General features: G+C 49.7%; 1 protein-coding gene across 1 annotated transcript; it reads left to right on the top strand.

Annotated features, from left to right (window-relative positions):
• The first annotated feature begins 17578 nt into the window (after window positions 1–17578).
• On the top strand, window positions 17579–47319 carry ACER1 (alkaline ceramidase 1). The gene is made up of 6 exons (XM_034755430.1): window positions 17579–17705; window positions 29633–29747; window positions 31748–31886; window positions 37218–37343; window positions 44269–44406; window positions 46813–47319. Exons 1-6 carry the CDS (start codon window positions 17613–17615, stop codon window positions 46979–46981), a joined length of 780 nt encoding a protein of 259 aa, XP_034611321.1. The 5' UTR covers window positions 17579–17612; the 3' UTR covers window positions 46982–47319.
• Window positions 47320–71555: the final 24236 nt, after the last annotated feature.

Here is a 71555-nt window from a genome sequence, read left to right as displayed (position 1 = left end):
CCGCTGCCTTTCACTCATTTCATCTCCCGTTCCCAGCTGTTCTGTTCCTCGCTCCCCTGCTGCCCCACCACCTCATCCTCCTCTCCCCCTTCACGTGGTCCCCTCCCTATGCAGGGCACCTTTGCCAGCATCTCCTTTCTACCTTCATCACAGCATAGATGCCCTTTACTAGGTACACTACAGAGTTTTAGGTGGCGGGGGGTGTCACGGCCTGAGAACGGGGGTCAAGTCAAGCGGCTCATCAGGCTGATGTGGTTTAAGGCACCTCAGTTTCCATAGCCAAGAGTACATAAGGGAGTGGTGTGGCCAGAATCACATCTACCCACCTTTGAGGTCCCTACCTCTATGGGTCAGGTACCCATTTTGCAGTGGGGGGAATTGGAGGTGGCCTTTCAGTGAGATCAAGCAAGACACGAACCCATGACTACCACAACTGTAGTCTAGCCCCTAACCCTCCTTCCCCCCATACCTCAAAGTTGAGAGAGGGGTGGGGGAAGGGAATCAGCTGCAGTCCTTGGCACTCTTCCCTGCAGCTCTGCCTGATTTCGATGTAAATTAAAAAAATCAGGCCAGGAGACAAACAGCCTGAAACTGTATTAGCTCCTTAATCTAGATCCCCTTGGTGGCTCCTCCTGCTGCAGAGGGATCCAGCCGGTGCTATTGTAACTCACGCTTACGTAGCGTGGTTCTCTGTCTCCTCCTAGTAGCTAGTCTAAAAATAAGAGATTTTTGAGTCTGCTACAGCCTTCACCTGTGGCACATGGGTTCTTGATCTGAGGGGCAGCAGATGCTCCTGCTTTTCGATCAAGTCTGAATGATACACAATCTACCATCCAGGAGTGTCACCTGTAAAATGGGTATAATGACACTGTGTAAAGCACTTCTAGAGCGGTGGCCGAAAAGAACTTTATATAAGAGCTAGGTATTATTGTCTCAATCTAGACATAGAGCAAAGATCTAGGTTTCATAAGACAAGGTCCCATTAATAAAGAAATGCCTGGCTCCCAACTGGCTCATCCCCTTCCTCCGGGATCTTCACTTACCAATGCAGCCCTGTATGGTCCTGATCCATCCCCAGTGGAGCTGCTGGAAGAAATGCCCCATAGTTCTGCTCTGCTTCCTAATCTGCCTTTGTTTTAAGGTCCTTTCAACGGTGCTTTTAAGAGTAGTCTCCTGTTCTTCTGTCGAGGACAATGCTCCTTTGCCCGCTTCCCCTTCCTCTTTCACCACCCATCATCCCAGCCTGGCTTTAGTGCTCAGCCATTTAGGATTCCTTAGACTATGTCTAGCAGAAGCACAGTAAATCCTGCCTTTGAGAGGCAATAGTTAGGCTGGGGGAAGAATTCTTCCATTAACCTAGTGTGATGTCTATACCAGGGCTTATGTCGGCTTAACTACGTCTTTCCTGGGTGTGAATTTTTCACACCCCTGAACAACATCGGTAGAGGTCAACCCAGGGCTGGCTCTAGCGTTTTTGCCGCCCCAAGTGGCAAAAAAAAAAAAAAAAGACGCGATGGGCGGTACTTTGGTGGCAGCTCTACCACCGCCGCTTCATTCTTCGGCGGCAATTCGGTGGCAGGTCCTTCCCTCCGAGAGGGACCGAGGGACCCACCACCGAATTGCCACCAAAGAGCCGGACATGCCGCCCCTTTCCGTTGGCTGCCCCAACCACCTGCTTCCTGCGCTGGTGCCTGGAGCCGGCCCTGGGTCAACCTAAGTTTTAGGTGTAGACCAGTCCTTACCCTGGGTTTACTATAAAGTTGAATTTTGGCCTTGTCTATACTAGAAAAATTGCCCTGATATAACTAAATTGATTTAGAATCAGTCTAGTTAAATGATACAAGCCCCATTTTAAACTTTGCTTCCATGGATTTAGGTAATTTACCAACAGAATTGACACCAACTTAAGGGCTGCGCTATTCAGAATCGTGAACCAAAATAACTATATTGGTGGTAATTCCCATCGGCAGCTGTTTCAGTGCAAGTCCGTGTGTGGACACTTATTCCGGAATAAGAAAGCCATATTTTGGTATTACTAATGCCATTTTTTAATTGATTTAGTCATTTTGGTTCCAGTTTCCATGTAGGCAAGCCCTAAGATCAAACTGAACACTATCCAAAAACCAGTCACCACAAATAATCTGACATAAATGGCTGTCTCTGAATTATGATGGCTTTCTGATCACACAGCCTCAAAATAGGGCCATAAGAACTGTCAGACCAGATCAAACCAGGGGTGCATATAGTCCTGTATCCCATCTCTGACAATGGCCAGTACCAGATGTTTTAGAACAGTGGCTCTCAAACTTTTTAATTGGTGGCCCCTTTCACATAGCAAGTGCTGACCCTCTGAGTGCGACCCCCCCTTATAAATTAAAAGCACTTTTTTATATATTGAACACCATTATAAATGCTGGAGGCAAAGCGGGGTTTGGGGTGGAGGTTGACAGCTCGCGACCCCCCCATGTAATAACCTCATGACCCCTGAGGGGTCCCAACCCCCAGTTTTAAAACCCCTGTTTTAGAAGAAGGTGTAAGAAACCATGAAGTAGGTAATTATAGAACGACCACAGGAAAATCTCTTCTTAACCCCCATTAATTAGAGGCTGGCTTATGTCCTGAAGCAGGAGAGTTAATAACCCTCCTACTTTTCCCCGCTAGCATAACGCTGGATGCTCTCATTACCCACCTAAATATCTTTTGTTAACTCTTCTAAGCTCTTGGCCTCAAGCACTCTTGTGGCAGGGAGTTCCACGGGTTAATTATATGTTGCATAAAAAAGTATTTCATTTTATTAGTTTCGATTTGCTGTCTTTTCATTTCATGGCATGCCCCCTTGCTCTTGTACTATGAGTCAGCATGAACAGAAGTTCCCAATCAGTATTTTTCCCTACTGGCTGTTACTTTGCGTAGCCTGTCCTCTTCATTTCCGAGCTATAGAAAACAGCCTCCTACTTCTGAACCCACTCGTCTTCTTCCATATCTTTTTTTGAGATCTGGTGAGCAGAACTGGATGCCGTTTCAAGGAAAAGAATGACAGCATTAAAAATCCAGAGCAAAGCTATTTTTAAGGGGCACCCTCCTAGCATGTTTCATTCCTGGGACAAAACTCTCATTTGTATCACAGTGTCTGATCCTTTCTTTATCTGATGAAATGCTTCTCAGGAGCTCTTTAGTGGGGAAAGGTGGTGAGACATCAAACAAGGGATGTCTCTTAAAATGCAGGATGAAGGTTCATCTCCGAGCTCAGGCGTGGGCAAACTTTTTGGCCCGAGGGCCACATCTGGGTATGGAAATTGTATGGTGGGCCATGAATGCTCACGAAATTGGGGGTTGGGGTTGGGGTGTGGGAGGGGGTGAGGGCTCCGGCCGTGGGTGCGGGCTCTGGGGTGGAGCCAGAAATGAGGAGCTGAGGGTGCAGGAGGGGGCTCCAGGCTGGGGTGTGTGGGGAGGGTGGGGGCTCCAGCTCAGGGTGCGGGCTCTGGGGTGGGGCTGGGGATGAGGGGTTGGGGGTGCAGGAGGGTGCTCTGGGCTGGGACCGAGGGGTTCAGAGGGTGGGAGGGAGATGAGGGCTGGGGGTTGGGGCGCTGGAGGGGGTCAGGGGTGCAGGCTCTGGGCAGCACTTACCTCAGGCAGCTCCCGGAAGCAGTGGCATGTCCCCCCACTCCGGCTCCTACGCAGAGGCATGGCCAGGCGGCTTTGCATGCTTCCCCGTGCACAGGCGCTGCCCCTGCAGCTCCCATTGGCCATGGTTCCTGGCCAATGGGAGCTGCGGGGGCGGCACTTGGGGCGGAGGCAACATGCGGAGCCCCCCTGGCTGCCCCTACGCATAGGAGCCGGAGCGGGGACATGCCTCTGCTTCCGGGAGCTGTGTGGAGCCACGGCACATGTGGAGCCGGCCAAGCCCCAGATCCCGCTCCCCAGCAGGAGTTCGAGGGCCGGATTAAAACATCAAGGGCCGGATGCGGCCCCCAGGCCGTAGTTTGCCCACCCCTGCCCTATCTGATCCCACCACCAAAACTTTTGTATAGGGATGTGCTATTAATTATTATTATTTCTTTATATTGTGGTAGATCCTATGAGCCCTAGTCTAAGACCAGGACGCCATTGTGCTGGGTGCTGCACAAACAACATGGTGGTCCCTGCCCCAAAGAGCTGCCAGTCTTGCTAACTCTTTCCATTTAATTGCAAGTCTCACAATATTTGGCATTTTTCCCAAAGTCCCAGCTCCTGGAGGCATGTGATTTAGGTGAGAATCTCAGCTTTCACACACACAAAAATAAAAAAATACATTACTGGGTTTTCTCTGATGGTTGCAAAGAAAAGCTTGAAAATATGACCTGGGTGCACCCTAATGACTCAAGAAAGCAAAAAGCACCCAAAATTGATTAGCTAAATTGATTGGACCCTAATTCGTGCTATTATAATACTTGGGGTTCGCAATACACATAGTGTCATAGACTTCAAGGCCTGGTTTGCTGGTCCATCTGGATCAGTGTCCTCCCTTCCTTTACTATCAGCAACACTGAAGACCAGATCTCAGCGGATGTGTCTGGGACTAGCTCCATGGAGTTAAGAGACAGCTGACATTCTAGCCCTGAGCTTTGCAATGAAACCTTTCCTAGGCTCCATTGTAACTGCAGAGACGTGCTGGGACCAGTAAGGGGAGCCATTTCCAAGCAATGTAAAGTGAGATTATCTTGCAGGGAAGCTCCGTTCAATGTCTCCTAGATCAGGGTGGGCCCCAGGGCCACATTGGGGTTGCGAACTATATGGAGGGCCAGGTAGGGAAGGCTGTGCCCACCCCCAAACAACCTGGCCCCCGCGCCCTATCTGCCCCTCCCACTTCCCGCCCCCTGACTGCCCCCCTCAGAATCCCTGACCCATCCAACCCCCCCTGCTCCTTGTCCTCTGACTGCCCCCTCCAGAGACCCCCGCCCCTAACCGTCCCCTGGGACTCCACCCCCTATCCAACTCCCCCTGCTCCCTGTCCCTGGACTGCCCCAACCCCTATCCACACCCCCACCCCCTGACAGGCCTCCCGGGACTCCCACACCTATCCAACCCCTCCCCCCCCCGTTCCCTGTCCCCTTACCACCCCCCCAGAACCTCCGCCCCGTCCAACCGCCCCCGTTCTCTGTCCCCTTACTGCCCTCTGGGACCCCCTGCCCCTTATCCAATCCCCACCCCCCGCTCCCGACCCCTTACCACACTGCTCAGAGCAGTAGGAGCTCGCAGTGGTTTCCATCGTATGCAGAGTTTACAGTTTGGGGCAATGGCCCTTAGCACCCCTCCTATACAAACTGTTCCAACACCACAGGATGTGAGGTTCTCTGTTCATGGAAAGGGGCACAGTAAGTTTCCCACTGCCACTGTGCCTTACCTCTGATCTGGAGAGACCAGCTCTGCTGCAGAAAGAGGAGTTTGCTCTTCATGGACCGTTCCTTCCTTCCTCTCTCTATTAAGGCTGCCAACTGTGGGACCAGCAGGTGCCAGCTGGGATGAGGACGGGGGGTAGTTTTGTCATGTGGGCAGCGTGGGTAAGACCGCTGACTGGACACACACACAGCCTTCAGATGGAGACGACCTTTGATGGCTGCCAACCTGGACTGAATGCAAATTGGTGGCCTAGAAGTGAAGGGAACCTCAGCCATGATCAGACCCCCTCAGTCCTTTAGACCATGAGTGAAAATAATTTGGTGGCAATCATTCAGTTGCCACCAGGCAACTCTGTGATGCTTCTCGACCATGGCTAATGGTGAGGGCACAGCAGTAAGTGATAGAAACCTGGGTCTTAATCCTGGCTCTGCCCCTGTACCCCTGTGTCAGTCTGGGAAGTCATTTCCCCACGCTTTGCCTGTTCTGACTGTAAGCTTGTCTCAGCAGATCCTAGCACAAAAGAGCCCCAAATTTCATTATTACTGTGTAATAACAAATAACTATAATAACAATCGCTCTGAGGATGGACATTAGGTTGGACATTAGGAAAAACTTCCTAACTGTCAGAGTGGTGAAGCACTGGAATAAATTGCCAAGGGAGGTTGTGGAATCTCCATCATTGGGGATTTTTAAGAGCAGGTTGGACAAACACCTGTCAGGGATGGTCTAGATAATAGGTAGTCCTGCCCTGAGTGCACGGGACTGGACAAGATGACCTCTCGAGGGCCCTTGCAGTTCTATGATTCTATGATGAACCCCATTGTGCCAACAGCCCACTCTATTGACAGTCAGGGTGACTTTATAACAGTTTATTGTCTTTCACATGGTGGCTCCCAGACACGCTCTCTCTCGGCTTTGTCCTCACAGGTCACCCAGTGACCGATGAAGCAGGAGGTAAGGCAGAGTGGTGGAAGTCTTGGGGGAGGGAATCTCCCCTGAGTGTGAATGTCACCCCTTTCCTTCAAAACCTTAGGTGATGTTCACGCCCTGCCCACCACCTAGATTATTCGCAGACAACGCCTGATGGCATGTTTGGGAGATCAGGCGCCTGGTTCTTTTCTGGACTGCCTCTTACTTGCTATGAGAATCTGGACAAACCACTTCATCTCTTTGTGCTTTAATTTCCCCTCCAGTCAGGGGCAGTCAGACCTTTCCAGCTTTACAAAGAGCTTTGGGAGTGTCCGCTGAAAGGTGTTACGCAAGTGCAAAATGTTATAAAGTTTTTACAATTAAGACCTAAAGCTGCAGGCTCAGGTGAAATGAAAATCCTTTGTCCCTATGTTTACATGTAATATCTGCAGCTCAGAAGGGAAGACAAATCATTAGCCATTTCACATCTACGGATAAACTTGGGACTTGATTTGATGTAAGGGTGTCTTTGGCTTGTCTATTTAGTCAACTTTCCAAGGCAGTAATTGTCTTTCACTATGTGAACGTACAGAACCTAGGACTGTGAGGTCTTGATCATGACTGGGGTTTGTTTACAGGTGCTTCTGTACTATGATTTCTTCCTTCTGAACTATATGGTTCATATTTTTAACTATAAATGGGAAGCGTCCATTCTTCTAGAGAGAGAGACAGATGTTTCTGCTTGGCATCCCATATTCGCATCCAACAGAGACTCATGTGATACAGAAGTGATTAGACATTTTTCCACCAAAACGCTATTTTGGCCACACACAAAAACAACCGCAGGCTTGGCAACACCAAAACATTTTGCAAATTCATATGAACTTCGCCACATGGTTTCAATTGGGAGGGACGGACTTTGAAATGAAATCTGAAAGAAATGAAGCTTTTTGATTTTTTTAATTCGAAACAGCTTTTCGTGTTGCAATTTCCATGAATTAAAAAATAATTTAAAAACATGAAAAAAATAATCAAAATCAACTGTTTTGTCTAATCCAAAACTTTTTTTTTTTTTTTTTACTTTTTGATTCACCAAAATGTTTGAAAAGTTGCATTTTTGATTTGACCCCAAATTAATTTTTTTTCCAACTTTTTTTGGAATTGCCAGCTGACTGAAAAATCCACTCTTCGCCCACATCTATCTGTGGTGCCTACTTTGCTGAACTAGGCTTGTACCCAATTACAAATGTTCAATGCTACAGATGACATAGCAATGTGAGACCCTGTCCAAAGTCATGTCTTTGGTGTGACCACACTAGGTTGGTGCTTTCATTAGGACTTTAATAAACCGGATAATTATTTACTTAATTCGAGCATCTGAATTGAAATCCCTCTTGGGTTGAATGCTCCATGGATTTAAGACACAGGATACGTCAGACTGTATTAAATTACTAGTTTAACTGGTACAGTACCTTGCCTACAAGGGTGGCTAATAAAGAAGCAGACCTGTTGTACAATAATGCTGCATGTAGCTGGAATGGTGGGAAAATTCTCGGCAACCCCTACAGCAATCAAGTGATGGTCAGCCTAGCTTGAGATCTGATGAGTTGTAATGTGGCTTGCATAACCACAGATGCAATGATGTTGAAAATGGCAGGAGTTCCAGGCATTCAAGTTATAAAAGCCGCACCTTGCACTGAGTGTGATCTGTCATCTCCTTTGCCTCCACTTGTGTCTTTGCGTGGTCTGAGGCACGGACCTTTCCCTGGACAGCACCACAGATATTTACAGTCCTATAAAAGGAATAATAATGGGCCAAGTTGTGTGAGACATGCTTGTAACATGGTGATACGGTTGCTTTTCCCAGCTTTGGAAAGGGCTTCAAGATCTGGTTAATTGTTACCATTATTTCCACTAGGGTCATAGTGTGCTAGCTGGCTTCCAGAGGAGAAGGCATGGTCCCTTCTCCATGGAGCTCATGAATAAAGAGCATTATATATTTGAGCAGGGGGTTGGACTAGATGACCTCTTGAGGTCCCTTCCAACTCTGATATTCTATGATTCTATGATATACTGTAAGTGTTATAAAATACAATGTAACAACATTACAGGGTGGTATCACCTGCAGCAACTGATCAGGGGACCTTCTGCAGCTGAAAGCAGAAGCTGTTCTTCATTGAGCTAAAGCCCAGAAGGGAGGAATAAATAGCAACCCACGATCTGGGCCCTATCCATTTGGGATGTGGGGGGGACGCAGGAAGAGACACATTGTGATACCATGCGTAACAATGACTCAGGATTTCATGGGCTGGAACTTTCCTTGCTAATGCTGTGTACGTAGCTGGATAGACTCTGTCTCTGTTATTTAAGGTTAGGTCAGAGGAAAGTTGTTCTTTGGGCAAGGACTGACCAGTGATTCCTTTGGTTTGAATCTAGAGTGCCCCTTTCCCTTCCGGGGGAAAAACTTGTTCAATCCGCTGGCTCATGGAACCTTCTGGGTTCCTTTCCTCCAGATCAATGCTATCAAAACAAAACAATAATGTCCTACACACACAGTCTGCCTTGGAGGGGTGGAGAAAGAAAACAGACTTTGTTATTCCGGCTTTACACATACCTTGACTGTGTGCAATGCTTAGATTCCGCAGTGAGAGCTGATACATAGAAACCTAAGAGAGGCAGTCAGGAAAGAGGCAGTGTGGTCTAGTGGCCAGAGTACTGGAGTGGGGTTCAGGAGACCTTGGGTCTATTCTCAGGGACCTGCTTTGATCTGACTTTCATCTTGCCTCTGTTTCCCTCTCTCACCCTGTCTATTTAAAGGATACGTTTTTCTCAACAGGAACTGTTTGGACAATGCCAAACACAATGGAACCCCAATCTCAGTTAAGGCTTATAGGGGCTACATTATAAATAATCACAAGCAATGGCTCGGAGGAAGAATGCCACTGTTCAGAGAGAACATTTCCTGACAAGTAGGGCTGATATTACCACAGCTTGTTGTTGTCTTTGACACGTTGGCTCCAGACACCCTCCTCTTCTCCAGTTTTGCCCACCTACATACCATGTTAGGCAGCAAGGCGTAGAATGGCGGAAGTCACGGGGAGAGAATCTCTCTTGAGCCCTGCGTGTGACGTGCCCTCCCGTCATTCAAAATTGTAGATAATTTCTGCATCAAGCCCATAACTTTCGTTCGAGCCATAGCATATCATTGAGCAAGACATCCAGTCTTGACTTAAAGACCTCAAGTGACGGAGAGTCTACCACATCCCTCAGAACTTGGTCCAGTGGTTAATCACCCTCACTGTTAAAAATTTTGCACCCGATTTCTCATCGGAATTTGTGATGCCGCTTGTGCTGTGTGTAGATGCTGAAAGGGAACCATACAATACGCACCAGATCTTCCAAAACCGCTTCACACCCATTAGGCATCAAAACCAGGCAAAGACACGACCCCTGACAAGTTGTTCTCTTCTATTCTAGGATTAAGTGCAACAGACGAACTTTCTGCTTCTCCTCCCCTTTCGAGCCGCTGACTTCTTCCTACCCTGCGCTCCCCTACCTGCAGACAAGGGCACACGCATGGCCTCGTGGGCTCTGCTGAAATCAGCTTTCAAATTAGTCTAGCCCCCTCGAGCAAGAATCCTCTTGGTGTCCCACCCAGTGCGTCTTCCCCCTAGACCAAAGGGATGGGGGAGAGGACGTGTGACGGCCTCTGTCTTGGCTAACACAATTGTACCAGGGAGCTCCAGAGCTAAAAGTAAGAGTTGCTGCAGCTTGAGCTAAAGAGTCCAGGCTTCGGAGCACATGGTCGTAGCAGACTTGCATCCTCTGCAGATCAGGCGCAGAGGACCCATAATTAGGGTGACCAGACATCCTGTTTTTAAAGGGACAGTCCCATATTTAAGCTATCCTGCGGGTGTCCCGATTTTTCTTAAAAATGGGCAAATTGTCCCATATTTTCTGTCTCCTCCCATCAGTACTGGTGGGTCCTGCTGCTGGCCGGATCCCTGCTCACCAGCCACCTGCCCGCCAGAGGTGAGTGGGAGGGTCCAGTGGCCGACGATGAGGGTGGGCGTGCAAGGCTGGTGGTTGGGTGAAGATGCAGCGCGTCGAGCCTGCCGGTCCTCCTGCTACCTCCATCAGCGCAGCCCCCGCTGTGTGCCGGCTTTCGGCCAGCAGGGCCCTTCCCCTGTCCCTTTTCTGGATGGCACTGGCTGCACACTGTGAGTGCGGGCACCCATCGGCCCTTTACGTGCTCCCCCATCGCTGTCTTTTTAACAGAGGCTCAGTCAACTTGATGCTAATTTGAACATTTGTACTGCAGAGTTGATTGATTGCCGTTGAACTCGCTTGAATATCAGTAATTTTATCAGGTGTCCCGTATTCAGCATAGGGAAACATGGTCATCCTAACTAGATGGGGAGGACTCTGAGTTACTACAGTGAATTCTTTCCCAGCTGTCTGGCTGGTGGGTCTTGCTCACCTGCTCAGAGCCTAACTGATTGCCATATTTGGGGTCGGGAAGGAATTTTCCCCCAGCTCAGCTCAGACTGGCAGAAACCAGGGTGGGGGGGAGGGGTTGACTTTCCTCTGCAGCATGGGTCCCGGGTCACTTGCTGGAGTGGGTGGGTGAGGTTCTGTGGCTTGCGATGTGCAGGAGGTCAGACTAGATGACCATGATAGTCCCTTCCTGTATGGATGGCTCATAGACTTTAACTTATAAATGTCTAGTCCTTTTCTGATTCCTGCTAAGCACTTGGCCTCAGCAAGATCTCAAGCCAACTGTGTGTGGTGTGAAAAAGTATTTCCTTTGATCAGTTACCAGTTTGCCACCTTTTGAATTCACTGGATGTCCCCTTCTTCTTACAGTGGGAGAAAGGGGGAAGAGAAGTTCCTGCTCTATTCTCTCCACACCATTCATTACAGTGCGTTCTTTTATCATGACGCCTGGAGCTGACTAGGCTCCAGGTTCAAACCCCCTTATGATTGTTGGCTCGCCTATTTTGCAGAGGTGCCCATCACCCCAGGCGGGACTGGGGCCCCATTGTGCTGGGTGCTGTACAAACACAGATGAAGAGACAGTCCTGGCCCCAATGGGCTACCTCTGCTCACCTACTTGCTTACTTGTGTAACCCACTGGTGAGTGCATAGTGTCCCATCTCTGGCCATTGGAGCTATTTGCTACTAGCAGTCACAGATGGGCCGCATGGTATTGTAGGGTAATCTCATCACACCATCTGACTCTATTTAAGATCCATATTTTTATTCATCGGGAGGCGCTCTGATGGAGGAGTTGCATGGGAAGTTGCACATGTGGTTGTGGCCAGGGATTAGATGGTTTTGGGAGGAAATTATTATAAAGGGAGTTATCTTATGACAAAATGCCACCTTCTGAAAGATCCCCGACCTCTTTACTCAAGACTCCAGTAAAAGATCTACATTGAAACAGAATGACAAATTAATTTCCATTTTATTGATAATGTGCAATACAAAAACTTGCTGCTATTAGAAAAATGTGACTTCTCCTCCTGGGGAATTGTGGTATAAATATGGACTGTCCTTATAAAGGAAAAGCTTTCAAACCAAGTCTGTACACAAGAGACACACCAAAAAGAGGATAGGTATTGAGAAATGTGGTTACTCTTTTTAGCATTCTCAGAGGAGGAGGAGGGCTCCCCAGCCAGCAAACCACAATCCTTAGCCAGGTTCTTTGGATAAGTAATGTACAATGTGTAACTTTGCTTTAACAAGAAGTTTGCAGGTTTTTATGTTTGGAGCGGACTATGCTCCATTTTCAAACCCCATGATGATTGTTGATCACTTATTTTTGAAAAAGGATGGGATAACAAGAACATTCAGAGTGATAACAGTAACTAATAAATAAATAAACCAACAGGAAGTTTATAAAGAGATCTAAACCCTTCTGCTTCAGAGCATGAGTCAGGCCCTAAATAACAGGGTCAGGAGGAAATAGGCAGGTTATCCTATATTTGCCTACTGCATGGGGATTTTTAGCCTTCCCTTGAAGTAACTAGGGACAGGACACTACACTGTATGGACCCTGCTCTCATCCAATTGGGTAATTTCTGTGCTAATAAACTGGCAGTTCTACATGCTCCAGTAAGTACAGCTGGTCAACATTGTTCTCACAAAAGAGTTTTCATCAGAAAATTTGTTGTTTTTTTTTAATTGAAACTTTTCTGGAAAATAATGACTTTTTGGAAAGTTTTCATTTATCACTTTTTTTTTTTTTTTGGTGACATTTAAAATCAAAATTGCTTTTAGTTAAAAGCATTCTCAAAAATGTTCTGTTTACCCAAACCCGAGTTCTTTTTTTTTTTTTTAGTAAGTGGGGAAAAAAAACAGTTTATCAAAAAAAAATCACATTTTTCTGGCAAACAAAATATCTGGAAGTTACAAACAAAATTTGAAAAATGGATTCTATTTCAAACTGCAAAATGGAAACAACTTCAAAGGTTTTGTTTTGGTGAAAAGTGTCATTTTTTTTTAAAGCAGCTATACCAGTAAATCTGAAGAGGACAGCCCCTATCAAAGCAATGGCAAATAAAAGATTATAATGTTTGTGTGCATATGCATGCGGGCACAGAGGGTTCAAAATGGTTTCTGATTACAGCTGCATCTACTTTTCCAGTTCACGTTCTCCATCCCTCCCCACACCCTTCTGGCTTAGAGATTTAAACCCTCCAGCCAACATGTTCTCTTTGGCAGGCACATTGGAAGGTCTGGACGGAGGGTGCTGCTTTCTCCTCTAGAGGCGTTCCCCAGAGACGGAGCAACAGTGAGTTCATGCTTCCTGGCGTCCTCAATGACCTCACACAGTGGGTGCTCCTTCAGAACTAGAGCGGCAGGGCAGGTTGTAAGTGACTCCAGGATTGCCAGAAGCACCTTGTGGCTCTTGATATCTGGCTGCTCAGTGTGACAGCAGCTTTGGGTGGTGTGAGGGGAAGTACAGGTAAGACCCAGCTTAAGAAGCAAACAGCAGGTGAGCAAACTACCTACAGCTTCATTCACTAGTGTTGCTTAGATTTTCTTTTCCCTTTCACTTTGTTTTACTTTAAGGATTTCTTCACCTGGACTTTCTCTACATCCCTCATGCTAATAGTTGACAGAGGCTTATGTTGCTGGGAGATGAGTGATCTACACGGTGGGCCTGATTCTCTCTTGCCCTGCACCTGGTGCTGTCATTTGCACCAGTGCAAAAGTGAGCGCAAACTGCTACCAGATCAGGATGGAATTAGGTTACATCGGGGGTCGGCAGCCTCTCAGAAGCGGTGTGCCGGGTCTTCATTTATTCATTCTGATTTAAGGTGTCACGTGCCAGTCATACATTTTAACGTTTTTAGAAGGTCTCGTTCTATAAGTCTAGAATACATAACTAAACTATTGTTGTATGTAAAGTAAATAAGGTTTTTTAAATGTTTAAGAAACTTCATTTAAAATTAAATTAAAATGCAGAGCCCTCCCGGGCTGGCAGCCAGGACCCGGGCAGTGTGAGTGCCCCTGAAAATCAGCTTGCGTGCCAGCTTTGGCACGCGTGCCACAGGTTGCCTACCCCTGGGTTACATCCACTTTGCTGTGGCAATGACCACACAAAAAGCAGGACCATGGAGAATGAGACCCACTAATAACCTTCATCTGCTCCGCCAACGTTTGGTTTTATTTCCAGTGTCACATTCCCATGCTCACCGAGGAACCGCATGAGTTTAATTAAGGTAGAGGTATCTTAAACATAGTCTGCTAACCTGGAGCAAAATAAGAGACAGAAGTTTATTCACAGCCCAGTTTGTCTGTTATTATGGTACAGCAGATGATGTGAGAAGTTGTTGGTTTTCATATTACATTCCTATTTTCTCTCCCTTTGAATTTCCCCAGGGGGATGCAAATAAATCAAATTCAGGTCTCACTTACACTAGTATGAATCTGAGAAGCTGCATTTACTCAGTGGAGTCACTCTGGATTTCACTGGTGTAAGTGGTGGCAGAATTTGGGTCCCTAATTTCAAGGAACACGCTCAAGATACCAATTGTACTATTTCCCCCTGCAAAACGTTCCCTTCACTCTTAGATTATTAAAACTGAAAAGGCTAAAAAGAAAACAACAAGAAGAAATCAGATGTAATGCCTTTTGGGTGTTTAGAAGATTTAAATCACTAGGCCAAGGCCAAGTTTTATTATTCCACATTTTAGACTTTGCAGAGCTAGGGAAGTGTAACTAGACGTGCTCGTTTCTGTTGTGTATCTGGTCAGTTTCAGTCTGGGAGTCTTATGCCCCAATGTAATTCTATTGAATTTGCGTTTCCAATGGTTACTGTAGAAGAAGGTTTAACTACTGAAAAACATGTACATAGCACATCTATGAGGGGATTCTGTTTGCGGTGGCTGGGGTTTTCAATGGCATCTAAGGTGCCCAACTCATTGATTTTCTGTAGATATTGGGTGCCTGCCTCTCAGCCATTAGGTTCTGGGTGTCATTTTCACAGGTGACTTAGGAGCAACGACTAAGGTTTTAAAAAGTGACTCGTCATTCTGGGTGTCCCAATTATTGGGTGCCCATCTTGAGATGCCTTAAACTGAGCCACCACGCTCTGAAAAATCAGGCCCCTTTATGGCATCTATAGTTGCATTCCTCCAAATCAGTCACTCATAGATGCTGGAATTAGCGGGTGCTGCCACAACTCCTGGCTTGAAGGAGTGATAACAACTCAAATACATGGTTTCCACCTTCAGCACCCTCACTATAAAAATGGTTCCCGCACCACTGGAGTCACTTTTGAGAGTCTTGACCACAAGTCTCACGTAAGGCAATGGAACATGTGCTCCTAACACTCAGGCGCTTCTGAAAAGCCCATGCTTTGTAACTCATGTTTTACAAAACTCAAAATGCTGTGCTTAAACTGCCCTTTAGGATGCTTTAAAACAACTAAACAAACAAACAAACAAAACCCCCAAAACAAGCTCGATGGGTCCAGTTCCAAGGAAATCTAGGCAGTTGGAGGCACAGAATTTTTAACCTGCCAATGTCTAAATGTGTCCCTGCCTCTCAGCTTCTAAGATGTGAGACAACCAAACAAAAAATGCAGAATTGCTTTTAAGAATGAGCGGGAGAGGACTATGAAAGTGATAGTGGCCATCTGGGGAGCAGGAGAAGAGCAGGATAAAAGGGGGTGAATTTTCCACCACCTCCTTTTTCAAAACGCAGCATTTGCAGTCATCAGGCTAGTTTGGGGATGCTAGACATATGAATGCTCAGGTGAAAATCCCTCCTAGACTGCTGAGAGCACAATGTCACTGCCAGGGAAGGTATTGTCCTCAAGATGTGCACTAAGGCAGAGATTCACCTCTGCGTAGTGGTGCAGCATGATGCCTCTGCTCCACATAGACCAGGACTTAAGTGATGCATCAATTTTCTGCTAGGAGCCTGCGCAGGGGTGAATTTCACCCTTAGTGATGACCATGATCTCCACTTCAAACTGACCTAGAGCAGTTTGTAGCTTTGCTTAGTAACTGACCGATTTACCCAATGAGCAGAACTCATCCAACCCTGAAAGGTAACTAACTTTGCACTTTTCTCCAAGCAAGATGCTCCTTTGTTTAACTGCAAAAATGATGTGAACTTGGAAGGGAGAATGAGCGGAAATAATTATGGGGTTGAAACAAGAACAAGTTAAAAATTACTTAGACAAGTTAGAGGTCTTCAAGTCACCAGGGCCTGGTGAGATACATTCTAGAATACTCAAGGAGCTGACGGAGGAGATATCTGAGCTATTAGTGATTATCTTCTAAAAGTCATGGGAGACTGGAGAGATTCCAGAGGGCTGGAAAAGGGCAAATCTAGTGCCCATCTATAAAAAGGGGAATAAGGACAACCCGGGGAATTATAGACCAGTCAGTTTAACTTCTGTACCTGGAAAGATAATAGGGCAAATAATCAATTTGCAAACACCTACCTAGAAGATAATAAGGTGATAAGTAACAGTCAGCATGGATTTGTCAAGAACAAATCATGTCAAACCAACCTAACAGCTTTCTTTGACAGGGTAACAAGTCTTGTGGATAGGTGGAGGAGTAGTAGATGTGGTATATCTTGACTTTAATAAGGCTTTTGATACTGTCTTGCATGACTTTCTCATAAACAAACTAGGGAAATACAACCTAGATGGAGCTACTATAAAGTGGGTGCATAACTGGTTGGAAAACCATTCCCAGAGAGTAGTTACCAGTCCAGCTGGAAGGACATAACGAGTGGGGTGCCACAGGGATCAGTTCTGGATCCGGTTCTGTTCAATATGTTCATCAATGATTTAGATAATGGCATAGAGAGGACACTTATAACGTTTGTGGACGATACCAAGCTGGGAGGGGTTGCAAGTGCTTTGGAGGATAGGATTAAAATTCAAAATGATTGGACAAACTGGAGAAATGGTCTGAAAGAAACATGATGAAATTCAAATAAGGACAAATGCAAAGTACTCCACTCAGGAAGGAACAGTCAGTTGCACACATACAAAATGGGAAACGACTGCCTAAGAAGGAGTACTATGGAAAGGGATCTGGGGGTCATAGTGGATCACAAGCTACATATGAGTGAACAGTGTAACGCTGTTGCAAAAAAAGCAAACATTCTGGGCTGTATTAGCAGGAAAACACCATGACAATTTCAAACCCTTTCTGAAGCAGGAGTAATCTGGCCTCTGGGACACTTAACCATGGCGGGGGGGTTTGCACTGGTTGCTAAATTTGGGGTCAGGAAGGAATTCCCCCACAGACTTGGTGTTTCCTCATCTTTCTTTAGGCTGAGGTGTGCCTGGCTCACATAATCAATTTCCCAGAACTGCAACTGGGGAGCAGGGGGTGAGGAAAGGGACTAGCCTTTTCTCTCCTCTCTGCTGTAATTAGAGAGGGGGCTCAAGCCATAAAGTCTGGATCCAGATTTCAAACCCCATCCCCCAAGTTTGGGAGAGTTTGGATCCAGGACTTTGGTTTGCAGCATAAGGATCAGGTCCATTTGCAGAATTTGGATCTGGCCCTGCCCCGGGTTTGAATTCAAACACAAGGGGACGGGTGAATGGACCAGGGCTTATCTCTAGTTTAACCCAGTGGCACACCCTAGTTTTACGAGGCGTGCGGTTGCCAAGAGCTTGGATATTGGTATTTTGCTCAAACTGGCTGGTGCAGTGTGCGCTCATGAACAGAGATGCAGGAGGGCAGGCAAAGCAGGTTTTATCTCTTCCCCGGTGGTGTGCAGTGCGCTTTCCTCTCTGGGAACAACCTCACCAGCTTCTCTCCCTTGGCAGAGGGAGCCCAAACATGCCGAGCGTATTCACCTATCTCACCTCCGAAGTCGACTGTTGCGAAGGCAACTTTGAGCACTCTGAGGTCATCGCGGAGTACTACAACACGGTGAGTGTGAGCAGGCAGGGGGCAAGAACTCACTATGAACTGCTGTGCAGTGACTGTGAAATTCAAACCCATCCCTGGGGCAGCTGAAAACAGCAACTGGGGGGCAAATGCTGTGTATAATCGAGGGAAGAGGCAAGTGGAGATGGGATAGGCCGGGCAGGTCTGAGAAGTGGGCTGTCTCCGGGCACCCCTCTGCTTTGAGTATCAGTGTTTCGGGAGAGTGGGTATGGAAAGAAGTGCTAAACTCCAGGTAAATCATGGGATATTTATTGCTGATGAAAGTGAGATGCTGACAGCATTGGCTAGGGTGACCAGATGTCCCAATTTTATAGGGACTTTTGGGTCTTTTTCTTACATAGGCTCCTATTACTCCCCCACCCCCATCCCAATTTTTCACACTTGCTGTCTGGCCACCCTAACATCAGCTGGAGTTGGGGATCCAGGAGGTGGGTATGGTTCAGGGTTCCCACTCAGAGAGCTCTGCAAAAATCCTGCTTTTCAGTCCGGCAGGTCTTCTGCCAGTTGCTCTATATGCCACAGCGAGATTCATGTAATACGGAGAAAAATACATGAGTGGCTGAAACGCACTGCAAGCCAGCTTCTGAACCCAGGACTCCAGAAAGTGGAATGTTAATGCAATAACAAACCACATCCCCGCCACACTTAAGAACGCAGTCATTGCCCGGCTAGATCAGCTGAGGGGACCCATCTAATCCAGGGTCCTCTCTCTGATAGTGGCCAGGACCAGCTTTTTCAGGGGAAGGTGCTGAAGTAGGCAGTCATGGCATAACCTGCCCTGGGAATGTTTCCTCCTACCCCCATCCCCAATAGTTAGGGGCTGGCTTAAACCCTGAAGCATGTGAATGTGGATCCCTCCCCAGGCTCTGTTCTCATTCTGGATGTTCCCATCATCCACAAAGATGGTTCTTCCTTTTGTGATGCCTCCCAGTTTTAACAATTCCCTTAACACGGTACTGCAGCTTCCGCCTACTAACCCACTGCCAGCGTCTCCCATCCAATTAGCGCACAGTTCTCTATGGGTAAAGCTACATTGCGGCTGGGAGCGAGCCTCCCAGCCCCGGCAGACAGACGGGCGCTCAAGCTAGTACACTAAAAACAGCAGCACGGGCGTTGCAGCACTGGGGATAGCTCAGGCTAGCCAGCTGCATCTAAACCTGTCTGACCCCCTGAGTCCCAGCTCGGGTGACTAGCCACTGCCTGTCCCACAATGGCCACACTGCGTTTTAGTCCACTAGCATGAGCCTGTCTATCCAGGCTGGGAGGCACAGTGCCAGCTGCAGAGTAGGCATTACCCTGAAGTCCCCAGGACAAATTCCACCTTAGTGCAAGTGAACACAAATCCTACAGATTTCAAAGCGGTATTGCACCTGCTTGCACCAGAGCTGAGTCTGGTCCAGACAGAACGCCCACTTGGTCTACATTACCCTGGTCTTACACAAGCCAGAAAATGTCATCATCAGTGCAAGTATCCCTACATTGCCACTGGCACCCACTGTCTGACTGACTAAGCACATAACTTGCACGGCAAGTGGCGGTGCATCGCTGCTGGATGGGCCCATAGCAGACGGGGGAATAGCACGCAACGACTCTAACATTTTTTACACTTGAGTAACTCAAGTCAGACACTTAGGATTTTCAAATGTGACTAGCGGTTCTCAGTGCTCCTAAAGGGGCCTGGTTTCGGAAAGCGGTGAGCAATCCGCCCTCTGAAAACAAAGCTCCTTGGAAGCGTCTCCAACCTAAAAAATCAGGAGTCTTGGCCCTGTGTTTTTTAGCACCTAAGTAAGTTCAAAGGTAGAAATGTCAAGAGAGGTAGGAGCAGAGTCCTGTTTTCAAAAGAGACTTGGGCTCTTCAGGCCAGATTGTTAAAGGCACTAGAGCACCTAAAGATGCTGATAAGCACCTAATGGGATTCTCAAAAGGACCTAAGGCCCTGATTCTCAAAGGCATTTAGGAGGAAATCAATGGGAGTTAGGGGCTGAAATACCTTTGAGAAGGTGGGCCCAAGTCACTTTTGAAAAGGAGACGTAAGCATTGGGATGCTGAGCCAAGCAACAACTTTAAAAAACTGGAACTGAGGCTCTTAAATCCCAGAGGTGCTTCTGAAAACGTTACCTTAAGTGTCTAAATATGGGGTTAGGTCAGAGGTGGGCAAACGACTGCCCGTGGGACCGTCCTGCCCGGCCCTTGAGCTCCCGGCTGGGGAGGCTCGCCCCCGGCCCCACCCCGGCAGCCTCAGCTGACGGCACCGCCAGCGCTCTGGGCGGTGGGGCTGCAAGGTCCTGCTGGGCAGCGTGGCTGCGAGAGCTGCTGGGTGTACTGTCTTAAATTGCTCCCTGTAGGAATGTGCTATTTACGGGGCACCAGGACTGGCAGCCGTAAGTAGTACACCGTAAGTAGCGCATTCCTACGGGGAGCAATTTAATACACTGCACCGGCCCTCTGTACACTTTCAGAACCCCGATGTGGCCCTCAGGCCAAAAAGTTTGCCCACCCCTGGTTTAGGTGCTTAACTTTCAAACCTGGATGCCTAAAGTTCTGACCTAACCAGGTTTGTCTTATGTCATTTCCACTAGCCAGGCCTCCTACACGAGCTTGTCTCTCATAGGATGGAGAATGAGCTAAAAGTATTTTTATACCCAGGTGCCCAACTAGTGAGACCAAGAGCGAATATAGATTATGCAGACAGCGTAAACTTACTGGATTTGTTCTGGTGATGAAGTGGCTAGTTGCGTCCCTTCAGTTTGAACACGGAGCAACTGCTCAGAGAGAGAGAGAGATTTTTGTGGTCCTTGGGGGCACCTGACCTCACTTACTCCAATTGTACACTTATTAGGCCCAGAACCTAGGGTCCAGATGTCCCGATTTTATAGGGACAGTCCCAATTTTGGGGTCTTTTTCTTATATACACTCCTATTACCCCGCACCCCCATCCCAATTTTTCACACTTGCTGTCTGGTCACTCTACCAGAACCACAAAGGGATACAGGCTCTTAACTTCCATTGAAATCAATGGACATTAGGGGGCTAAATACCTTTGTGGATCTGGGCCTTACTTCTTTGACTGCAGTGGAGTTGCTCCCCATGAAGGTAATTTTGATCCATACTCAGGTTCAGCTCCCGATTCAGAAAGCATCCCTTAAGTGGGTGTTTTGCTTGAAGCGTGTACTTAAATCCCATGGGATGGAAGCAGGTCCCTGGGGCTGAAGCATGTTCTGAAGTGCTGTCCTGACTGGGAGTGGACTTAAGAACATTCATAAGCGCTCTCCTGAATAGGGCTCTTGCATTCAGGTGTAAGAGCCCAATCCTGCAAGATGCTGAGTACCCACAGCTATTCCATTAAAGTCAAGGGGAGTTGAGAGTACTCAGCACCCCTCAGAGCAGGCCCTCAGCAAGAAGAAAATCAGGACCATCGTCTTCTTCTTTGCATCCACCGTAACTGGCCGTATTTCCACTTTAAAAGCCCTCCCTTCCCCCATAGCACTGTTCCATTGAGCTTGGGGCCGTGATAACGCTTTCAGGTTGTGCACTGGCAAACAGACCCACACCTGCAAACGCTCTCACGCGGTCTCCATGGAGAATGCAGCACGGCGTCCACTAACGAGATGCAACATTCAACAGATTATCATATGTTCTCCAACTGGCAAACATGGGATTGAGTCGCTGGTGATGATAACGTGGCTGCTAGGCTACAGTTAGCAAACATTGCTTTGACCCATTGTTGCAGGGCGTGGCTGAGCCATGGTGGTTAAAAGATCAATAAGCATCTCAGAAAAAAGGAGGACTCTAGGGTGGGGCTGGTCATAGGATATGGAGCCTTTCACCTATAGATCCATAGTGATCAAAAGTCACTGCCGCTTGTCCTTTGTTCAGCTTTGGGCCTGATTCTCCTTTACGCTGCACCTGGTGCTGTCATTTTCACCAGTACAAAATGAATGTAAACTTGCCACCAGATCGGAGTGGCAGCACCTTATACTCACTTTGCAATGGTGGAAGCAACTGCGCAAAGTGAAGGAAAAATCAGGTATCAGAGGGGTAGCCATGTTAGTCTGAATCTGTAAAAAGCAACCGAGGGTCCTGTGGCACCTTTAAGACTAACAGAAGTATTGGGAGCATAAGCTTTCGTGGGTAAGAACCTCACTTCTTGCATCTGAAGAAGTGAGGTTCTTACCCACGAAAGTTTATGCTCCCAATACTTCTGTTAGTCTTAAAGGTGCCACAGGACCCGCTGTTGCTTTTTGGAAAAATCAGGCTCTCTCTTTATTTCTCTCTCTTCCATCTCAGTCTGCTTTGTCTTTCCTATTAAGCTTTCCTCCTGCGTCTGGCTTTCTTCCCTTGTGGGTTTGTTGCTAGTCATTCGTTTAGTTTTGAATTTTAGTGGGACTTGCTGCGGGCAGGCAATGGTTATTTCAGTGACACCAGCAGTCAATTATTCTTCTATCTCAGAAACATCCTAGACTGAGGCAGGTGCAATGGTCACGTTTAGATAGCTACAGCTACTATCCGAAATCCATCTCTAGTCTCTGCTTTGCAAAGACATCTATGGGAATAGTGTTCCTAACCAGTCTAATGTGGGCTTCCTAGCCAGACACAAACCAAGCCCAACCTCAGAAGGGCCTGCAATCACAACTGAAACTGAACCCAACAGATACAGTTTCCTCAGGACCCATTTTTGCTTCCTTATCTCATCTTACATTCGTTCTGTGATTTGTGTGAAGTCGCACAGTAAGTCTGTGGCAGAACCAGGAATAGAAGAACCCAAGGTCTCTGTTCTCCCAAGTCTGGGCTCAGATCACATCAGCACATATGATTAATAATTATTAATTATAATCAATAATAAATCATGAATGGTCAATTATCATTCTAATTGCAGTGCAAGTACATAGCAGTAAATCAATATTTCCAAGACAGCAGGACAGCTGTAAACTCACATAGGCAAGTAACATGAGAACATAAGAACGGCCACACTGGGTCAGACCAAAGGTCCATCTAGCCCAATGTCCTGTCTTCCAACAGAGGCCAATGCCGGGTGCCTCAGAGGGAATGAACAGAACAGGTGATCATCAAGTGATCCATCCCCTATCGCCCACTCTGTTTCTGGTAAATATAAATAAATGGGAATTAGATCCAGATAAATGTATAAATGAAGAAAATCAATAAATCCATTAGAAGTTTGTCACCGATCAGTCACTCTGGTATCCACCTGTATTTAGGGCCTAATCCTGCACCCATCGAAAGATTTGCAATTGATTTCAGCGGGAGCAAGACTGGGCCCAAAGATTGTGGGAAACTCAGGGTAAGGAATTTGGGCCAGATCTTGAAAGAGATTCAGGCACTTCAATCTGAAAATAGGCACCCAGTGGGATTTTCAAAAGGCGCACTGCTCCCGGGGCTCCTTGCACAGCACTGTGCACATTGTCTTAGAGTCTGCTTCTGCCAAGCACGTAAGCCAATTGTTCCATCAAGTGGGTTGACTGAGAAAAGGGCATAGAAAGGTAACATAGCCAGCTGCATTATCAGAGGAATCTCCGCCCGGCTGATGGTGGAGAAGAGAAACCTGTTTTGCTTTTCATGCTTGAAACTGAACTGATTTGGATCAAACTTTTTTGTTTGTTTGTTTTAAATTCCCTCCAGGCTCAGGCCCAGCATGGAAAATTTCAGCACAAAAAAGGAACTTGTTTGGGAAGTTATTAGCAGCTAGAAAGAGGGGTTAGAATTGAAGTTGGAATTCAGGCTTAACTAGATAGCATAATGCCTCTCATTCTGCCTATTATACCCAGTGCTTTAACTAGCTGCTAACAAACTGCTGTGCCAGATAACCCAAGACCAGGATATATTGTGTTGAGGGCTATATTCTGCTCCCAGCCCCACTAGGGCTTCTCCATGCACCACCAGCAGCAGCTACACTAGAGTGCTGGACCGCTGGTCAGGGCATTGTCAGGATCGCACAGGTAGAATCAACAGCAGTGTAGTGTGTCCACGCTAGCCAGCTTCCTCCAGGTGAGCGTCTGCCCGGCACGCAGGATTCTAATCCACCACTGTAGTCCCATTGCACTCTGGGTAGCTCTTTTATAGGCAGATAGCATGGTCTAGTGGGTACAGCATTGGCTTAGCAATCAAGAAACATGGGATCTATTCCTGGCTCTGCCACAGACCTTCTGCAAGTCACTTTCCCTTCTACCTCATGTCCATCTAGGTGGCAAACTGTTTGGGGGCAGAGACTGTCTCATGAGGTGTTTGTGCTGTTCCCAGCACAATGGGGCCCTGATCTCAGTTGGAGCCTCCAGCTGCAATCGTGTTTTTATTAATAATGATCCCACCGTTCTATGAAGCAGCAGCTTGTGGGAAATTTCAAAAGGCCTTCTACGATTCCAAGTGGACCGTGAGTGTCAAACTCCCATCACTCCTTGGGAACGACCACCATTTCTGTGGCATTCTCTCCAAATATAGGCTCGGCTGAATGGCCCAGTCGTCTTTGTCTCTCAGCTGAGGCATAATCTAATGAAGCCATCTGAATTAGCGTAAGTGTCTGCTCGGTACATGCTAAATCTGTTCGGCTTGGCTATGCTGCAGCTGGAGTTGTATTTTCCAGCTCAGGTAGACAGACACATGCTAACTTTGACTGAGATCGCAGTGTAGCTGCAAAAAGAACAGGAGTACTTGTGGCACCTTAGAGATTAACACATTTATTAGAGCATAAGCTTTCATGGACTGCAGCCCACTTCTTCGGATGCATATAGAGTGGAACATATATTGAGGAGATATATATACACAGGCTAGCTGCCTAAGTACTTACTGGGGTCTTAGATGGGACTGGAGTCAGGGTGGCTACAGATACATTGATATTTTTAGCATGCTAAGTTGATCAGAGCTAGTGCGTTTACATCTACCTGGGCTGGGAATTATACCTCCAGCTCCAGTGTAGACATGCCCTCTGATCATGGCTTCTTGTTGTTAATGCATAGGATCCCATGGACGGGGAGCGGATGGGTGTCATGCAGAACCCTCAAGCTAGTCCCTCAGCCTACCCTCCATCAGCTTGCTTCATCGGTATTTGCTTCTACTGTTAGTAGCTTAAGCCCTGAGGGCCCCAGGATGTCAGGTAAATCTGGCTTGTGAGCAATAATCATTGATTATGCTACATAATCATTCTCAACTACTCAGGTACAGCATGGTGAGAAAGTCTCTTTGCCTTCTGGACAAGACCCGTTCTCTACCAATCACAGATGTAGTGGTTTGCTCTCTGCCCCCACCTGGCCAAATCCTGCTCCGCGTTATAGATCTGGGTGAAATATTTTCAGCAAATAGTAAATTTGCAGAAAAGTGCATGGCCGTGTGTGTGACTAATGTGGGCTGAATTTGGCAAGTAGTTTCAGCTGGGAAAAAAAACAGAAAAAATTTGGGGGGAAATGTCAAACAAATGTTTCATTTTGACATTTTCCAAATGAACAGTTTGGGCACTTTGTTTCCAATCCACATTTTAAACACTGCAGTCGACCCAAAGGAAATTCTTTTTTTTTTTTATTTCGTGACTTGAGGAAAACTGAAAAAAAATCAGTTCTGGTTCCAAATGAACTCGATCCCGCCCCTGGTTTGGCCATTGAACCGAAAAATCAATTCACGCCACACTCTCAGTTCCACCCTTACTAATCCAGAGACAAAATGAAGAGCAAGTGAAGATCAGGTTTTTCAGCAGCACCCAGGAGAGTTAGATGCTCAGTTTCCACTGGCTTGCAGTGCGAGTCAGGCACCTCCCTCTCTATGGTGCTTTTGAAAATCCCATCCAGCTTGATTAACCCTCGCTGCACTGAGCAGCTAGAAACACGTCAGTGTTTTACTTTTCCATGTGGGCCATTGCTCATTTAGCTCCAGTTATATAATCATGAATGGGAGGGGAGGTGTGCCCAGGAGACAGTCTCACTATTAAAAGGTGGGCCAGAAGTCTAAGAACACCTGTGCCTGAAGGAAAATTCTTTGGGGCAACTGCTAATGTCAGTTGAACCTGTTTCTTGAGGGTTTTTTTCCTTTTGCCAGAGAAACTGTCTCTGCTCTTGCAATGCAGGATGGATTCAGAGTCGGATTATGATATGATACAGTGTCTGAAACGGGCCCAGGCTGATACTCCTGGATAGGTGTGCCTGGCCGTGGGACAAAGGTGTCATTTGTATGTACAGCCCCGCTCCGTTGGTGACGGTTAGAGCATGAGATGGATTCCAAAGGAGTGGCTTGGAGATACCACCTGCTAAACGACCGGTTTCAGTCTGACTGGGATCTAGGGAAAAGAACAGCCTGGTAGTTCTTGCTGCCTCTTCTGGTATTTTCCCTAGAGGAGATCCCCTTTCTGTGGAAATGAATTTAGTGCCAGTGAACAGCACTCACCTAAGCCATGTACAGTGCAGACAGCTTCTTTGCAAAAATCTTCCACCCCTGCACCTCTAGCCTGATCTGCAGCATGTCCTGTTACACCGGTCCAGGGCCTCCTTGCACAGCTCTGCTAATGCGCCGTCCTCACTGGCAGTAGCTCTGCTCTCCCAGTCCAGGTTTGCGCCTAAACTGAGACTGAGAATCTTGCCAAATGAAGTGACCTGGACAAATGGGGACCTACAACTCCGACTCACTCTCTTCAAGAGCTCAACCTGTATGTGAACCTAAAAGATGGAAAGCCAATGAGCTGAATTATAGATTAATTCCTGTTGCCATCCTTGTCTTGTTTAGCAGCTTGGAGGAGGTCAGTTGCTACTTTCTAATTTTCTAAAGGTTCACTGCTGAGGGTTGTGGGCTGTCATTATGGCCAACAATATTATTGTGCCTCATCATCTAACTGCCAAGCTTAACTGCCCTGATTTCAGCTTGTCTGATTTTTCTTGATTCTCATTTGCACAGTTCCCAGTCTAGCATCCTCCTGTATATTATACCTTTCCACTAATCTCAGCTCTTGTGGTGCTTCACATACTGCATTCTTTGGGAAATCGTGTTGAGATCAGGTAATTAAGGACACTGTTGCAATGCACAATAAAGCAGAGAAACGTCTGCGTGGGCAACCTTAAACATCCTCGTTTAAGATCGGCTGAGTGTTTGATTGAGCAACCTGCACTAATTCCTACAGCTAACTCCTGTAATCTGCACTCTGCCACCCTTTCTGTGCACACTTTCTCTCCATTTGTCCTTGGCAATCCCTGTTTGTTCTCTAGGAGTCTGGTTTTCAGGAATTTTTTTACAGCCTGTTTGTGATTTTTACAGCTTTGGTATGTTTTCTCGGCCTTTCTTGAACATTTTGTCACTGATCTCACCGGTGGGACTAGTATTTCCTCTTGTGTCTGTTGTGTCACAACCTGAAGATATGAAGGGAAAGGTTGCTCCGATTCTAGCTTTGGTTAATTGCCCAGTCCAGGGTGGGAATGCTGCAAGAACTGGTGCTAAGTTACAACAGGCAGATCGCCTTGGCCTGAAAATTCCTGTAAATAAAAGCATCAACTTGTCTCATGAAAGACTGGATGCAATTCAAGATTCATCCGTAGAAGTTAAAGGAGAGAGTCAACATCTGCATCCCAAATATGCTAGCCTGTGCACCATACCTCTAACAACTTCATTGTAGCCTGCAGCCATGAGCTGAGATCCTTTTGGGTCTCACCAGATAAGCAAAGCCTGATCTTGCAATCAGATTCATGAGATGAATGAGAGTCCACTCGGATAGGAGGGTCCACCTCTGCAGAACTGACTGCAGGATCAGGGCCCAAGTTCGTACTAGATGAGAGACAAAAGAAGGACCACCTAGGTGAGGCAAAAACAACAAGGAGTCCGGTGGCACCTTAAAGACTAAGAGCTTTATTTGGGCATAAGCTTTCGTGGGTAAAAAACCTCACTTCTTCAGGTGCTAGGTGAGGCAGGAAGTCATCTTGGTTGTTCCTCATCTGGCTTTCTTCCCTCTGGCTCATACTTAACAGATGCATCCCAAAGGTGATACCTTTCAGATGAGATGTGACACCAAGCTCCTGACCCCTGTGGTCTGTAGAGATTTTGGGGCATTTTTCACAAGAATCGGGCTGTTAGCTCTGGTGTCCTTGCTACATTCCACCTCCTTCAATTCCTCTTGCAATTTCAACTGGATAAAAGATTCCTCTTGCGCAAAACTATTGTGGGACATTGCTGAACCAGACACGGGTTCTCTCCTTTTATTCCTCCTTCAGGCTTGGCACTGGCTACAGGTATAGCGGGGCAGAGTTAACTTGGCCCATAGGCTCTCTGCTGGTGTGGGGAGTCTTTGCCCCATGACACCATCACTGGAGGTTTTTAAGAACAGGTTAAACAACGCCTGTCAGGGACGGTGTGAGTATACGTGATCCCACCTCAGCGCAGGGGGCTGGACTAGATGACCTCGCAACATGCCTTCCAACCCTACAGAATTTCTGTGATTCTAAACATATTAAAACATGCTGTATTAGTAACATTGTAACAAAGTGCTTTGACGATGGACTGGGAAGAGTCATCTTGTCATGTTAATTTTAAAAACTATGATTAACGGATGTTTATTTCTTCATGGGATCACTTCAGTACTGAATAGCTGCCACCTCTCTCCCTACCCTCCACCCTCTCCCCCCCAAATAACAAATGCTAGTTCTTCCCCATCATGCCTTACTAGCCTCTTTATGCAAATCTCCTCGGCCCAACCAACACCACCCAGATTCCCATGTGTGTTCAGGGCTAGCTGGGCAGAACAGGTGGTACTAGAGGAGTTTGGGGAAAGAGTCGGGGAGGGGAGAGAGTGGGTGGGTGGGTGAGCACTGGCATTTCTGTGGATATACTTGAGTAAAGAAGCCAGTTTAATCTCACTGGGCCAGACTCACTCCTGACATGTCTCCATTGACTTGCACGGAATTACACCAGGAATCTGGCCCAAGGACGGCTCGCTGACTTCAGTCAGAAAGAATACAGCATTACCCTCCGCCCCAGGAATCACTCTACGCCAGTGGTTCCCAAACTTTAACAACCCATGAACCCCTTTCACTAAAATGTCAAGTCTCGCGAACCCCCTCCTAAAAATGAATATTTCCAGGGATTTTCTCCTTCACCTGAGTATAAATTATAAAAGCCGTGATCTTGGAAATATAAAATTTGTTTTTATGACACGCTTATTACAACACTATTATTATTATTATTGATCATTACAGTATTTTTATTACATTATGAAAACGGCAACACTCTGCCAAGATCTCACTTTCGGAGCTTGTACAGTTTGAATAAGCTTGTTATAAGACAAGGCTCCTATGTTTCATCAGATGTGAAACAGCATGAAGGTATTTAAGAAGCCAACTCAAAGAGTTCCTCCTACACAGGCATTCAGGGCTTGAGCAGTCCAGGCAAACAACGCACGTTACAACAAAGCTTAAATTTGTTCTTCGTAATCATTTTAAAAATACTAGCTGCCTATTTCATTTTAAAAACAGCAAAAAAAATCCATCTCCCTTTCCATTTCTTATAAGGAGTCTTGAAGTTTAAATCTCCTCAGTGTGGTAGATAGGCTTGCTTTGATCTGCTTAGCTCTTGGAAGTCAGGGGCTCCGGGCTGCTGGCCCTTATGCTGCTCAGAGTCCCTAGGGACAGCTCTGTCCGCCATTAGGGAATTTTTTCCCGAGAACCCCCTGTAACATTTCATGAACCCCCAGGGGTTCATGAACCCGTTTGGGAACCACTGCTCTACACCCATGTTCACCCCTGCTTTCTGATTGACAACTTCGCCTTGTGCATCTTTAACAACACCTCACTCTCATACAGTGCTTTTCGCTGGAGGTAGGTAGCCATTTTATAGAGGGGGAAACTGAGGTATGGAAAGGTGAAGTGACTTGCCCAAGCTGACACAGGGCCCTTTGCCCTTTAAGCTGGATGTGTGTGTTGCTTGTTGTTTTTCAGATCAGCAATGTGAGTTTCTTCCTCCTTTTCCCCATCTTGCTGTACCTGAATCACCAATATGTCCGGCAGCGCCCCCTGTCCGCCTATAGCCTCTCCATCATGCTCCTATTAATAGGTATGTTTCAGGGTTACTAAAAGGCCTAACATAACCCCCATTGCCTTCAGCTTTCGAAAGGACCAGACTGGAAGTGACAAGGAGTGAGATTCTGTTCTGGGCTACCCCTCCTGAGAGATGCTGCAGAAAGGACAGAGCCTGAAAGATAGCTTCAGGCACCTCGGGCATGTCTACACTGCAGCAATAAGTCTCAGAGCCTGGGTCGATCGACTCGCCGGGTTTCAGAGCCCAGGCGTCTCCTGCCCGAGCGGGAAAGTCTACACGCGGCTGGGTTTAGCTCTGCCGCCCACGCCCCGCAAGCCTGATCCATTGACTGGGCTCTGAGACTTGGCGCCATGGGGTTTTTCCTTGCAGTGTAGACATAGATTCTGTGCTGCCTGCAGGATTTAAAATGGCCCCAGGCCTCAGACTTCAATGGGCTGGTTTGCAGCCCAGAATCCTTGGAGGGCTGAATCCTTCAGGCATGCCAGGGTCTGCGAGGGGGCACTGGGCGGTACATGCCAACCCTAAGCTGCATTTGGACCAAGTGATTTCTCCCCAGCCCCTTTATGTCACCAAAGCAGGAGCCAGAATGCAGCCCAATAATTATTTTTCCCTCTGGGTTACCTATCTTCTCAGTAAAGCCTTGGGGGCCTGCAGGATTATTTAGCCCTTTTCCACGCCAGGTACGTCTACACTGCAGCTGGGAGGTGTACATGTGCTCGCTTTGCTCGAGCTCCCACGCCAAAATAGCAGGATGGCCGCCGGCGTCCGTACCTAAGACCTCGGATGGGGTGGTACTTGGGTGGCCAGCCTGAGGTGTCTCCCCGGCCACTGCAGCCTTTTAGCACACTAGCTTGAGCACACCTAGTGCAGGTCCGTCTACCCGAGCTGGGAACGACCCCTCCCAGCTGCAGCGTAGATACACCCACGGACGTTTCGAGGAGAGTCTCAGGTTCACAATTTTGGATTTACCCCTTCTTCTCTTATTATGGAAAAGAGTGAAAAGAAGAGGATTGATCAGCGCCTCCATCATCCCAGGACACCACCCGCAGGTCCCCTCTGCCTCACTTCCCCACAGGCTAAGACGCTGATTCAGGAAGGTCCATAAGTACACGGTTAACTATAAGCACAGAACTGCACTGGGATGTGTGCCACCTTAGACGAGTGCTTTGGGACCTTCCTGAATCAGGGCCTCCATGGGGAAAGAGTCCTTCACAATGTGTAACAGCGACCCAGCCACCGAACTAGCAGCCCTGACAATATTAAAGACATTCGCACTGGCACGGGACGAATTCCCTTCATGTAGACTCTGAGCAGATTCCCCCTCTGCTCTGCATGGCTGGCTGGGCAGTGCCTGGGAGCTACCGTAGGAAGAAGGGGTGGTGTGTTTATCTGGAAATTGAAACTAGGAGCATATGCTGTCTGCCATGGAAACCTCCCCTGCCGCCCAGTCCCACAAGCCTGATTCTCATTTACCCTAAGGCCCGGTCATACTTGAGTTGAAGGCCCTTTTACCTGGCCAGAAGCAGTGTAAAGAGGCTTCCGTGTAAACAGGAATCAGGCCCAAAGGGTTCAGATATCCCATTCGCTGACTGCTGGCTCAGCAGAGGCTGTAGGTCCTGTCCCAGGGATACGCCAACCCCCGAACGGGTGCCCAGCACGACCTCCTCTGGTTAACCCAGGAGTGCTCTTGCCACCTCCCAAGGGAGTCCCCCCAGTTCTCCTCTACTGGACAGGTGGGGCTGGACCCCAGTCTCCATTATAAACATCCAGCCCTGCTGTGTCCATTGGGATTGGACAGGAACAGCAGCTAGGCAAGATTTGGCCGAGTGCAGGCACTAAAAGGCAGGGATGGGTCCTGCAACACAAGCACCAAGGGGCTGGTGGGATGGAACTGAACTGAGGGATCCTCTGAAGCAGAGAATCGCCCCCAGGAATTGAAGTGGATTGTCTCCTTGAGGGGGGTGCTGAGCTGGGAGGAGGAAGGTTATTAACACAACCAGCCTCACTCATTGCAGGTATTTTCTCTACCTACTATCACCTGACTCTGAGCTATGTGGGACAGCTGCTGGACGAGCTCTCCATCCTCTGGACACTCGCCTTGACGTACACCTTTTGGATCCCAAAATGTTACTTCCCGGGATTCATCAAGGACAGGTACGACCTGGGCGGGATGCGTGGTGCAGATTCCAGCAGCTGCCTTTGGGTGGGCTGTGACACTATATTGGACTTGTCTGATCCATAGAATCCCCCATTCATCAGCCAGCCTTGCTGAGAGGAGACACCCAGCAGAGTACCATCGCTTGTACTGGGAACCAGAAACCTCATAGTTCCCAGGCAGAAGCTCTGTCCATGGACCCATGAGGGGATCCTCTGTCAATGGTGGAATCTCCATCCTTAGAGGTTTTTATGGCCTAGCTTGACAAAGCCCTGGCTGGGAAGATTTAGTTGGGGTTGGTCCTGCTTTGAGCAGGGGGTTGGACTAGTTGACCTCCTGAGGTCTCTTCCAACCCTGAGATTCTATGATTCCATCCCAAGAGCTTATCTCAGCTGGAGTTGGCTCTCTTTGCAAAGCTTACCACGAGGATGAGCATGGAGAATTTCAAATACAGGGACTTGGCAAGATTGTTCTTACAGGGCATGTGCCTGAGTGGAGAAGACTTGGGTTGGCCACGTTAGAGACCTAAGATCTAGCCCCTGTTCGTATAACCTCTCAGTGGGTAGCAACCGCTATACTGAGGTTGCCTAATGCTTCCCATTATACGTATTTTCCCAACCATTTTTATTTTAAGAGTCTAGCGTCTCCATGTTCTGGCAGGGATGCTGGCTTATTAATAAGGATGAAGAATTATCATCACCAGTTGCTGCAAAGAGTGGGTTTAGGACACATAGGTCTCCCAGTTCCCAGCCCACCAGGCCTCAGTCAAAGGGAATTTTGATGGATGAAAACATGAGGATGAGGGCGATGTTCCATCTTGTCTGTGTCCTGTCCCATATGGGGGGTTCAGTTCAGGATTTCTGCTTCCGCATGATGCAGGGAGATTCTGGGGAGCATGCTCAGTGCAGGTGGAATATTCAGACGTTTTTAGCAACAAATAAGAAACTCTATCGAGCACAGGCAAATGGGGATTTTCAGCCGTTTATAACTCAGCCAAATCTGGCTGGATTTTTGTGGGGACAGCAAAAGGCTGCCCCCCGGACCATCGCCTGCCAAATGTCAAGTTCCTGCTCCAGAACATGACGATAGAAGAACTCTTAAAATAAAAATGGTTGGAAAAATATTGATAATGGGCAGCGTTGGGCAACATCATTATACTGGTTGCTACCACTCCTTCTTTAGCACCTCCTGTGTTGCCCTCTGATCACTAAAACCTCTTTCTTATTTCCTTATCCTGGTTAATTTCTGGAAGGCCTTGATCTCCCTGTAACTGTCCCTGCAGTATCTTCCATGCCCAGATGGTCATTCTGATCAACTGAGGGACATGGATGCAGCTTGGTATGCAAGAGGATGCGCTGCCTATCCCTGGGCTCTGTCCCCAAGAGCAGAGACTAGGGCCACATCTGCCCCAATCTCAGGCTTTTTGTCTGAGCCTCAGGCTTTGGGGGGCTTTTTTGGGGCAGCCACCAAAATCTCAGGACTGTTGGTTGGAGCTGGGTCACTGCAGATAGGTGCTCCCATTGCAGCAAGCGAGAAAGGATGACCGAATACTACGGTTGCCACCTTTCTAATTCCTGGTAACTGGATCCCTGAGGCCCCATTCCTGCCACGCCTCTTCCTCCAAGGCCCCACCTCTTCCCTCAGGCCCCGCCCCTTCTCCACCTCTTCCCCCAAGACCCTGCCCCTATCGCTTGCTCCTCTCACCCCCCGCCCTCCGGTCGCTTGTTGGATTGTCTTAAGGAGCCTGCCTGCAGATAGGAGGCGATAATGACCCGTCACCTCCCACTGCCCTGCAGTAACTTTTGGTTCGGGTGTCATTTAGGGTTGCCAGATCCCTGAAAATCAGGCACCTGGCTCCCTAAATGGCACCCAGAAGCCAAAAACCAGACTGTCTGGGTAAAAACCGGACAGGTGGCAAATAGAGCAGTGGGGGTGGAGGGGAGTCCAGACCAGCCACAAAGGAGCCCTGCGATTCTCCTTGTTCACTCACAGGGAGCAATTATTTTTCTCAGGGCTTATTTTAGTACTATTTATTTTGTTTTTGCAGCATCCCCCCCAAGTCCCCAACCAGGACCGGTGGGCCCCATTGTGCGGGGCATTTCCTAGTCAGACTAGCACTATTGCTGCTTGTCAGTAATAAACGCATGGCAAACAAGTGGCAATAAAATCTCTGAGCGAGCCCAGAGGGGGGGCTTAGGGCAGCCTCACAGCGGCAGCTCGGGATTTCTCATTGTGGGGCGAGGGCAGGGTTGGGGGGACAGTCTGGCTTCCCCCTTCAGGCCAGTGAGATGGCCCTGACGGTGTTGCTGTGACTGCGCCCCGGCGCTTTGCTCTTGGTGACACTTGGAGTTTGTCATTTCCAGGCGAAAGAGGAGGTCATCGGGAGTTCACAGCAGAGCCATGGGCGGGAGGAGCTGGGGAGGGACCTTGCAAGGGATTTGCACGTGAATGCCCCCATGCGAGAGCCCTATTGTTGTTCAGCAAGGGGCAAAATCTGCATGGGTTTGCAGGAGAAATCAAGGCCTGTCATTAGTGACAGAACTCCTGCCACTGGGCTCCATCCTGCAGTCCTAATGCACGCAAAACTCCCACTGACTATGCATCCGTCCTGCCTCTGGGTGCCTGCAGTTCCCACAAAGCAGAAGCAGGTCGTGCTTGCAGCTTCTTGTGGTCGTTTCCACTTTCTTTTCCTTTGGGAATCCCCAACTCTTCCGTGCCCACCCCAGGAGCCAGACAACCCAGCCTTACTCTCAAGGAGCCTTTTGGAAAATCCCCTCTCTCTCCCTCAGTCACGTGCCTGCTTTCTGGGAAGCGTCCCTTGGAGAACAACATTCTAGGCATATATGTTCCATTCTATGCATCCGAAGAAGTGGGCTGTAGCCCACGAAAGCTTATGCTCAAATAAATGTGTTAGTCTCTAAGGTGCCACAAGTACTCCTGTTCTTTTTGCAGACATTCTGGGGAGACTCTGTTCTTGGTCTTGTTCTCCTGGGCTCTGCTCTGTTGCTGCCTCAGTCCAACTGTTGCTCAGGTGACCCCTGCCCTCTGCCAGGCACAGCTCTGGGCCTCTCCAGGTGGATAAAGCATACCTTGGGCTCCATGCTGGGAAGGGGGAGGGCAACAGAGCATGGGACCGTGCCTCAGGGATCATTCACTCAAAGCCAGCTGCAGCAGGCCGGCCTTGTCCAGGCGCAGGAGGGCAGTGACCTAGCTATCCTATCCCAGCAGCCTGAAGGGAGGATTTTGGCCGCTAGTCCTCATCTCCCTTCCTGTGGAAGATCCCAGAGATCCAGGTGGGGCAGCTACCAGAGAACAAAATATTGTTTGCCAACATTTCAGCACAGCGGTTCCTTCCAAGAGTGATTCAGTTAATAAAACAAACAAGGTTTCCTAGCCAAAGGGAAGCCTGTGCCGTGTATTAGGGACAGAAAGACGGAACCACAACCAGACAAGCTGGCAAAAGCAGGTGTCCTACATAAGGGGCTCGATCTTGAGGATTCCCCCTGAACGCGGGAACTCCCAGGAAGCTGGTGCAGCCAGATCCATGCTGGTTCTCTTAGCCCTCCTCCACGGCATGCTGGAGGCAAAGCCAGAGTGCCCTGTGCTCCAGCAATCACAACTGGCACAATGGTCCCTTGGGGACCATTACAAGCTGCTGTCAGAACAGCTTTGAGGGACTAGATCCAACACTTCCTGACCCCGGCAGCCTTGGGAACTGAGGCAGATGTACAGTTAACTTGCTCCCACCCACCCTCCCGTTGTGCCCTCCAGGGTGTCTACTTTGGACTCGCAAGTTATTTACGTGCCAGATGTGCTCAAGATTCATATGTCCCTTCATGCTTCGGCCACCATTCCAGGGGACATGCGTCCATGCTGATGACGGGTTCTGCTCGATAACGATCCAAAGCAGTGCGGACTGACGCATGTTCATTTTCATTCTCCGAGTCGGATGCCACCAGCAGGAGGTTGATTTTCTTTTTGTTGATGGTTCGGGATCTGTAGTTTCCTCATCGGAGTGTTGCTCTTTTAAGACTTCTGAAAGCATGCGCCACACCTCATCCCTCTCAGATTTTGGATAGCACTTCAGATTCTTAAACCTTGGGTCGTGTGCTGTAGCTATCTTTAGAAATCTCACATTGGTACCTTCTTTGTGTTTTGCCACATCTGCAGGGAAAGTGTTCTTAAAACGACCATGTGCTGGGTCATCATGCGAGACTGCTATAACACGAAATATATGACAGAATGCGGGTAAAACAGAGCAGGAGACATACAATTCTCCCCCGAGGAGTTCAGTCACAATTTTAATTAACACTTTTTTTTTAAGAAGCATCATCAGCATGGAAGCATGTCCTGCGGAATGGTGGCCAACGCATGAGGAGGCATATGAATGTTTAGCATATCTGGCATGTAAATACCTTGCAATACTGGCTACAAAAGTGCCATGCAAACGTTTGATCTCACTTTCAGGTGACACTGTAACTAAGAAGCAGGTAGCATTGTCTCCTGTAAATGTAAACAAACTTATTGGTCTGAGCGATTGGCTGAACAAGAAGTAGGACTGAGTGGACTTGTAGGCTCTAAATTTTTACATTGTTTTGTTTTTGAGTGCAGTTATGTACCAAAAAGAAAATCTACATTTGTAAGTTGCACTTTCATGATAAAGAGATTGCACTGCAATGCTTGTATGAGGTGAATTGAAAAATACTATTTCTTTTGTTTATCATTTTTACAGTGCAAATATTTGTAATAAAAAATAATATAAAGTAAGCACTGTATACTTTGTATACTGTGTTGTAATAGAAATCAATATATTTCAAATGTAGAAAAATATCCAAAAATATTTAATACATTTCAGTTGGTATTCTATTATTGTTTAACAGTGCAATTAATCGTGATTAATTTTTGTAATCATGATTAATTTTTTTGAGTTAATTGTGTGAGTTAACTGCGATTAATCAGCAGCCCTAATATTAACCCTTTCAGCCAGGGCCGGCTCCAGGCACCAGCTTAACAAGCAGGTGCTTGGGGCGGCCAAGGGAGAGGGGCGGCACCTGCAGCAATTCGGGGGCGGCAGGTCCCTCACTCCCTCTAGGAGCGAAGGTCCTGCCGCTGAACTGCCACCGCCGATTGTGGGGTTTTTTTTTTCCCCCCAATTGCCGCCGCCGATCGCGATCGTGGCTTTTTTTTTTTTTTTTTTGCTTGGGGTGGCAGAAATGCTGGAGCCGGCCCTGCTTTCAGCAACTGACTGGGAAATTTCTCCGCCCTGCATTGCTGTGAAATGTACAACCATGATACTCACCCCCATCTGTCTGTCTCCCCTTTCTCATTAGGACTCAGTTTGTCTGTCTGGTCGGCATCGTCACCCTGATGTCATTCATCCAACCAGCCTTCAACGCTTATCTGCTCAACAGCATTTCCCTCCATCTCCTGTACTTAACATCTCAGGAGCTGAAAAAGTAAGATGTGGCTTTTCTTTGCAGGAAAGTTTGTTTGCACTTTAATTGCATGCTTCTGCAGGGAAGAGTGCAGGGGAAAGCCAACACACACAGACACGAAGGAGTACCCACACACGCTTGTGTGCACGCAAGCAAAGACGCACATACCTGCACACAAATGTGCCCACACAGGCCCATATGCACACACAAACACACACACAAATGTACGCGCACCCACATGCACTAAAGCACACGCACACAAGCATGCCAGCACACACATGCAAAGGTACCTGTGCATGTACAAACATCCTCACACCTGTGTGCACCAACAGGCATAGACACTGCATCACCAGCTCTGCAATAAATCAAGATTTCCAAAGAAGCTGCCATAGGAATACACAAACACTTTGGATAGACGTACATCTGTCCATTCAGATTTCTTTTGCTTATTTGCCTTGTGCCTCAATCTGACTTTTAATAATCAATAGTACCTGTGGACAACAGTGGTGAAATTAAACTGAAAATCAAACTGGGGACTTCTCCTACATTCTGTGAGGACCCTAAACCATAGCTGAAATAATATATGGAGATATACCTATCTCATAGAGCTGGAAGGGACCCTGAAAGGTCACAAAGTCCAGCCCCCTGCCTCCACTAGCAGAACCAAGTACTGATTTTGCCCCAGATGGCGCCCTCAAGGATTGAACTCACAACCCTGGGTTTAGTAGGCCAATGCTCGAACCACTGAGCTATTCCCCCCCCATAACTTGAACAGAAGTCAAGCTGTACACGTTTGTATAATATCTGTGCAAAGGGCTTTGCAAGCCTGCAGTTTAGAGCTGTTATTTCAACAGACATAAGCAATTATGTAAGAACCTGCCATGCAACAATTTGCTAGTTTAGAGCCGAGTCGGCAGAATTAGCAACAACCCAGTCATCAAGCGACGCAAATGCCTTGAATCAATTACAGATTTAGAAACTGGTACTAGTTTATTTACCAGGTGAGTGTTGTGGGAAGTCAGCCAAGCGTCAAGTTACAGCGTGATAGTGGGCGCTGAGCAGCACCCATTGCTGATAAGGTTGCAAAAGGTATTCCGTTAATCCCCCTCTTTTCACTTACTCAGAATTGACCACAATATTCACCCGTTAGTGTCGGCCTGTGGGGAATTTTTTTCAAGCTTGCACTAAGCCCCTTCAGCCATTAGGGTGCCCAAAAAAAAGCACTTTTCTCATCTGACAATTCTAACCTCAAAATGAAAGGAAACTAGATATTGAAACCTACTTTAAATACCTTTAATGGGAAAACAGTATTGACTGAATTTCACCCATAGGGAGACATTCACACAGGTGCAGAGGAACCGAGGCGTAACTCAAAGACACAAATCTTGTTTTGGTTCTGCCCATTAGGGGAAGGATAACCCAGTGGTTAGAGTGCTAGCCTGGAACTTGGAAGGCCTGGGAACTTCCTGCTTTGCCACTGTTCCCCTTCTTTAGAAGGGAAATAAATAGCACTCCCCTACCTCACTGTGCGTTTGTGAGGATAAATACATTAAAGACTGTAACATGCTCAGATGGGGTAATGACAGGTTTCAGAGTAGCAGCCGTGTTAGTCTGTATCCGCAAAAAGAACAGGAGTCCTTGTGGCACCTCAGAGATTAACACATTTATTTGAGTATAAGCTTTCGTGGGCTACAACCCACTTCTTTGGGTAATGAGGATTGTACAAACGGCTAAGATAACACCTGAGTAAGTCTATCTCTACTCTAAATGAGTGTATCCTAATTCTATTCTCCATGAGCTTGATCCAAAACCTGCTGATGTCAATGGAAAGACGGCCTCCCAGGGGCTTTGGAACAGGCCATCCGTTCCAATTCAGGTGGGCCCTAGAAAGATACAGAGCCAGTGCCTGCATTAAGGCCCCAGTTCAGCCAGGCATTCAGGTACCTGCTTAAGCACATCCCTATTCAGGGAAGTAATTGAGCATGTGCTTAAGTGCTTTGGTGAATAGGGATGGAGTGCTGTGCTCAACTGGGGCTTACATGACACAAAAACCTCAGACACAAGGGGGGTGAGAGAATATCTTTTACTGAACCAGCTTCCGTTGGTGAGAGAGACAAGCTTTCGAGCTTACATAGAGCTCTTCTTCAGGTCTGGGAAACCTACTCAGGGTATGTCCACACTATAGGGTGACCAGATGTCCTGATTTTATAGGGACAGTCCCGATTTTGGGGGCTTTTTCTTACATAGGCACCTATTACCCTCCACTTCCTGTCCCGATTTTTCACACTTGCTGTCTGGTCATCCTACTACACTAGCACTTTGGTCGGTATAACTTGGATGTTGCTCAGGGGTGTGAAAAAAACACCCCGCTGAACGACGTAAGTTACACCGACAAAAGCGCCGGTGTGGCCAGCGGTATGTCGACAGGAGACGCTCTCCCGTGGACATAGCTACTGCCGCTTGTAGGAGGCGGTTTAATTATGTCGACAGCAGAGTTCTCTCCCACCAGCATAGAGCGGCTACTGGTGAGAGCCTACAGTGGTGCAACTGTATCCGTACAACCTTGCTGCTGTAAGCTTGCTAGACATGACCTTAGGGCTTGTCTACACTGGCAATTTACAGCGCGGCAACTTTCTCGCTCGGGGGGGGGGGAAAACACCACCACCACCACCCCCCCGAGCTCAGCAAGAACCAGTGTGGACAGCGCACCAGCGCGGTCCCAGCGCTGGTAGCTACGCCCCTCGTGGAGGTGCTTTTTTTAGAGCTCCCTCCCAGCGCTCTGCCACGACCACACAAGCCACGTTAAAACCCTCCCGTGGCAGCGTTTTAGCATTGCCAGTGTAGACAAGCCCATAAATGTTACAGCTAAATACCAGGTGGAACGGATTGTTTAGCATAAGGAGTTAACACATATTTCAAGTTGACGTGGCCCATTCATACCTCTCCAGTCATAGGGGGAAAGAAGAGAAAAAAGCTGGGGGGGCGGGGGAGTTAGTGGGGATTGATGTAATAAGCCATAAATGCAGTGTCTCTATTCAGTCCGTGATTTTTAGTGTCTAGCAAAGTTATGAATTTAAGCTCCCAGGCTCGTTCAGCTCAAATGAGGGATGTAACTAAAGATGCTTCAAGGTGCCATCTAAACCAAACTGTCAAAACCCCAAGGAACTAATAAATCGTACTGAAAATGAAGAGGGAACCCACAAAACTGTGAACAAAGACAACTTGCCTTTATTTTAAGGATCAGGCTGGACAGCTGGACCCCACTGACATTTGGGATTGACACTCAGCCTCTCAGAGTGAGCCCATACAGGCTTCGCTGCCCCCAAATCAGTAAGTTCATAGAATCATAGAATCATAGAATATCAGAGTTGGAAGGGACCTCAAGAGGTCATCTAGTCCAACCCCCTGCTCAAAGCAGGACCAATTCCCAGCTAAATCATCCCAGCCAGGGCTTTGTCAAGCCGGGCCTTAAAAACCTCCAAGGAAGGAGACTCCACCACCTCCCTAGGTAACGCATTCCAGTGTTTCACCACCCTCCTAGTGAAATAGTTTTTCCTGATATCCAACCTGGACCTCCCCCACTGCAACTTGAGACCATTGCTCCTTGTTCTGTCATCTGCCACCACTGAGAACAGCCGAGCTCCATCCTCTTTGGAACCCCCCTTCAGGTAGTTGAAGGCTGCTATCAAATCCCCCCTCATTCTTCTCTTCTGGAGACTAAACAATCCCAGTTCTCTCAGCCTCTCCTCATAAGTCATGTGCTCCAGACCCCTAATCATTTTTGTTGCCCTCCGCTGGACTCTTTCCAATTTTTCCACATCCTTCTTGTAGTGTGGGGCCCAAAACTGGACACAGTATTCCAGATGAGGCCTCACCAATGTCGAATAAAGGGGAACGATCACGTTCCTCGATCTGCTGGCAATGCCCCTACTTATACAGCCCAAAATGCCGTTAGCCTTCTTGGCAACAAGAGCACACTGTTGACTCATATCCAGCTTCTCGTCCACTGTGACCCCTAGGTCCTTTTCAGCAGAACTGCTACCTAGCCATTCGGTCCCTAGTCTATAGCAGTGCATGGGATTCTTCCGTCCTAAGTGCAGGACTCTGCACTTGTCCTTGTTGAACCTCATCAGGTTTTTTTCTGCCCAATCCTCTAATTTGTCTAGGTCCCTCTGTATCCGATCCCTACCCTCTAGTGTATCTACCACGCCTCCTAGTTTAGTGTCATCTGCAAACTTGCTGAGAGTGCAGTCCACACCATCCTCCAGATCATTAATAAAGATATTAAACAAAACCGGCCCCAGGACCGACCCTTGGGGCACTCCACTTGAAACCGGCTGCCAACTAGACATGGAGCCATTGATCACTACCCGTTGAGCCCGACGATCTAGCCAGCTTTCTATCCACCTTACAGTCCATTCATCCAGCCCATACTTCTTTAACTTGGTGGCAAGAATACTGTGGGAGACCGTATCAAAAGCTTTGCTAAAGTCAAGAAATAACACATCCACTGCTTTCCCCTCATCCACAGAGCCAGTTATCTCATCATAGAAGGCAATTAGGTTAGTCAGGCACGACTTCCCCTTCGTGAATCCATGCTGACTGTTCCTGATCACTTTCCTCTCCTCTAAATGTTTCATAATTGATTCCTTGAGAACCTGCTCCATGATTTTTCCAGGGACTGAGGTGAGGCTGACTGGCCTGTAGTTCCCCGGATCCTCCTTCTTCCCTTTTTTAAAGATGGGCACTACATTAGCCTTTTTCCAGTCATCTGGGACCTCCCGCGATCGCCATGAGTTTTCAAAAATAATGGCTAATGGCTCTGCAATCTCACCCGCCAACTCTTTTAGCACCCTCGGATGCAGCGCATCCGGCCCCATGGACTTGTGCACGTCCAGTTTTTCTAAATAGTCCCGAACCACTTCTTTCTCCACAGAGGGTTGGTCACCTTCTCCCCATGCTGTACTGCCCAGTGCAGCAATCTGGGAGCTGACCTTGTGCGTGAAGACAGAGGCAAAAAAATCATTGAGTACATTAGCTTTTTCCACATCCTCTGTCACTAGGTTGCCTCCCTCATTCAGTAAGGGGCCCACACTTTCCTTGATTTTCTTCTTGTTGCTAACATACCTGAAGAAACCCTTCTTGTTACTCTTAACATCTCTTGCTAACTGCAACTCCAAGTGTGATTTGGCCTTCCTGATTTCACTCCTGCACGCCTGAGCAATATTTTTATACTCCTCCCTGGTCATTTGTCCAATCTTCCACTTCTTATAAGCCTCTTTTTTGCATTTAAGATCAGCAAGGATTTCACTGTTTAGCCAAGCTGGTTGCCTGCCATATTTACTATTCTTTCTACACATCGGGATGGTTTGTTCCTGCACCCTCAATAAGGATTCTTTAAAATACAGCCAGCTCTCCTGGACCCCTTTGCCCTTCATGTTATTCTCCCAGGGGATCCTGCCCATCTGTTCCCTGAGGGAGTCAAAGTCTGCTTTTCTGAAGTCCAGGGTCCGTATTCTGCTGCTCTCCTTTCTTCCTTGTGTCAGGATCCTGAACTCGGAAGTTCAGGCTCACCAACCTGAGAAAGAACGGACAAATGATCAAAAAAAGAACAGGAGTACTTGTGGCACCTTAGAGACTAACAAATTTATTAGAGCATAAGCTTTCGTGGGCTACAGCCCACTTCTTAGTCCACGAAAGCTTATGCTCTAATAAATTTGTTAGTCTCTAAGGTGCCACAAGTACTCCTGTTCCTTTGGCGGATACAGACTAACACGTCTGCTACTCTGAAACGGGACAAATTATCGTTTCTTTGCAGATGCTCAGAATCTAGTGAGTTGGGGAAGGGAATCTTCGTCTATAGATCAGTGGCTCAAATCCAGCTTCTGTCAGTGAAGAGCGATTGGTGTTCCCAATTTGAAGCTGTTTGATGGCTTCTGTGAGATGGGCTGGTATGAATGAACCCTCCTGTTGACAGTCTAAGGAGTATGTTTACATGGCAATCCGGTGTTGCAACTGCCACACGTGTAGACGTACCTGAGCTTTGATCTAGTTAGATCACAGCTAGCTTAAGTAACAGCAGCAGTAAACGCACAGCAGCACAGCACAGGTTAGCCCGGTCCACCCTCCTAAGGCTACCACAGCTTCACTGTTACCTAAGCCATCTTTGGGCTAGATAGATCAAAGGGAGCTTGATATACTTCCTCCTCCTCATGCTGCAATCACCCTCCTGACTTCTGTGCAGAAGTTTGCTCTGCCACTCCCCATGTTGTACTTGTTCTGGGGACAGAGGCTGGTATTTTCAAAAGTGCCTAAGGGAGTTAGGAGCTGAAAATAGTCCACTTGGAGTTAGGTTTAAGTGGTAGCCGTGTTAGTCTATATCAGCAAAAAACAAACAAAAAAACCCGAGGAGTCCTTGTGGCACTTTAGAGACTAACAAATTTATGTGGGCATAAGCTTTCTCTAAGGTGCCACAAGGACGCCTTGTTTGTTTTTTTTCAATTGGAGTTAGGTGCCTTACTCCCTTAGGCTCTTTTGAAAATCCCACCTGAAGGGTTCCAGGTTTGTCAATACCGCACATTTCATCATCACCAAACCATTTGTAATGAAAAAGATGCTGGGGCTCAAGCAATATTTTTACTTTCACAACTGATGCAGCAAGCCCAGAGGAGCCGGACTATGAACTGCCAAGCCTAGAGGTGCCCGGGCTCGGCCCTGGCAAAAATTACGCACTGCACACTGCCAGTTACATAACTAAAATAGTGTCTGGAACAGCAGGACAATGTGGTTTGTCCATTTCCAATGGGAAGCAACCCAGTCTTGCTCTGATATATCAAGGTTGGCAAATTAAAACTAATTGTTGCTTTTTAAAAATGTATCCTACACCAAAAGGACAATTTTCTCCTAACCTCAAGAAATCAATCTTTCTCTCACTCCTGTCTCCCAGGTGCAGTAACCCACGTGTTCACCGCATAGCTGCGTCCATGGTCATGTGGTGGGTGCTAGCCATTAGCTGCTGGTTAAGCGACAAGTGGTTCTGTGGATTTTGGCAGAGGATCAACTTCTGTTACCTTCACAGTTTCTGGTAAGAGTGGCTGCTTCTTCTCCGGTGCTGCTTTGACTCAGTGGGGAAGTCGCTATGAGGTTACTCCACAAGGGGAAAATCCATCTTGCTGGTTTCAGAATGGAATGCCCAGAGACAGCCTGGGGGCTCAGGAGATTAGAAAGAAGCTCTATGGTGATGTGAAATCAATATTAGGGTTGATAAATGATCCCTTAAAGTTATATTCTTCATTTTTTAATTCTTTTAGGCTGGGATTTCCAAAGGAACCTAAGGGAGTCAGGTCCCTAAATCCCATTGGATTTGTGTGCCTAACTCTCCTAGTCTGCTTTGAAAATCCCAGCCTCGATCTTTATTTCTCGAATTGGTTGACGTTTTTCTGAAGGAGCAGTTGTCTGTCAGGAAAAAGCTGATTCAACAGAATTGAAGCGTTCCACAAGAACGTGTCGATTCTGTTCAAACTTTCTATGGAAACCAGAGAGACAAGGTGGGTGAGGGAATATCTTTTATTGGACCAACTTCTGTTGGTGAAAGAGACAAGCTTTTGAGCTACCCAGATCTCATCTTTCGGTCTGGGAAAGCTCTTGTCTACACTTAAAATGCTGCAACGGAGCAGCTGCTCCGCTGTAGCACTTCAGTGAAGACACAATCTACTCCAACAGGAAGTGTTCTCCCATTGGCGTAGGTATTCCACTTCCCCGAGAGGCAGTGCGGTAGCTGGGTCAATGGGAGAATTCTCTGGTCAGCCTAGCGCTGTCTACACTGGGGCCTAGGTTAGTTTAACTGTGTCGCTCAGAGGTGTGGGTTTTTCACACCCTTGAGTGACAGGTATACCGACCTCATTTGCTCAAGCCTCAAAAGGGTCACAGCTAAATACAAGGTGGAACAGATTGTTTAGTATTTGTATTTAACACATATTGTAAAAGACCATACAAGGTGAAGTCCCCAGTTAACACTGCAGGCAGCCTGGATGGCTTTCTGGTAGCTCAACCACCTCCAGTCTCCCCAGACAGCTGGGTCCCTGGGTCCCCGGTCTGCCATCTTCCCGGGAAGCTGGGTCCCTGGGCTTGGCCCAGAGTGTTTTAAAACATTCCCTTACAGTTCTTCCAAAATGGACTTTCTCAACCATTTCCGTTCTGCAGAAACTCTCACACTTCTGACTTTTTGTTCCAGTTTGTAACTACATTTTTGTCTGAAGTGTGAAACTTCCTGCAGGATGGAAATTCCAGCTCTAGTTATTTGACACTTTCTGCAATAAGGGCTGCATCCTGAGGTCCTGATTCGGTTTTTACTCAGGGTCTGTCTACACTACAGCCTATGTCGGCATAATTTGTGTCACGCAGGGGTGTGAATATTCCAACCCCCCTGAGCGACATCAGTTACACTGACATAAGCACTTGTGTGCACTGCGCTATGCTGGCGGGAGAGTTTCTGCCGCCGACATAGCTTCTGCCATTCATTGAGGTGTTTTTTATGCTGACAGGGACAGCTTTCTCCCGTTGGCACAGAGCTTTTTCACCAGACATGTTGCAGCACTGCAGTTGCATCGGTACAACTGCGTTGCTGCAGCGCTGTGTGTACAGACATGGCCTCAGTTTTTACTTAAGCAAAACTCGGTCCATGTTTCGCACCACTCAAGATTTGGCCCTAACAATTGATTAAACACCACGTAAGCCCTTGGCACTAGCCAAATGCATTCTTACCAAGCAGACCTTTACTTACACTGTTCTGATTAAATAGCAGTCTATGCCTTTTGCTTTCCATATGCTGGATCTCTTCTCAGGGAGCTGTATCAACTGTCATGTTCTCTGGATTCTCTGCATAACTGACAATGAAGGAGAAGGATAATAATTTGCTTCCACAGGATTTATAGCTGCCTGAGTGGGTCAGCCAGTTTGTTCAAAAACTCTATGCTCAGGGAGCATCTCCAAATTCCCCCCTTCCCCGCAGCTAAATGTTATGAGACCGGAGATCCAAATGATCAGGCCCTGAAATCCAGAACATACGAGGCCAGACAGTACATGATTTCTTGATCATTTGGTTTTGATCTAGCTACACTGTGGCTGGAATTGTTCTTGCATCCTCCACATTTTCAGGGCTCTAGCATGACTTCCCTCAGTATGGACTGAGTTTGGGTTTGAGAATCGGGAGAGGGTAATGACTGGGCCAAGACCTCCGATGGTGTTAATTGGCCACTGACTTCAATGGAGCCACATGGATTTACACCAGAATCTGGCCTGGTTTGTGTCCAGCAAGGTGGTCTAGTGTGTTCTTCATACAAACCCACACCGCACTATCCTGGCAACTACTGTGTGGCTGGAATACTTTCCACCATCATGAGGACAGGGGCTCTGTCATTGCAGAGAGCAAGATTTACTGGCTTTGGTGTTGCCACCTGCTTCTCACCCCCATTCTTTGTTTCTTTGCCAGGCATGTACTGATATCCATCACTCTCCTCTATTGCTGTCCCTTGTTTATCTACTTCGATTCTCGGTACGAGATTCCTGCCTTTGAACCGGAGCTGAAGTACTGGCCTAGTGACTCCTGGCCAATCGCACTGCCCTATCTTGCTCTGAGGACACCTTACAAACGGTGTTAGGGCGAGGTGCTGCAGTTCAGATCCCTGGTGTATATTGGGACTGGGAGGGGGAGGAGTGATAGAGCACAGCCATTTTCTGCTAAAATACCAAAATCTCTCTCTGTGTTGTTTTGAATGGCTGTTTGGGTGTCACCATGGTGATTGGGGTGCAGCGCCTGATGCTGGAGACTGACTGTGAAGTCTTCACAGTCGGAAGAATCCAATGTTTTCCTGAGGTCACACTGTGCACTGATCCCCAGTGAGAGGGGGTGACCCCTGCTGGAGGAATCACACTAATAAAACCAAGCCAAAGTGCTGGCAACTGGCTATGGGGCTGCTATGATTAACATTATTGTTATTTATTGATGTATATGATACCTCTCAGGAGTGTTGTGTATTAAAGCTATAGACACTGATGATTGCCAGAACACATCTCTGTACCTAACTTCACACCCCTTGTCTGCGAGTCACTTGGACAAAGATTTCCACCAAAGCCTCCGTCTGCCATCTGATCCTGAGAGGGCGAGGTTTTCGAAGTGCTAGATGATGACTGGGTGCCCAAAGAGGGGCAAGGCACGAGGAGCCATTCCCTCTTACTGACCCTGGGTAGGACTCAGGTATAATTGCAGTCCTAGCAGCTCTCCTGAGCACAGGTGCTGCTCCCTTCTACTGTTACCTGTAGCTCTGCTAACCCTATAGGGGACATCCTTGGTGAAGCTGCTAACATGAAAGGCTTAACTGGACATGCTGTCATGCTGTGTTCTCTAAGTGCATTCTCCCAGCATGCCACGTTTCTGCAGGAGGGATGGAGATGCAATCTCTTCTCGAGTCCCTCCTATGGAGGGTGCAACTGAGTAGCACATCCATCACGGGCCCAGATCCTATCAGGCCCAATGTGGCCCTAAACCAACAGTACAGCTAGCCATAAAGTGCTCTGTACAATTACAAACCGTACACGCATCGGAAAAATTCCCTTCACTCACTGCAGCAATGCAGCCATCTCTGTGGTGGGAGGCCACAGCCACGCTACACAGTGGCTGGGACCAGAAGGAAAGATACTGCATCTGTGGGCACAATTCTGATCTTACTCAGACTAATATTACACTGATGTACCTCCACTGGGGTTACTCTGGCTTTACACTGGTGTAATTGAGATCAGAATTTGACCCAATAAGTGGGTCGGGAAGGTGATTCTCTCTTCCTCTCTAAACCCTACGTTTCACTGTCCAGTACCAAGTCAGGAATCTGGGAGGGAATAGATCAGAAACACAGTATCCACCACCCAGCTATACTTAGAGCACTTTGGGTTTATCCTTCTGTAGATATGTTCACTTGATTTCCCAGACGTAACCTCCCCAGCTCCGTGCCCCCACCCCAGATAAAAGACCTTCTCAGATTACACAGAGCTATTTTAAGACTCATTTCTCTGCTCTCCATGGGGGAGCCAATTCTAACCACACAAAATCTACCCTGAGCTACCACCCCAATTTCCAATCAACCCAACATCCAAGAAGGTTCTGTCCACTTTCACGAGGTGTTCACAGAACAACAAGGAGCTGATCTAGACAGTATTTGGTCCTGCCATGCGGGCAGGGGACTGGACTCGATGACCTCTCGAGGTCCCTTCCAGTCCTAGAATCTATGAATCTAGCAGCAGGTATGAACCAACCCAAACCAGAGAATCCCAGGTGAGCAAAAGCTTCACAGATTCCCAAACCAAAGACATTCTCATAAATTCTGAACTTTGGAATCCCTCCAGCTTCCCGCCCCTCACTCCCTCTCCCTGCATTGCATGCGCACCAAAGCTGACGGTTGGTTTTTGATAAGGCACATCAAAGTTATAGGTGACAAAGGGATCAGTCTCTCTGCCCAGCTGGGAGGTTGGATTAAGTACAGGACTTGGAGCCAGGAATTACTGAGAGACAGTGATTCCATCTATGGCTTTGGGTGAGTTACTTCACCTGTCTATGTTCCAGCCTCTGGGTAATGGGGGTAATATTGCTGACTCACCTCCCAGCGATTGTTAAGATGAATTAATGTTTGCACAGGGCTTTGAAGCCATACAGCACTGGGTAATTGCTCAGGATGGTAATCATGCCTCAGGTGTTTGGAAAGTCAGATACACAAACCAGGATTTGTTTTGCTCTGATACGAAGCACTATGTAAGTGCTCGGTATTATTATTATTAAATGAAGTGAGTTGGCCCATGCCTGGGAAACTTGAGTGATGACAGCATCTTCCTTTCCATGGCCCTCCCTACCAGAGGGAAAGATTTAGCAACTGTCAAATTCCCTTGCATCTCTAGGGAGCGGGGGGAGTCTGAGCTCGACCATAAGCAGCTACAAGGTTTTAAAAGCGTTAAATCCTGTCTGCACTAGTAGTCAAGCACATGTTGCCTGACATGTTTTCAAAAGTGAGCTATTTTCCTAGTCTAGACAGGGACTTAGCTAGCTTGTAGGTGTCAGAATTACTGTGCATGCACAGTCCACCTTGTGCACCTCAGCACCCGTTACCATGCATGAGACAGTTGCCCACTTTGACATAAGACCTACCCCTCTACCACACCTCTCTGATACAAGGATAGCTCAGTGGTTTGCGCATTAGCCTGCTAAATCCAGGATTGTGAGTTCAATCCTTGAGGGGAACTACTTAGGGATCTAGGACAAAATCAGTACTTGGTCCTGCTAGTGAAGGCAGGGGGCTGGACTCAATGACCTTTCACGGTCCCTTCCAGTTCTAGGAGAGAGGATATCTCCATTAATTCATTTTTTTTAAATGTAAAGCCCTCTCTAGTCCCCTCCAATACAAGCCCCTCCAGACACACAATGCAAGCCCCCAACCCACCTCTGGCAGAACCCTTACTGCATGTGAACTGAGCCACCTGATACACCCCCCCACACATCCCCCCGAGAGAGGAGTCAGCGTCACTCTCTATGTTTCACAGATGGTGAAACTGAGGCACTGAGCAGCACTGCCCCAAGTCAAGCAGCATGTCTGTGACAGTTGGCTCTCCTGACACCAATCCACTGCTGGCACCCCTAGGCCACACTCCCCAGCATGCGCACACTCTCCCACCCGCTCTGCCAGCTCCTGCGCTCCAACCCCCCCATCGGCAGGGAAGGGCCGGCTCTCCCGGATTCGATTTCACAAAGGGACAGCGCCCGGTTTCTTTGCCTTTCCTTGGAGGCGAGAAGCAGCCTGGTTTTGACTGGGCTCCTCACGCCAGCGTCCAGCACAACAGGATTCTCTTCTCTAGTGGGATGCTGACAGTGAGGAAGGGGAGGCAGAGCACCAACAGCCGGCCCCCCCAGAGGCCTGCTCAACCTCCCCTTACCCAGCACCACTGAGAGGACGAGGAAGAGCCGCGTGAGGAAGAGGAGGGTGACGGCCCAGAAGAGGCTGTGGCTGCTGACCAGCATGGCGGAGAAACGCGAGAAGAGAGAGCACAAGCGCCATGGAGTCGGCAGCCTGGGAAAGAGAAACCCACTTCGTGCTCGGAGAACACGTCACAGCCAAAACAGGGACTATGCTAGCCCTGGGGACCATGTCAGCGGTCATGGCAGCCCCTGGAGCAGCCCAGAATCAGGGAGGGGCAAGGGCGGCTCAGAGCCATCCTCTTTCTCTCCCCCCACTCTCGGTCTGCAGCTCGGTACCTGGATTTATACCTCTCCAGCTCTCTCGCTACACTTCCCCCTCTCCTTCCCTTTACTGCTCTCCCTTTCTGTCTCCCTCCATCCCCTTCCCCCACCACCGCCAATCTCCATCTGGCCCTGCCTCTCCCATCTGGGGACCATCCCTTACTGCGACACTCTCTGGCCGTGACCCAGCAGAGGCTAGGGCAGCCACATGCTAGCCGTTGCCATCTGGGAGGGACGAGGGAAGAATATAAGAACATAAGAATGGCCCTACTTGGTCAGACCAAGGGTCCATTTAGCCCAGTATCCTGTCTTCCGACATCCAGTATCCGCCAGTGGTGCCCCAGAGGGAATGAACAGAACAGGGAATCATCAAGTGATCCATCCGCTGTCGCCCATTCCCAGCTTCTGGAAAATAGAGACTAGGGACACCATTCCTGCCCATCCTGGCTAATAACCATTGATGGACCTATCTTCCATGAACTTATCTAGTTCTTTTTTGAACCCTGTTATGGTCTTGGCCTTCACAACATCCTCTGGCAAGGAGTTCCACGGGTAGACTGTGCGTTGGGTGAAGAAATACCTCCTTTTATTTGTTTTAAACCTGCTGCCTATTAATTTCATTTGGTGACCCCTAGTTCTTGTGTTATGAGAAGTAGTAAACAACACTTCCTTATCTACTTTCCCTATACCGGTCATGATTTTATAGACCTCAATCATATCTCCCCTTAGCTGTCTCTTTCCAAGCTGAACTCAGGCACTGGTGTAAAGCACTTTGGGCCCCTTGGATGGTAGGAGTCAGAGTGGACTTAAAGCCCCAGCAGAGGGAGCTGCGTTGTGCCAGGCCACAGCCACTCCGCAGCCTTTTCTGGCTGCCTACACAACCATGGTGTCGAAGATGGAGCTGGGCCCGGCCGTGTCCCCAGGCCTTTCTGGGTGATGACAATGCTGGTGATGAGGTCAGGCAGAGATGTGTCGGCCGCCAGGATCGTCAGCCCCATGACCTCACTGATGCCAAAGGCTTCACCTGACTGCAGCGAAAGGACTCAGTGGGGTTATTTAGGCTGAGAAGAGGACACAATTATTGGCCCCATCTCTCCATGTCCTCTCTGTGGGCTGGGAACTGCCTTGCCTCCCAGGAGTCTGTGTCCCCGCACAAGCAGTAGGAGAGGATCTCTGCAGACAGCTTAAAAGGTGGCTCCGAATGGGGACCAGCTGCTGAAGTGGCTCACTCCCCACAATGTTACATGCCTCCCAGAGTCAGGTAACCGTGGGTGCACTTGCACTGGGAATGGTCAGGCCTTTCCCCACCTGTGGTCTCCCACAGCTGAAGTAACAGCAGAAACACTACATGGCAGACAGTGCTTCAGTGTGTTCACCACGGCACCGGGTCATCTCCATGTGCTTTGAATGGGGTTAGACAACAAACCCCTAAGAACACCAGTGCCCTGGTGATGCTAGCTCCAGGAGAGCTGCATCGGTGCCAGAGTCACTGTGCAAAAGTGCCAGGAGAGCTCCCGTGAACACCAGACCTTTCCGCCCAACCCTGCTGGTTGCCTTTACTACCCCCTCTGCTGCCACTAGGTGTCAGCACTGCATGTCAAATTAGGTAAACATTGATGGTTCTAGAGAGAGACAAAGGTGCGAGAAATGAAACAGTGGGCCGGATGCTCCACTGCCCTGTGCAGACATATACACCAGTACAAAGGGGAACGCTGGGGTGGTATTTTACACCCACTGTGCACTCACTTTACCCTAGTCAAATGAGTGCACAAGCTGGAAAACGGAGAATCAGATCCCCTGTCTTTGTCTGCCTGGCTCGCTGCTCTCTTTCTCTTCCAGTGTGTCTCTGTCTCTCCCTCTCTTTGTCTCTCATATTCCATCACTGTCTGTCTCTCCCTCTCCCTTTCACTTTTCTTCCCCATTTAATTCTCGCTCACCCGCTCGCTTGGTCACTCGCCCCCTCCCCCTCCCATTGCATTCTTCTGCTGCCTATTAATAACTTCTGGTCAATTTCACAGGTTGCCTGCTGGGCACCCTCCCCGCCAATGGAGCGATCCAGCCCCAGCCATTCAGCATTCTGGCACCAAGTTCAAAAGTGCAGTGGGGCTTGTATCCCCCTCCCCCCGCTCAAAGAAATGACTCCGTTGCCGGGTAACTTGGCACAGGAAGAGCTGGTCACCTATGCTCCCCGAGCCTCTTCCAGGGGCTGCCTGGAAGGGCTGTGGTGGTGGGCATTTCCCAAGGCCCTAGAGACACACAGAGGCCATACAGGGAAGCAACAATCCCCACACTCAGCAAGTCACTGTGATGGCAGCTTCCGCTGCAGACAAACCCAGAGGCACAAGCCCCTGCATCCGACTGTAACAAGGGATGTGTTCTAAGCGCATCTCCATTAAAAATGAGGTTATTGCGCTTGAGTGGGTGCCCCAGGCCTCAGTCACAACTAGGGGTGTGACCGAAACGCCCAGTCAAGTGGATCGATATCCGGAGAGGCCTCGTGGCATCTGAAACCTTCATGGGTTTTTGGATGAAGCCGGACGCTATTGCCAAGGCTGTGCGCTGAGTCCCTGACCCTAGTCACCTGTAAGAAAACACAAGGCTGCTTTAAAGGGGCTGCAGGGTGTGCCCCCACCAGCATCCTCTTGCATGCTAGCTTGGGGACAGCAGTGAACGTGGGCTAAGCAAGGGAGTGGGTTCTGCAGGATGAACGTGACAGACATGGGGTGCAGATCAAACTGTCATGCTTATGAACACATTATTAGAAAATGGATGGGATCGCCAAAGGGACAGTTCAGGACATCTTTCTCTGTATTTGAATGGATTTGTGTTTTGGACCATGCATGGGGAGCAGCATGAATGGAGGGGGGATGTCGGGGTGCCACATCCTGCATGCTGAGTGCAAACAATGCCACAAAGGGCTGTGAAGACACTGCTGTGGCCATAAGTGTTTTAAAGGGGGAACATTTAGGAGCAGGCAGGGTAGGGGCTGGAGACCCTGGTGAGGGGAGGGACTGCATAAAAATAAGAATCAATTCACAGAGGTTTGGCCAGATGTTTCTCTTTGGTTCTAATGCTCATAGTCCCCGTCCCCCCCGGCTGCCCCATGCCCCCTACCAAACATGTTGCTTTGGGTTTCAGGTTCTAACGAATCTCAAAGACTCAAAGGGAAAGTGGACTTCAGCAATCAAGTTTCCCTGGTTTGCGGTTGACATTCAGTAAGCCCAGCGACTCCCCATTACATGAATGTCAAGTGGGTGAGGGAGGGTCAGACCCGATGAGCCCACCACACCATGAGGTAACAGAGGCAGCCAATCCGCAGGGTGGAGCAGAAGAAAGGCACTGCCAAGAACTTCTGTGAGAACTGCAGACAGGGCTCTGAATCGTGAGGTTCCAGGGCAGCAAACTCAGACACGCCCTGGTGCCAGTGCTAGGAATGCTGCTGCTCACATTTCCACCCTGAAACCATCTTCTCTCCCTTCCTAGCTCTCTCCTGCACCCCTGAGTGCTCAACACCCACAATTCGGGACAGACTTTTTAAACAGAGCTCAGCTCCCTTAGGGCACCTAAAGTGGCCGGTTGTCAAAGCTAGGAGACTACACGGGGAACTGAGCTCTTGAAAATTTAGCCCATAATGCAGGGCAACAATGAATTGGACCTTTGGGTTCTTCTCAAGCATCCTCCCGTAGTCCGTACCTGCTGCCAACAGAATCACTTTCAGGAGCACCTGGCGCTTCATGGAACTCTTTTGAATGTGTTTTATTTACATTGAGAGGCTGTCTGGGGGTCAGAGCAGGAGGCTGGGAGTCATGACTCCAGCGTTCTATTGGCCGCTCTACCACGGACTAAATGATTTTAGGCAAGTCACTTGCACCCTTAGGAAAATGGGCAACACTTAAATGTTAATAACCCTAAGGGCTAGTCACTTCCTAATTGGGGAACTGAACAGATCCTGACTGGGGATCTCTAGGGGGCTCTGTGCCAAGCAACAGCCCCGTTCTGTGCCTCAGTTTCTCCATCTGTGAAATGAGGACAATAACACTCAACCTTTCCCCAGTAGGGTGGCCAGGTTAAATCAATGGCCAGGTGGCCTAGTGGCTGGATTGTTGGTTAGGGAGGCTGTTGGGGGACCTAACCCCCCCACCCCCCCACCAGGTCCTGGCCCAGGATCCTGTGACACTCAACCCCCAAAAAGGGGAGATGGATCCGGGGGGGGGGGGGGGGGAAGGGGTCAGGGGCTGTTTTCCTGGGCTGCTTCCTATGAAAGTCCTTTTAGTTTGTGTGTGCACTGGGACAGTTACCCCGCAGTTGGGTGCCATGTTGGCTGTCGGTCCGTGCCTTCAGGCAGGCAAACAGAGAGCTCCTACCTCTTTGCCAGTCAGTCTCTAACTGAGCCAGACTCCCTCCTTTTCTCCCCCCTCCAGGCCTGGCATTGGCTACAGGTATGATGGGGCGGGGCTAGCTGAATCCACAGGTTTTCTTTAACCCCTGCTGTGCGAGGCGGCAGTTTCTCTGCTCCCTCCCATGGTGTTTGCCCGGGCCCTGAGATGAAAGGTGCTGGAGAAGAGCAAAGGATCGATGTTATCCCTCTTCTGGGCACACTGGTGAAGTGACCATCCCAAGGTCACCTAGCAGAGGCAGAGAATAGAACTCAGGTCACCAGACTCCGATGTCCCATCCCTGCTAAGCGCTAGGCCACTCTTCCCCTCTGTAGCTCTTTAAGGCATGAGGCAAGCACATCGCACCTGCCCTCCCTTGGGCTACCGAGATGGCTGCATTGGTGTAAATGACAAACCATGTAATGCCCTGGTGTGGCTTCCATTGCAAAGTGTGGGCTGAGCTCTCCATGTTCCTTTCCACACAATTCACAGAAGACACTTTCACAGAGAGAGTCCCCATTAGGATCTCAGGAGGCCAGGTGACCTCACAAGCCAGTGCCGCTCCTACTTACTCCCAGATCTGGGACCTCATGGGCTGCTCCTTCAGGGGATGGGGTACTGCCTGCAACCTCCACTGACACCTTTCTCGCATCTTAAAAATGTAGGACTCAAAGGGACCTCAGTATGTCACCTAGTCCAGTTCCCTGCATTGAGGCAGGACTAAGTATTATCTAGGCCAACCCTGACAGATGTTTGTCTAACCTGTTCTTAAAAACCTCCAGAGACAGAGATTCCACAACCTCCCTAGGTAATTTGTTCCAGTGCTTAACTACCCAGACAGTTAGGAAGTTTTTCCTAATGTCCAATCTAAACCTCCCTTGCTGCAATTTAAGCCCAGTAGTTCTTGTCCTGTCCTCAGTTGATAAGGAGAACAATTATCACTCTCCTCTTTATAACAACCTTTTTTAAGTACTGGAAGACTGCTAGCATTTCCCCCCTCCGTTTTCTCTTCTCCAGACTAAACTAACCCATTTTTTTCTATCTTTCCTCACAGATCATGTTTTCTAGACCTTTAATCATATTGTTCCTCTCTTCTGGATTTTCTCCAATTTGTCAACATATTTCCTGAATAGTAGTGCCCAGAACTGGACACAGTACTCCAGTTGAGGTCTTAACAGTGTTGAGTACAGTGGAAGAATTACTTCTTGAGTCTTGCTTACAACACTCCTGCTAATACATCTCTGAATTATATTTGCTTCCTTTGCAACAGCATTACACTGTTGACGCACATTTAGTTTGTGATCCACTATAAACCCCACATCCTTTTCCTCAGTACTCCTTCCTAGGCAGTTATTTCCCATTTTGTGTTTGTGCAATTGATTATTCCTTCCTAAGTGGAGTACTTTGCGTTTGTCCTTATTGAATTTCATCCTGTTGATGTCAGACCATTTCTCCGGTATGTCAAGATCATTTTGAATTCTAATTCTGTCCTTCAAAGTGCTTGCAACTCCTCCCAGCCTATCGTCCACAAATTTTATAAGTGTACTCTCTATGCCATTATCCAAACCATTTATGAAGATATCGAATAGAACCTGACCCAGCACAGATGTCTTTGGGACCCCACTAGATATGTCCTTCCAGCTAGACTGTGAATCATTGATAACTACCCTCTGAATATGGTTTTCTAACCAGTGGTGCACCTGCCTGTACCTATTGGGTTCCGGGAAGTGGGCGGGCATAAGCCCGCCCACTGCTAAAGGATCTCCCCCCAGCCTAAGGGGAGGATCCACAGGACCTGGAACTCAAATAATTACGGGGGACAACTAATGTAAAAACAGGGACAGGAGTGTGGTCAAAGGGTCAAAAGAAGAGAACCAGACGGGGACACCGAGCAGAGAACCCCGGACAGCGCCCACTGCTCCTCAAAGGCGTCAAGGGAGCCAGTGGACGCCGCCCAGAGGAACTCTGCCCGGATACGTGAACGGACAGAGGATCGGAAACAGGCCCCACAGTCACAGGCACCTCCATCGGCCAACCTCCTCTCCCTGGTTTTATAGATGGCCTGTTTAGCCAGTGCCAAGAGGAAGTTGACCAGGAGGTCCCGCGACTTTGTGGGGCCACGGATAGGGAGTGCATAAATGAGAAGGTGAGGGGAAAAGTGTAACCAAAAACGTAACATAATATCGGTGAGGAGCCGGTGTAGGGGCTGCAACCTGGCACACTCTAAGTAAACATGAGCCAGGGTCTCCCTCACGCCGCAAAAAGGACAGGTGTCAGGGACAGGGGTAAACCGCGCCAAGTACACGCCCGTGCTCACGGCCCCATGAAGGAGCCGCCAGCTGATATCCCCGGCGGGCCTCGGGACCAGAGTGGAATAGAGGCTGGCCCACCGGGGCTTCTCACCCTCGACAGGTGGCAGGAGGTCCCGCCACTTTGTATCGGGGCGGGACACGAGGGTGAGGAAGTGAAGAGTGTGCAGCACGAGCGTGTAGAGATGTTTCCTTGGCGCGGTCAGGAAACGAACCGGCTGCAAGTCGTGCAGCCGGCTCACGGAGAAGGGGCGGGGGGGCCGGTTGGGTCCACAGGGCAGGGGCCCGATGAAAAGGTCCGGAGGGCCAGGGGTGGAGGGTGGGCGGGGGGTGCCCTCGTGCAGGATCCGGTCGAGGCAAACCCGAGCAGCGGACGGCAAAGCAGCCCTCACCTCCTGAAGTATGCGCTGGGGAGTACAAGGCCTGGAGAGCCCCATGCGCCGAGCGAGCGTCAAGGGATCCAGCCAGTCTCCCCGGTCATAGTCCAGGAGGTCTCCGACTCTAGTGACTTCTGCCAGGACCAACCTCTGGCGCACCGCGGGGGACTCCGCCACCTGCACACGGAGCTGGGGATTGTGTAGCAGGGGCTCCGCGAGGAGATCTGCCCCCTCGGTGGCCGCCACGGACCTGGTCGCTGAGAACAGTTTCCAGGTCCGGAGGAGGTCCTGGTAGAAGACCGGCAGCCCGGAGAGGTCTCGCGGAAGACCTCTCGGATCGAGATAAAAGAGCTGCCGGTCGTATCGGAGCCCTCGGAAACGGCGCAGGAAGGCGTGCGCCAATACGCTCCACGCCGGATTACCTGCACCATAAAGGAGCCTCTGCAGGGCCTGGAGGCGGAAGACATGGACCTGAGTGTGGAGGCACTTCAGGCCCTGCCCTCCCTCCTCCAGGGGCAGATGGAGGACCCCTGCAGAGACCCAGTGCAGTCCTGGCCAAAAGAACTCCAGAATCACCCTCCGGAGGTCGGCCAGGAAGCCCGGGGCCGGGACCAGGGTGTTGAGACGGTACCAGAGCATGGACAGGACTAGTTGATTGAGTACCAGTGCCCTCCCGCGAAGGGAGAGGCACCGGAGTAGTCCTGTCCATTTCCGGAGCCGCTCCGTCACCCTGCCCTGTAAACCTTGCCAGTTCTCCGGCGGAGACGGATGCGTGGCAGAAAGGTAAACGCCGAGATAGAGCAGCGGACCCGCGCTCCACCTGATGGCCTGAAGCGCGGGTGGGAGGGAGCTCGCCTGCCACCCGGCCCCTACCACCAGGCCAGAGTTCTTGACCCAGTTGACCCGGGCGGAGGAGGCCGCCGAGTACACCGTTTGGCAAGCCTCCACCCGCACCAAGTCGCCCGGGTCCTGGACCACGAGGAGCACATCGTCGGCATATGCCGACAGGACCAGCCGCAGCTCCGGTTCCCGAAGCACCAACCCCGTCAACCTCTTGCGGAGGAGACAGAGGAAGGGCTCGATCGCCAGAGCGTACAGCTGGCCCGAGAGGGGGCACCCCTGCCGCACTCCCCGCCCGAAGCTGACCGGCTCGGTCAGGGTCCAGTTGAGCCTGACCAGACACTCTGCGGAGGCATACAGCACCTGGAGAAAACCCACAAACTGGGGTCCGAAGCCTAACGCCTGCAGAGTGCCCAGGAGATACCCGTGGTCCACCCTGTCGAACGCCTTCTCCTGATCCAGGGACAGGAGGGCGAACGACAGACCATCCCTACACCCAAGTTCCAGAAGATCCCGGACCAGGTAGAGGTTATCAAAGATACTACGGCCCGGGACGGTGTAGGTCTGGTCTGGGTGGATCACGTCCTCCAGCACGGACCCCAGCCGCAGCGAGATAGCCTTGGCTACGATTTTGTAATCCGTGCTGAGGAGCGAGACGGGACGCCAATTCCGTAAGTCGCGGAGGTCCCCCTTCTTCGGCAATAAGGTGAGCACGGCTCGCCTGCACGAAAGAGGGAGGACCCCGCTCTGCAAGGCCTCGGCCCAGACGGTGACTAGGTCCGGGCCGAGGACGTCCCAGAACACGCGGTAGAACTCCACGGTCAGCCCGTCCATGCCCGGAGATTTATTGGTGGGCATGCGGCGGAGGGCTTCCGAGAACTCGGCCAGAGAGAGAGGTGACTCCAGCCGGTCCCGGTCGCCCGCGCTGACCGTTGGGAGTCCGTCCCAGAGCACTCTGCAAGCGGTAGGGTCGGTCGGATCCGGGGAGAAAAGGTGTGCGTAGAAGGCCCTGGCCCTCTGGCACATCTCCACCGGATCCGTAAGAGGGGTGCCGTCCTCCGCTAGGAGGCAGGTGACGTGCTTCTTGGCCCCCCTCCTTTTCTCCAGGGCGTAGAAGAAGCGGGAGCCGCGATCCATCTCCCGAAGGAGGCGGATGCGGGATCGAACAAAAGCACCCCGGGCCCGATGATCGTCGAGGGCCCGGAGCTCCTCCCGCTTCTCCCGGCATGCTCCGCAAAGGGATGGATCCTCAGGGCTAGCGGCCAGACGCCTCTCTAGCTCCAAGACCTCCCGTTCCAACTGCTCTATCGCCGCATCCCTCCGTCGGCTGGCGCCCCGGGTGTAATCACGGCAGAAGAGCCGGGCGCGCACCTTACCTAGGTCCCACCAACGCCGCGCCGAGGGAAAGGCACGCCGCTGCCCTCGCCAGACCAGCCAGAACTCCCGGAAGGACGCCACGAAGCCCACATCCTCCAACAAGCTATTGTTAAAGTGCCAATAGGCCGGCCCCGGCCTCTCCGCACATAGAGAGGCCGTCACAGTGACTAAATGGTGATCAGAAAAGGGGGCCGGCCGCACGTCAGAGGAGTGGGCTCGTGAAAGATGGAGACGTGACAAGTAAATACGGTCCAACCGGGAGTGGCACGACCGATGGGCTTCCACCCGGACATAGGTGAACGTGGAGACATCGTCCGGGTGGTGGTCGCGCCAGACGTCCACCAGGGAGTGACGTTCTACAATCTCCCGGAGGACGTCCGCGGCGGCCGGGCACTGCTCGGTCCCCGAGCGGTCCCGCTCCTCGAGGGTAGCGTTGAAGTCCCCGCCCAGGACCAGGCACTCACGAGGATCCAAGGAGCCGAGGAAGGCGGATGCCTGCTGATAAAAAGGCAGCCGCTCCGGGCCCGATGTCGGGGCATAGACGTTGACAAGATTGACCACAAGCCCCTCCATACGGACCCGGAGGTGCAGCAGGCGGCCCGGCACAACCTCGGCAACCCCCAGCACCTCGGGCCGTAGGTCGGGAGAGAACAGGGTAGCCACTCCAGCCGTACGAGCTGTGAGATGGCTAAAATAGACCCTGTCCCCCCCACTCCAGCCGCCAGCTGTCTTCGGCGGCCGGATCCGTGTGGGTCTCCTGTAGGAAAATCACAGAGTACCCCCCTTCCCGAAGGAAGGAGAGCACCTGGCACCTGCGGAGACCCACCCTACAGCCCCGGGTGTTCAATGTTGCGAAAGAGAGAGATGGCATGAGGAGGGCTGGGGGGGGTCCTCGCTGGCAGGGACGCTCGCGGCCCCCATTGGGCCGCGCAGCAAACCGTGACCCACCCCGAAGGTGAGCAAGGAGTCACGGAAGCTGCGGACCCGCTGGTAAGCCGCAGCACCCTGCTTCCCGGTCCTTTTACCCTCCCCCATGAGGGCCCTCGCGGCCCGGAGGATCTGGTGGAAATCCCCCCATCGCTGGAGAGCGAGCGGCACCTTATTGCGGGAGCCACGCACATCTTCTAAAAACTCCCGCAGCTCTTCTCGCAGCGTATGGGGGGGTGGGGTCACTGGCTGCAGATCATCCCCCGTTGGGGCCCCTGGCTCGGCCCCGTGGCCCACTGAGACGGGCAGGCAAGGGGCGGACCCTCGACGTGGCGCCCGATGGACCGGCGCCACACGGTCCGCCTCAGACCCCGGCTTAATGGGGGGCGGCGGCGGAGGGAGAAGAGCAGCCCCTAGTGGGTCGGGACTGGGGAACACAAAGGCCGCTCCCTGGGGGTCACCCTCTGGGAAAGAGAAAGAGACATCCCCAGAGGCGGCAATGGCATCGTGGGAGGTGGAGGGGACAGGGCTGGGGTCAGGAGTAGGAGTAGGGCCGGGGGCAGGAGTAGGGTCGGGAAGAGGGACAGAGGCGGGATCCTGGGCCCCAGGAGCTGGACAGCTGGAAGGTAGCTCCTCTCGGTCGGGCCCAGGGGTGTGAGGGTTAGGAAGGGGGTCCCCAGGGATGCCGGGCTCAGGCTCTACGGCAGATGGAACAGCCACAGCAGCAGGTGGTGAACAATCTGCAATGGGGCCCCCACTCGGGAAGGAACTCGGTTGCCCCACACCAACAAGGGATACCCCTGGTAACTCGAGTCCCGGCCGCGAGGCACCGGCCGTCGCCTGAGGAGGCTCGGCGGCCGTCAGTGAAGTGTCACCCGCAGCCGGGCAGGTCAAGGAGTCCAGGGGTTCCTCGAAGGCAGGAGCAACGGTCAGGGGAACAGGAGACGCAGAAAGGGGGGTTGAAGTGAGAGCGGCCAGATCGAGGCCCGCTGGCAAAGGGTCGTCCTCCCCCTGGGTGACCGGGGTCAGACCCAGGGCCTCGATCTCCTCATAGATAGAGGGCAGCTCACCTCCCACCACCCCGGGATCATCCCCGCTAGCACCCGAGGCGACGTTTGCCTCGAGCATCGCAGAGGGTATAGGTGGCAAGGGGGTAGGAGGGGCTGCAACGTGGGCCTCCGCGAGGAAGGACCGCGGAGAATGGATGGCGGCATCCTCCGGTGCTGCCACAGCTTCCCCAACCGGCAACGGTAGATGTAAAGCACCCGCGGGCAAAGCGGAAGGCTCAGCAGCGGAGCCCCCCTTCCTGGTTTTCCGGGGGGCCTCCGCACCGGATGGCAGGAGTGGAGCTCGAGCCTTCCGCTTGCCCCGCTTTCCCTGTACTAGGGTCCAGCCCTCCATGGCATCGTCTGCGGGCTGGGTGACAGGGATAGGGTCGGGGGGCAGAGATGACGGCTTGAGGACCTGTGGAGATAACAAAGGGGCAGTAGGAGGGGGGGCAGAATCCCCCTGGGGAGGGCCCTCTCTCGCGCCCGGCAATACCCCCACCGCACCCTCCTCAACAGGCCCCGCCACAGTGCACATAGCAGAGACGGGGCTCTCTCGCTCATCTGGGCATGGTGGGGAAGATACCCCTTGAGCCCGAGCGGGAGCAGTGGTGGTCCGAGAAGGAGGAGGGGCGGCTCCGGGTACCGGGCAACTAGGAGCGCCAGCAATGGTGGGGCTGGCACTCTGCCGGGGCTCGGGGGTCCCGGACGCTCCTCCGTGCCGGGCCAAGGGGCAGTCCCTCCGGACGTGCCCTATCGCTCGGCAGAGGTAGCACCGGGCCTCCCCCGTAGAATAGTACACCCGGCAATGGGTCCCCCGATAGGGGACCAAGAAAGACCCCTCAAGCGCCTCTCCAGCACGTGCCGCCGGCGGCAGTTGGAGCTGCACGTGCCGGCGGAACGAGAGGACGTGACGGAGGGCGGGGTCCTTGCAGCCTAGCGAGAGAGGGCGAACGATGGAAATAGGTTTCCCCAGGGTGGAAAGGGCGGGCAGCAGGGCGACATTGGGAAGGTAAGGAGGAACAGAGGTAAGGACCACACGGACACCCAGGTCCTCTAGCGGCTCCAGGGGGACGAATACGCCCCCCACCGCCAGGCCCTTCTCCACCGCCTCTTGGGCGGCGGCCTCCGAGGCAAGGAAAAAGACAACCTTGCCATACATTTTGGAGGCCGCCACGATGGCCGCGGGCCCCACCACCCTCGCCAACGCCCGCACGTAGGTCTCCACGTGTGGCGAGGCGGGCACCTGGAGGCAACGGATGCCATGCCTCCTAGTCAAGGTGGGGAAGGGGCCCAGGCCACTATAGTTGGAAGCGGAGGCGGTGGATGGGTGAGATGGCATACCGGTGGCCGCTGCCACCTGGGCATACGCCCTAGGGGCTGGGGAGGGGCACCCGCAGAGCTGGTGGAGGGAGCAGCGGGAAGGATTGTTGCGGCCGGTGGCAGGGCTGCAGCAGTGGAGGCAGCCCCTGCCATGGAGGGCCCAGTCTTTTTAGCGGGGCTCTTTCCTTTTTTCTTGCCCTGGCCTTTCCTGCCGGCTGGGGCAGCTCCCCCATAATTGGAGGGAGCGAAGGGCGTGGCAGCATCGGAGGTCACCCCGTCGCCCGCCGCTGCCAATGCCGCAGTGGTGGCAGATGGTTTAGCAGCGGAGGTCGAGGTAGAGGCTGAGGAGACAGGCAGGGGAGGGGTGGCGGGGCCTATTTGGGGAGGCTCACCCGCCGTGTTCCCCTCCATATTGGGCAGGGAGGGAGGGGAAAACACACTGGAGAAAAAAAGGGGGGGGGATGGCCAAAGGAAAGGCAGGTCAACCACTCCTCCCCGCTAGGCTGCAGGCAGGGGAGGAGGGCACCGAAACACAGGGAGATGTGGGAGTATCAAGGGCTTAGGGGGAACAATCACCGACACCGGCTCCTCTAGTTACACTAAGGGAGGGAAGGTCACAATAACAGAAAGGGGTGCAGTGATTAACCAAAATGTGACGGGGGGCACAAGCGCACGGGAGGGGGCATGGGCACACGAGGGGAAAGGTCAATCAGGGCAAGGGGGCGCAAGGGAGCAACAAGGCTGGGAATGGGGCAGAGGAACCGAAGGGCTGACCACAGGGCTGGGGTGGGACAACGAAATCAAACTACAGAGGGAAAGGGGCGGGGCAGGCAGACAAACTGAAGCTGGGGAAGGGCAAAAGCCTACAGAGGGCAAAGGGGGTAGGCAGCAAAGGGCAAAGCTGGGAGGCCTGTTGCAAAAGGGGAAGGGGTCAGTCCAGGGGGGGGTAGGTGCGCCCACGAGCGCTTGTGAAAAGTCAATGTGCGGGCCGCCTGCCCGCCGCTGCAGGCCCAAACGCTGTCAGTAGGGCGTGGCAGGCCAGGAAAGCAGCAGAGTCCCAGAGGCAGGAGCGGAGGCAGATGGAAAATGGGCTGTGGGGTTGGTGGTGGAGGGGGCACCGGTGGTGGTGGGGGTTTGGGGGGGGGACACACAGATGGACCAGGGGGCAGGCTCCACGCCACACCCCCTGTGTCCCACAAACACAGTCTAGACCCCCACCACTAGAGCACAGTTCGAAAATTACTCAGTCCAAAACAGCCCCCTCCACAGTGGTCTCCAGAGTCTCATGCGCTCCCCCAGCAGCCGATGGACCGCGCAGTCCTCTTCCTCCACTTCCAGGCTCCAGCAGCTCCCCAGGACACGCACAGCACCGGCGGCAGCAGCAGCAGCTCCGGCAACCCTGGCAGCCAGGCAGGAAGGACCCCCCCACAGGTGGTAGTGCCGATGGTGAAGGTGGGGGTCCTAGCTTCTCCCTCCAGAGATGGTGGGGAGGGGGGGCTGGCCGGCAAGGCCCCCCCACCCCTGACTCAGCAGCAGTGGTAGCAGCAACAGCAGCAGTCTAGGGAGGGAGCTCTAGCCAGCAGCAGCCCAGGGAAGGAAGGGAGAGCTCCAACTAGCAGGGCAGGTGGAGAGGAGAAGGAGAAGGGAGAGCTCCAACCAGGAGGGCAGCCACAAAGGACACTGAGCACACTCTGTAAAGGGGTGAGCACCCACTCCTGCCCTGAAGGGCTTAAAACAGCCCTGGGGGAAGATTGTGGCTGGGAGCTGCTAAGCTGGGCTGATTGGGAAGCAGCTGCAGCTGGGCCACATCCCAATCAGGCCTCAACTGGCCCTATATAAGAGGCTGGGAGCCAGGAGCTTGGTAGTCTCTCTCTGCATTCAGAGAGAGAAGGGCCTAGCTGCAGGGAGCTAGAGACAGAGTAACTGAGTGGAATAGGGCTAGGGACAGGTTGGGGAGCTCCAGCCTGGAAAGCCCCAGGCTGTGGCCTAGCATAAGACTAACAGGTACTGGGGGTTGCTTGCAGAGGGCAGCCCAGGGATAGGCCAAGGCAGCAGGTCCAAACCCAACCTTGCCTGTGATGAGTGGCTGATACTGCAGTCTGCCCCAGGGTGTGGGGGCTAGTTGGTGACTGGCAGTGGCCTTATTCTGAGGAGGTGGAGATAGTGGGTGGGTGGGGGTTCCCTGGGGAGGGGGAGACCCAGAGCTGTAGGGGTACTGTCAGGGGGCAGCACCCCAGACAACAGGGCACTGGGTCTGGGAGGGACACAGGGGCCAAGCAGTGGCAAGGCGGATCACCAGCCTGCAGGGGGTGCTCCAGGACACTGGAAGAGCTAATTCCTGAAGACAACCAGCAGGAGGTGCCACAGGGGTGAGTCCGCTTGTCTAAACCACCTTATAGTAGGTTTGTCTAAGCTACGTTTCCCTAGTTTGTTTCTGAAAAGGTCATGTGAGACGGCATCAAAAACCTTACTAAAGTCAAGATATATCACATCTACTGCTTCCCCCTATTGACAAGGCTTGTTTCCCTGTCAAATAAGGATATTAGGTTTGTTTGACGTGATCTGTTCTTGACAAAACCATATTGACTATTACTTATCACCATGTTATCTTTTAGGTGCTTACAAATGGATTATTTGATTATTTCCTCCATTATCTTTCTGGGTACCGAAGTTAGGCTGACTGGTTTATTATTCTCCTTCTTTACAGTTTGGTACTATACTTGCCCTTTTCCAGTCCTCTGGGATCTCTCCCATCCTCCAAAAGTCCTCAAAGATCATCGCTAATGGCTCAGATCTCTTCAGCCAGTTTCTTAAGTATTCTAGGATGTACTGCGTCACGCCCTGCCAACTTGAAGACATCTAACTTGTCAAAGTAATTCTTAACTTGTTCTTTCCCTACTTTAGCCTCCGATCTTACCCCATTTTCACAGATTTTTTTTCATAGATTATAGGACTGGAAGGGACCTCGAGAGGTCATCGAGTCCAGTCCCCTGCCCGCATGGCAGGACCAAATACTGTCTAGACCATCCCTGATAGACATTTATCTAACCTACTCTTAAATATCTCCAGAGACGGAGATTCCACAACCTCCCTAGGCAATTTGTTCCAGTGTTTAACCACCCTGACAGTTAGGAACTTTTTCCTAATGTCCAACCTAGACCTCCCTTGCTGCAGTTTAAACCCATTGTTTCTGGTTCTATCCTTAGAGGCTAAGGTGAACAAGTTCTCTCCCTCCTCCTTATGACACCCTTTTAGATACCTGTAAACTGCTATCATGTCCCCTCTCAGTCTTCTCTTTTCCAAACTAAACAAACCCAATTCTTTCAGCCTTCCTTCATAGGTCATGTTCTCAAGACCTTTAATCATTCTTGTTGCTCTTCTTTGGACCCTTTCCAATTTCTCCACATCTTTTTTAAAATGCGGCGCCCAGAACTGAACACAATACTCCAGCTGAGGCCTAACCAGAGTAGAGCGGAAGAATGACTTCTCGTGTCTTGCTCACAACACACCTGTTAATACATCCCAGAATCATGTTTGCTTTTTTTGCAACAGCATCACACTGTTGACTCATATTTAGCTTGTGGTCCACTATAACCCCTAGATCCCTTTCTGCCGTACTCCTACCTAGACAGTCTTTTCCCATTCTGTATGTGTGAAATTGATTTTTCCTTCCGATGTTCACTACATTAGTCGTCCGATCACTGCTAATCTTTTTGGTGAAAATGGAAACAAAAATATGGGCTCCTGGGTCACTTAGGGGCAGGGTTAGAGGTACCCATCTCAGTCCTCCACATGGGATTTCCTTCCCCTTACTCCCTGACTCCTCCTACTAGGGCTGGGGTCACACTGCAGGAAGATGACAGGCGGGAACATTTGATGGAATCTGGAAGATAATTTCTGACTCCGAACCCAGCTCCCCTGTGAGGGGCAGGACACAGGAAGAAAAATAATTTAGGAACAAGGGATAATGCAGAGGCAGACAGCTAATTAAAATTCCCCCCCATCCACCCTCCACCTGGGGCCCTTTAGCACAGAAGGGAAGCTCTAGCATCAGATCTGCCCTGGTGAGATGGGGGGCAGGTTTGCACTCACTGACTGCCCAATGTCAGGAAGAGTGGTGTGGTATCATTTCAACTGTACACTGGTGTAAACAAGAGAAAAAACTGGCCCTTAAAATTAATTGTCACAGACTTTACACAACTAGGAATAAGAGCCTCCTTTTTAGAGTAGGTTCACTTATGATCAATATTTTATATTGACCCAAAAGCAACATGCCATAAGAAGAATTCTCACCCCTGGCTTTTCTGCTGTTCATTTTCAGGCAGCGATTTGTATGGACTCCAAGACCTGCAGCTTAATGAGGAACCAAAGCAAAAAAAGAGGCTAGATCATAATCTGCAAACATTAAATAATCTAGCTGTTGTTAGTTGCTAAAATCACTTTGTTCATTGCTGACCAATAGATGCTGTGGCTTTTCGTGGCCAGATTAGTGACATGTACCTTGATGTCCCTATTCTGGCATCATTATATTGCAGCATACACACAATTACACCTCTACCCCAATATAACAATTACACCTCTACCCCAATATAACAATTACACCTCTACCCCAATATAACGCTGTCCTTGGGAGCCAAAAAATCTTACTGCGTTATAAGTGAAACCGCATTATATCGAACTTGCTTTGATCTGCCGGAGCGCGCAGCGCCCTCCCTTCCCCCCCCCCCCCGAGCACTGCTTTACTGCGTTGTATCCAAATTTGTGTTATATCAGGTTGCGTTATATGGGGGTAGAGGTGTATATGCAAATACTCACCACTTTTGAGCTGTTGACAAATGATCCAGTGTACTTCCTATACAGTACAGTAATATATTTTCCACGTACATCAGATGTTTCATGACACATTTCGCACACATATTTAAATGATATGTGACTGCATATAAAAATAAGTGGGGAACAGAACAAATCTGGCCAGCATTTGTGATGGTTACAGAATGCATTTTAAAGGCATGAAATGTGGCCAAATTGATCGTATCCTCCATCCATTTCAACCATTTGTGATGTATAAGAAATATATACGCCCCACTCGTAAGTGTGTTTATAACTTGGGTGTTATAGCTCTAAGTAGGGAGATCTGGCTCAGTAGTTCAAACAATAGCAGCTCATCTTTATAGCGCTAGTGGCCCCTGGTTCAACCCCTGGTATGGCAGCCATCACACATGTCCTACACCTTATGGCCCACCATGGGCCACCAAAACCGAGAGAGCTGTGGTTCTGTGCTGCTGCACCGGATTCCAAGGCACCAGAGACAGCAGTTGCTGTTAGAGACACAAGCACTAAGATGCCGTATTGGGGTCTGTAACCTTGGAAGCACCAGTTACAGTCAGAACTACCAGCACCTAGCGGCCATATTCGGATTCAGGCACCTCAGAAATTCCAGTCATTCTGAGCTCTGTGGTCACTGAAATGCTGCAGTGACACCCGGGAACCTCTGTGAGGGCTGAGAGAATCCAACTGCCATGTTGGCTCTCCAAAGGTATCAGAAATGAGTCACTGAGGACTGGAGGACTTGGGACATCAGAAACATTAGCCAGCGTGAGGACCACCAACACCAAGCTGTCTGAGACCTTCCGAAACACCAGCAAGCATATATGCCATGGCCAGCTATACTCCAGGGTAAGGGGAAACACTAGCCAAAGTGCAATAGCCATGGAGATGTTATACTCCAGGGCAGTATATTTTTGCATTGGCTGTTTTCAGAGGCTGATTCTCGAGTGGTGAAACAAAACCTCTCCTTTTGGACACTGTATCTCTTTGATCCAGGTGAGCAGTTCAACATGGGCAGAGTTCTCAACACCGGTCTGATTCCCCTGCCCGCAACTGCTGGTCACTGCCTTTAGGAGGTAGGGTAATAGGCACTCCACAGAAAATAATATCCTACTTCTTGTGACCTTGTTTTTCTGTTAACTTATAAGCCAATCAAACATTCTATCAGGGAAATCCTTTCTTAGGTGAATTGTCAGCAGCAAACATAGTGCTTAAAGAACAGGAGTATTTGTAGCACCTTAGAGACTAACAAATTTATTTGAGCATAAGCTTTCATGGGCTACAGCCCACTTCATCGGATGCATCCTGTTCTTTTTGCAGATACAGACTAACACGGCTGTTACTCTGAAACCTGTCATAGTGCTTACAGGTTGCATCAGTCTGATATATTGCAATTGAGCAGCTTCCAGTGAGACTGTCATCAGCGCTAGCCCATGTATCAGCCAGACGGAGACACCTGTAGAGCAGATGGTGGTTTCTTCAGTGCGCTGTCACCCTCCCATTGCAGCAGAACTGCCTCAGCTGCCAAGTGCAAGTCATGTGATTAGGCCTTCCCGTGGCAGGATTTGCTGTCCATCATGCAATCCTGCCAAGATCTCACATTCAGTATTGGACGTGCACGTCAAGTAAAATGTTCATTGCGGAGGATCTGGCTGGCTCAAAGGACTGATAATAGAAGGAGGCTTTCCATCACTAGTTCGAATCCAGCATAAGTCTGTAGAGTGTGACCAAACGTGATTACCATCGGAGGCTGTCCAACAGTCTGTGCAACAGGACTTGGTGGGTCTCGGTTTAGATCCCAGTGGACAAATGGCCACATTGTAAAACCAGCCTCACCTTTGGTGTTAATGGGACCTCTCACAAGCAGTCTCAAGCAGAGAGGTGAAGGACTGAGTAGAAGTGGAAAACGGATGGTATGCCTTTCCTGCCCATAAAGCTGGTCCCTCTAATTCAAGCACGTTAGCAGGGCAGCCTGGGGACACTTGCACTGCCTGTGCTGCATCTGTTAGGGACATGTTGTATTCCAGACTGGTTCATCTGGTTCTTTTCATCAGCACTAAATACACTGAAAGAAGAAAATAAATTCCATTGTGTTCCTACTTACTAAGAAAAATTTATCTCATCCTTCTGGCAAGGAGGGTGATTGTGCTTTTAACGTCTTTTGCATTTTTCAGTTGATATACACTATAATTTAGATTTTTCTCTACCACAAAAGAACTTAGTTAAGCTAACTATCTGACAGTGTTTTTTTTCCTACTGAGTCCCTCACTAATCAGGGTTCTAGAAGAATTTTCAAGCTGTCAGTAATTTTTCCCAGATGCAGCTCAGAGTTGCTAAGAGTATCTTTTTGGCAATCCAATTTCTTGGCTATTAACAATCTGGGCCTTCACTATCTTGTGTGCTGGAGTTAAATCTGTGCTGTGAATAGTGGGGGTGCAGAAGAGGCATTGCACTTCATTTTAAATAGTAATTCCTGAGAGAAGAAAAAATATTAGTTTTTAAGAACTAACACGCTCATAAGATATCATGCATTGTTGGGATCACAATATACATCAACATGCCGGGAGTCCCTGAGTATCAGTACTATAACGGGGTATGAATCAGTGTTCACGTCACACTCCCCGTCAGGACCTGGCCTGGGCCAGGGAAGCTAATGATCCAACCAGCGGACCAAATTTAGTGATGAATCCTGGTCACATGCCACCTGAGGCACATTGCGCATACACTAAGAAGTACTAGAACATCAGAAGGATATATGGCTGTAGAACCAAAAATTTTTCACCCTGCCAGTTGTTTTCTTTTTCAGAACAAAGGGTAGTAACAATCTTTTCTCTGGCAACCAACATGGAAGTGTTCCTTGGAGATTGTGTCCTTCATTGAAGACTGGGGCATGAACCAAAGCAGCACACGGCCCCTCACTCTGCCCACAGTAACTGAATAATTTCTTGACCTGGGGTTTAAAATATGTGCTAAGTGTGTAAATGGGGGATGTGATATCATTACTAGCAATACCACCCAGCAATTACATGTGCCAAGAGAAGAATGTTGAGTCCCTGTTAGTTACTGGGTTTGGGAAATCGATATCTATATCCATAAATATACAAACCAGAGTCTCTCAGGTTCAGATGCAGTTCTGCTATTTTTGAAGTTCTTCATCAATAATACCTAGCTCTTAAATAGCACTTTCCATCAGTAGATTTCAAAGTGCTGTAAAAAGGAGGTAAGCATCATTATACCCATTTTATAGATGGGAAACTGAAGCACAGAGAGGTGAAGTGACTTGCCTAAGGTGACCAGTGGTAGAGCCAGGAGCAAAATCCAGATCTTCTGAGCCCCAGATCAGTGCTCCATCCACTAGGCTGCACTGCATAAGGAACAAAAGAGGAACAAAATGGCTCCCCAGTGAATACCAAGTTAGATGCAAGGTCTGTGTCTTAATCCTCAAAGCTCTTGCAGGGGACTAGTTCAAGCTATTAAAGGGCATCCTCTTCAGGATCACTACTTTCCACATCAGCCATATTCTGCAGAAACTGCAAACATGTTATCTGACACTCG

Source organism: Trachemys scripta, chromosome 22 (genome assembly GCF_013100865.1).
Source record: "Trachemys scripta elegans isolate TJP31775 chromosome 22, CAS_Tse_1.0, whole genome shotgun sequence".
Lineage (NCBI taxonomy): Eukaryota > Metazoa > Chordata > Testudines > Emydidae > Trachemys > Trachemys scripta.
The sequence above is the reverse complement of the archived record's forward strand: the minus strand, read 5'-3'. Positions and strand labels throughout refer to the sequence as shown.

Excerpts from the sequence above, each read along its gene's own strand:
- ACER1 (XM_034755430.1), top strand. The coding sequence starts at position 17,613 with ATGCCGAGCGTATTCACCTATCTCACCTCCGAAGTCGACTGTTGCGAA. Across the intron at positions 17,706-29,632 it reads TCGCGGAGTACTACAACACG|ATCAGCAATGTGAGTTTCTT; the intron begins GTGAGTGTGAGC and ends GTTGTTTTTCAG. Across the intron at positions 29,748-31,747 it reads CATCATGCTCCTATTAATAG|GTATTTTCTCTACCTACTAT; the intron begins GTATGTTTCAGG and ends CACTCATTGCAG.